Source organism: Muscardinus avellanarius, assembly GCF_963383645.1.
Source record: "Muscardinus avellanarius genome assembly, chromosome: 8".
Taxonomy (NCBI): domain Eukaryota; kingdom Metazoa; phylum Chordata; class Mammalia; order Rodentia; family Gliridae; genus Muscardinus; species Muscardinus avellanarius.
This window is the reverse complement of record NC_137794.1, coordinates 90,119,891-90,191,979: the sequence shown is the minus strand read 5'-3', so window position 1 is coordinate 90,191,979 and position 72,089 is coordinate 90,119,891. Positions and strand designations below refer to the sequence as shown.

Genomic DNA, 72,089 nt, shown 5'->3' with positions numbered 1-72,089 from the left:
CAGCGAAGCATTGAACCATGCATGGGCTCTTCTGAGTGTGATGCCCTAAGCAATAGCACGAGTGACCTGTCCATTAAACTGGCACTGAAAAACTATTCTCCAAAGTAACTTTACCAGTGCGACACTTCAACAGCAATGGAAGAGAGGTCCAGACACTCCAACATCTCACCAACACTTGATACTGTTTAACCATCAAAATGTGAGTGTACCCATATTGTTGTGGGTTCAACTTGCATTTCCTTGATGACTAATTATGTTGAGAGGGCTGTTTTTTAGTTTGATGTCTTTTTAAGAACTTGTTTCAACTTTTTCACATTTTTATAGTGTGTTCTCTACCTTTTCTTTGATGATCTATGGGAATTATATTTCCTGCATTCTTTTAAGGTGAATATTGCAAATAATTTCTTCTGGCCAGTACTTAATTTTCTCTTTCTTATTGGTGTCTTTTAATAAACAACAAGTAGTGTCTCTAATGAATCTGATTTCCCAGTCTGCAGCTTCATAGTAAGCATTAATGCCTTGATGTAAGCTGTCTCCAAGTTTGCTCTTCTTTAAGATTTTTTAGCTATTATAGGCCTTTTTGAAATAAAAGGGGTCAAATGACCTATGTTTCAGCCTCACTTTTTCTTCAGATCATAATTCTTTAAATTGTTAAGATGAGGGCATTATGCTCCATCTGAGGTGAAGCTAGATTACCTCTGCATTTGGACCAAAACAAGTTATTAGCGTTGTGCTTTGCTTTTCAAAATCAGAAGTCTTTTCTTTCTGTCTGCACTCTAGCTAATTAGCATGCCAGGCAGACATGGCCACTGGCTGAATTATTACCAACAGTTGTTACATTGAGAGGTGTGTTTTTTTTGTGTGTGTGATCACAAATGCCAAGGTCATTTAGCACTTGCTAGAGTTTTCATCTTCTTTATTACCACCATTCTTTATGGTATCGACAGAAGTAAGTTCTATCAAACTCTTCCAGAAGCTATTGTTTCTGATGTTGGGAATCGTGTTTCCATTCCATATATTTCCCAACTTCAAAATGAAAAAGAAATGACCAGAACAGCATAACAAATCCCCAAGTTAGTTTTTTTTTTTTTTACAATTAGGTAAAAGTTGCCTAATATCCAGAATACATAGGCATGTATCCAGTATATATGTATATGTAATATATTCTGCATAATATATGTTATATCTGATGCATATAGATTCTGTCAAAACATAAGAAATAAAAAAGAAAGCTCTGCGAACTATTTTTTGAAGAATAACCAGTGCCTTGGACTACAAGGCATTCATGATCTCTGGAGACAATAGCACAGTTAAAGGCCACAGCAGGGTCTTGGCCCCAAAATTGTTATGTGAACATCTAATATTAGGACATGTGATTCATTTATTATGAAAAGACAGAGAAACCAATTGATGTTGCTGTTTATATGACATCCTGCCTATTGATATAAAATTCAATGTCTAGCTTTGCAATAAAACCAAATCTCAAGCTGCGCACTGTGGCACACGCCTACACTCCCAGCAATCAGGAAGCTGAGGCGGGAGGATCCCTTGAGTCCAGGACTTTGAGACCCGGGCAATATAGTAAGACTTCATGTCAAAACAAACAAAAAAGCCTGGGTTTGATCCTAGTGTAACCAAATGCAATGGGTTTACATCTTGGTGTGTGCAAAGCCAAGATGTGTTACCAGGTGATAAGGGTGGAGGAAGTTTCATCATCTGCTGGAGAGAGAAGAACACCGAGGTTATTTCTGAAGCGATGCTCTCACTCTGCAACAGAACCTGGAAGATTTTATTTTGGAGCCTATATATTCCTCTAGGAGAGCACTTTAAGGTGGACACATTTCTGAGGATGCTCAGCTTCAATTCCTAGTTCAGAAAGAAAAGAAGCACCTCTGGGATGCTCTGTGCAAGGTCGCAGAGCAAAGCTCAAGATGACAACGCAGAGCACAAGTTCAGAAAGGGAGATGACACTTCTGGGCATGCTCAGCTCGATATTACAGAGAGCCAAGTTTACTCTACGTCACCTGAACGACTGAGCCGTAGCGGCTGGGTGTCCTGGCTGGGCTTCTGCACGCTCTTCCAAAGAGTCTTAGCTGAAACGAAGGAAAGGACAACTGTGAAGGTACGTTAAGGCAGGAGTGTGCCTAGGAAGGTGCCTGCCTCGCTTAGTGGTTATAACACTGACAATACACACACACAAATACACACACACACACACACACACACACACACACCTCCTTTGTTTCCCTCAAATTAAAAACATGCAATCATTCCTCTTTGTTCTCATAGGAAACACGAAGTACCTGTATATTCTGCCACTCCCAAGCACTAGAATATGGAATACATTCTCCAATGAAACAAACCAAGACATGGGTGATTTTAGAGTTCGCAGAGAAAACACAAGAGGAGGTTGGATTATCCTATAGTACCAGGAAGTGCTCACGCAAAAAAGGCTGGGGGCATAGCAGAGCAACAGAAAAGCCAGCTCAAAAGAGCCTCCAGTGACCAAAAGCAGGAAAAATTCAAACGAGAAAATAAGTAGTGTTGGACTATAACCCAATGTATAAAATAAATATATCTAAGTGCATGTTAATGTAGACAACTGGATGAATAAATTAATAAGTGAGAATCAGAATCTTCCATGAAGAAAATTTACAGACTTCCGGGAAGATGGCAACCGAGAAAAGCGGGGCTTAAGAGCCCCGCTAACAACAAATCTCCATTACCACAAAATCAGCGCCTTTCATAGCCAGAAAACACCATCACCAGTGAAACAAAAAATCACCAGGCTCCAGAGAGAAAGCAGACTGAGAACAGAGCCACAGAGGAGATACACCGGCCTCGCGCCCGAGGACGCGGCAGACGCGGCAGCAGCGCCATACTGCCGGTGGCACCGGCGAATTCACGGGACGGCTACAGCAAGCCGAGGTGAGCCACTGCGGAACAGCCAGGCGGGATTTCTCCACGCAGAGAGCGTCTAAAGCTCCCAGTGGCTGAGCTCAGCACATGCTGCAGGGATTCAGAGTCTAAATCAAAACCAAGAAGAAAACGCCAGCCCCATAGCCGAGGGTGTAGCAGCGGTGCCATATTGCCACCGGCGGCAGCAGCAGTGAATTCAGCGAGGCCAGTACAGCTACATCTGCGCACTCAAGAACAGTGAGTCAAATTGCGGGCCACAGAGGAGAAATCCCAGTACTGTACTCCCTGGGACTTGACCCAGTGGGGGAGGGGCGGTGGCAGAGATATCACACCATAGGAGAACGTGCAACCTGGCACCCACCACAGTCTAAAGCAGCCTCTATCGACTCTCTGTGTCAGAGACTCTGTGATAAAACCCAGTAAAGGAGTAGTGGGGTCTGAGATACTACTGACTCGAGATCCAGAACACCTTAAGTGAAGTCATAGTGACCCAAGGGAAGAACCCAGAGAAGGCACAAACTTCCGAAATCATGGGAAAGAGGAATAATACTGGAGCAATGAATGCCCACAACCCCACAACATCAGAACCCGATAAAACAGAAAATCAGAGATTTCTAGAAGATCAAATCAGGAAAATAACTGTAGAAATAATAGAGGTGCTTCGAAAAGAACTCAGAGAGAGCCAAAAAGAGATAAAGGATGCAATTAATGAAGTAAAGGCCTCAATTCAAAGCACAAACAACCGATTAGAACACATGGAGAACAGAATCTCACTCTTAGAAGATGAGCAATCCAAAAATGAACGCATAGTTTCTAATCTAGAAAAAAATATCCGACAGGAGGAATCTGATATTGAAGAAATATGGGCCCATTTTAAGAGAGCTAACCTAAGAATAATTGGAATAGAGGAGGGAAAAGAAAGTGAAACCAAAGGGATCAACAATCTCTTCAAGGAAGTAATAGCAGAAAATTTTCCAGACATAGAGCAAGAGGTCGATACGCAGGTCCAGGAAACTTATAGAACTCCCTTTAGACAGGATCGGAGAAGAGGATCCCCACGCCACAAAATTGTCAAAATGACCAATGTGGAAGCCAAGCAGAGAATCTTAAAGGCAACAAAAGCAAAGGGCCAAGTGATATTCAGAGGCAAACCAATTAGAATCACTCCAGACTTCCCAAACCAAGTTATGAGAGCCAGAAGGGCTTGGAGTAACATATTCCAAACTCTGAAAGAAAACAACTTCCAGCCAAAAATTTCCTACCCAGCAAAACTTTCTATCAAATTAGATGGAGAAATAAGAAGCTTCCATGACAAACAGAAACTGAAGGAATTTATGTCTTCAAAACCAGCGCTAGAGAAAATACTCAAAGAGATTAACTACAAAGAAGAAATAGGTAACACACACCAGAACTAGAGAAACAAGATTTTCCATCCAACAGACAACTAAGATTTGTTATCTGTGGAGATTCATTATTTATGTTAGTCTTTTACCTATCTCTAAATGGTATTGTTTGCCTTTATTGTTGTTAATTTTTAGGATTTCTAGTTGGAATATTAATATACCTTCAGATATAGCAATTGGAAATATTTTATCCCATTCTATTAGTAACTGTTAACTCTGTTTACATTGTCTTTGGATATACAATATTTTTTATTTTTTAGGGAGTTTGTATACGCTTCTGTTGCCTGTGCTATTGAAATCACTGCCAATTTCAATATTGTGAGGTTTAATGACCCAGATTTTCTCCTAAAAGTTTATAGTTTTAAGATTTATATTTAGGTCTTTTATCTATTTTGAGTTAATATTTGTATATGGGATTAGGTAAGGGTCCAATTTTATTCTTTTCCATGTAATTATTATGTTTCAACAATATTTAGTTAAAAGATTAATATTTCCACCACCAAATATTCATGGAAACCTTGTCAAAAATAACTTGACAATATAGGGAAGAATTTAGCTCTAGGCTTTTATTTAACTCCAATGGTTTATATATCTGCCTTTAGAATAGTACTACACTGTTTCAATTATTGTAGCTTTATATGGTTTGAAATCAGAAAATATATATCTTCTAGCTTTGTTCTTTTTCAAGATCGTTTTGGGTACCTAGAGTCCATATTCCATATTAGGATAGATTTTTTTCTGAAAAATAAATATACAAATATATGATAGTTTCACCTAAAAAATAGAAAAAAATATTCTCTGGTAAGAAAGAGAGCAAAAAGAAATATTGAAATGTCATCTTTAAGTCATCAAAAGCTTGGTATCAGACAAATGAAACTGTTATGTGAGATTACCATTTTTAATTTTAGATAAATTGCCATAATACTAGATGTCAACTACTAAGCCAAGCATGGGAGGGAGGGATAGGGAGAGAATGGGGTGGGGATTGGGTGGGGGCTGACTGGGAAAAGTGTGCAAGTATGTCTACAAAAGTATGTATCCTACTATGATGTATGAATACAGTGCACCAATTAAAAAAAAAAAAGAAAATTTATAAATAATATACAAAGATACTCTCCCATCAGAAGGTGGAGCTTAATATCTGTCACTACCACCACCCCTCCCCAAGGGTAGGCAACTTTTAGTGATTACAGTCCAAAATATAAAGCAGGAAAAGGGACAATCGTACCTTTACAGTAGAGACGTCTGGCCACGCTTCCTTTACCCTGTGGGCTTCCCACAGTAGTGAGGTCATGTGGATGTTCATACCCCAGATACAATGTGACAAAAAGAATGCTTCACATATGAAACATTAAAAAAAAAACATAGCTGCAATAAAATCATTAAAAAAAGAAATCAAATAGACCCAGGATACCTGGCCAACACTGCTTAAGACTGTAAAGGTCATTTTAAAAATGGAAAAAGAAACCAAACAGAAACTATCAGACCAGGAAACACTGAGGAGACGGGACAACTGAATGCAGTGAGGTGCCCGGGATTCCCTGGACTGAATCCTGGAACTAGAGAAATCCAAATGAAGTCTAATGTTGACGTAGCACTAATGCGCCCTTGAAAGTTCCTATGTTTTGTAAACGAACACAGTAATGTAACCGGGTGTGGAATATACAGAGATCGTACTATCTTTGCCACTTTCCTGTAGACCAAGTGCAGAAGCAAAATCTAAAAATTTCCTTTTTCCAACATCTTTGATTTTTGTCGGTGCATTGTAGTTATACATTGTAATTAGATACAAAACACGTGCCTGTCTGCATCAGCATCTCCTGCGTGTTTCCCTCCACGCCCCGCCCTGTGCGCACAGGTGCCATGTGCAGTGATAGGTTCATGTACAAACAGCGCACTGTTTGGTCGGCTTCCTTCCTCGAGCCTCCTTTGCCCCCCTCTCCGCGTCCCCCAATCCTCTTCTGTTTCATGAGGTCCCCTTCTTTCCTATTTTCTCTCTAGCTTCCACAAGTGAGAGAAAACATGTGGCCCTTGTTTTTCTGACTCTGGCTGATCTCACAGAGCACCACCCTCTCTAGGCACGCTTCCAAAAGAATTAAAGTCAGGAGACTACAGTGCCCCATGCAGCCCATGTGTTTACAGCAGTGCAATTCACAGCAGCCAAGTTATGGAGCCAGCCTAGGTGTCCACCAACAGAAGAAGGGATTACAAAACTATGGGATGTAGACAGTGGAATTCTATTCAACCACACAGAAGAACAAAATTTTATCATTTCCAGAGAAGTGAATGGAGCTTTAAAAAAAAATCTCTTTTTAAAAATGTGACATTTGGGCCGGACGTGGTGGCGCACGCTTGTAATCCCGGCGCTTGGGAGGCGGAGACAGGAGGATCGCGCAGGTTCGAAGCCAGCCGCGCACGCTGGCTTAGGAGACCCTGTTTCCAAATAAAAATGTAAAAATAGGTCTGGGAGTGTAACCCGAAGGTAGAAGGGCTTCCAGGAACCCCAGTACCACCAAAAAAAGAAAAAAATATGTGGCATTTGTAGAAAAACAACTATACAAATAAGAATAGAAATTTGGAAATTACTCCATTCTTTTATCATCAATAGATTTCAAGAACATGAGTAAAGGAAGTTAATGTGCAGTGAAAATCTTCTTAATAATGGTCCAGAAATAAGAAGAAATATGTATTGAAAAAATTAATCTCTACTCTCCTAAACACGCACACACACACTGGTACTGGGGACTGAACCCAGGAGCATTGTACCTCTGAGCAACATCCTCAACTCAATTTTATTTTTTATGTTGAATTAGGGTCTCACGAAGTTGCTGAGGTTGGCCTTGAATCTGCAATCCTCCTGCCTCAGCCTCCCGAGTACTGGGATTATAGTCATGAGCCACCACACCTGACTACATGCACATAATTCAATGCACTATGTGTTAGAGATCTAATGGTAAAAACTAGAACTATAATATTTCTAGGAAAAAACATTTTTTAACATTAGGATTCACAAATATTTCTTCAATGAGTCACAACACAATCATGAAGGACAATTGAAAAATTGAACTTAATCAAAATTTAAATTTTTTCTCTTGCAGACAGCATTATAAAAAATGAAAAGGGGAAAATATTTACCACACATATATGAAAAAGAACTTGTAAGAATACATAAAGGACTCTTATAACTCAGTAATAAGAAATAGCCCCAATGCCTATCAACAGGAAACAGATATGTTAAATCCAAAATGTTCAAATAATGAGATGCCAGGGAAAACTGTGATCTGTATTTTCATGTTTGGAGATAGTTTGTCTTTCTTTTTTTCTTTTTCTCCTTTCTTCCTTCCTTTCTTTTTTATTTTTAATTTTTTTCAGTACTGGGGCTGGAACCCAGGGACATTCTACCTCCAAGCTACACCCCCAGCCCTATTTTTTTATTCTTTATTTTGAAATAAAGGGTCTCGTTGAGTTGCAAAAGGCCTCACTAAGTAGCTGAGGCTGGCCTCAAACCACAATCCTCCTGTCTCAGTCTCCCAAATACTGAGATTACCAGTGTGCACCACCACGCCTGGCAATGGTTTGTCTTTCTAGCAAAGGAAATTAGCTTGCCATAGAATATCTTTTACAATAGATTCATTTCCTCCTCACATTGGAAAGGAGTTAGACTTGGAGCCACGTGTCTCCATTCAAAGTGCAATAAAAATTATCTCTGCAGCCCAGTGTTTGCATTCTGGGTGAGCACTTTCCCTTTTACCTCCCTGAGAAAATTGAGTTTCCAAAGAGTCTGTTTGCATTAAAGATCTGGGTTCCTCTTCCCCTCTCAGAGGGAGAAGGTGCAGCTAGCACTATGCAGCCACATAAACCCCAGACTCATCATGGGCTTCTGTCCTCTCTGGTGCTGCGCGCACGGGGGCCAGCTGGCTCCTGGGTCACCTCAGGAGAGGGAGAAGAGTGGACTGTGGTCAGTATTTGCAGTCGTTGCTGTTAGAAATAACTGATGTCTGCTCCAGAAACTCGTCTTTGCCTTCAGAATAGAAAAGGTACAAATATAGGCCTTTACACTTTATGGAACATTCTAGCAATAAAGAGATAAAGATATGTTACACGTAACAGCATGAATGATTCTAAAAAAACATATCATTGAATGAAAAAATCCAGACACAAATGAATACATGCTGTATTATTCCACAAACAGGAAGATGAGAAACTCATCAAGTGGTAACGAAAGTCAAAGTAGTGAGCTCCTATCTGACAGGAGCAGGAGAAGGAGCTTGGGTAAACCTCCTGGGGTGCTAAAAAATACTCTACACTTCCATCTGAGGATGGTAACACGGTTGTGTATATAGGGAAACCTTGAGGTTAGTGTTGCTTTATTTTATTTTACGTATGTTAGACCTTAATTTAAAAGTTAAAAAATAATCTCAGCTGGTGGTTTTGTATAAATTGACAATGATTCTAAAATTTAGATGAAAATGCAAAGAATGAAAAATAACTACCGAAACCAGAACAAGGTGAAAAGCCTAACTCTAGCAGCAAAAAGATAAATTAAATAATGTGACATCAGCGAACTAATAAATAGACTGATAGAGCAGAATATAACCCGTCACTAAAGACACAATTTATGGCAAAAGACAAAACTAAAGAGCCACCGGGAAGCTGGGCGTGCTTGCGTACACTTGTAATCCCAGTATTGTGAGCCTGAGACCAGAGTGGCACAGGTTTGAGGCCAAGCTCAAAATCTTAGCGAGGCCCTCCACAACTTTGTGAGATCCTGTTTCAGAATAAAAAGAAACAAAACATAGCTGGGAGTGTAGCTCAGAAGAGAATGTCTCTGGGTTCAATCCCCAGCGCCAAAATTAAAAAATGATCTATAGAAAGAGAGTGATTTAATAGTGCTGGGTCAACTGAAACTCATTAGATAAATGTCTACTTCTACTTTATAGCGTGTATGTATAAAAATCCAGTTTAGATAGATCATAATTTGAAATGTGAAATAAAACAATGATGTTTCCAGAAGATAATTTAGAAGAATGTGTTCATGATGGAGTAAGTTGTTCTTTTTTAAAGAGACCAAAGAACAACTATAAAGTAAATAATGGAGAGTTAGGCTATATTACAGAATTAGGGAGAGCACTGGGGACTAAACCTAGGGGCCCTCTACCTCAGAGTTATGTTCTCAGCTCTTTTTTATTTTTATTTTGAAACAGGGTCTCACTAAGTTGCCAAGTTGCCCAGGGCCTTGACAAGTTGCTGAAGTTGACCTTAAACCTGTGATCCTCCTATCTCAGCCTCCCAAGTACTGAGATTATAGGCATGCATCATCATGCCCAGCAGGAATATGTTTTATTAAAAGTTACTTATGTATACTATTTATGTTCAATAAAAAAATTGTTATATTAAAAAAAAATAAATAAAGTAATGGGTAGAGAAATATAAAAAAAAAAAAGTTACTTATGGAAGCTGGGCATGGTGGTACACGTCTGTAATCCTAGTACTTGGGAGACTGGGACAGGAGGATCACAAATTTCCAGTCATCCTCAGCAACTTAGTGAGGCCCTCTGCAACTTAGTGAGACATTGTTTCAAGATAAAGAATAAACTAGGGCTGAGGCTGTAGCTCAGAGGTAGAATGCCCCAGGGTTCAATCCCCAGTAAAAAAATAAAAATAAAAAAGTTACTTATGAGAGTAGAAAGATAAGTTACAAGGGAAAGATGCAACATATATAACTACTAAAAGCCTAATATTTAGGCATATAACAAATTATTTTGAACAAATTAAAAATAAAACAATTTAGCCAGGCATGGTGGTGCATGCTTGTAATCCCAGCACTTGGGAGGCAGAAACAGGAGATCACGCTGGTTCGAAGCCAGCCTCACTGGCTTAAGAGACCCTGTTTGTAATAAAAATATAAAATAGGTCTGGGAGTGTAGCCCGGGGTTAGAAGGGTTTCCAGGAACCCCAATACCACCACCAATAATAATAATAATAATAATAATAATAATAATAATAATAATAATACAATTTAATACCCAAGAAATTTGAGCAGATTCATCACCAAAAGTATATCCAAATGGCTAATGCTTTTAGTTAAAAAGTCTCAGTGTGGCCTGGGGTTTATAGCTCAGTGGTAGAGTGCTTGCCTAGCAGACACAAAGCCCCAGGTTCCATCCCCAGCACCACATATCTATTAAAAGAAAAGTCTCAATGTCATTAACCATCAGAAAAAAATGCACATGAAAACCACAATAGGTACCATTACATACCCTCTAAAATTGTTTAAAAAAAATGAAGCTTGAAAATGCCAAGTGTTGATAAGGATGTGAAAACATTGTCATCCATGGCTGATGGGATAAGCAACTTCCTTTGAAACCTGGTTTAACATCAATTACTTAAATTGAAACTGTGTCTAGCCTATTATCTCTACAATTACATTCCCAGGTACCTATCTGGCAGAGACATAGGTACCTATGTGAGTGACCTGTAAAGGAATATACAAAGCAGTGCAATTGTTGATAGTCCAAAACTGCACTGAGTAAAGAAACTGTGACATGGCCCTATAGCAGACAACTCAGCAGCAAAGTAGACTGTGTGGAGATTCCTCTCCAGGACTTGGTAGGGAGAGACCTGAAATGAAGACATGGACAATTGTCTCTTGGATAACTGACAACTTTATTCTCTAGAACTAAGTTTTTATACTTTTTTCTCCTACACCAAAACCACAACTTAAAAAGAAAGAAAAACATCAAAGTACAATCTTAAACACAATACAGAGTGAGTGATATAGAACATACGTCATATGCTTGCAGAATACAATCATCGAGGGAAAATTAAAAAACAAGAAGAAACAAAAAGGGCTGGTTAAAGATTACTAAGAACATGATTGCAGCCAGTTCCCTCTCTTACCAGTGGGTTGGGGGTGAAAAATTCCGGAAAGACCAGAAGTTACCCAGAGTCTCGGAAAGCTTGACCTCCTTTCATCAAACTGTCTTAACTCTTTCGGAACCTTTCGTTCCTCGGGCTTCTTCCATGTCCTCCATCACACTGCTCTTGGCCGCAGCATAGATAACTTTCATTGTGTCCGGCTAAGCAATGGAATAAACGCTGAATTATTTTGGAGAGAAGAAAGAGGGCAGTTGGATGCCTCTGCAGGGCTTAGCACTGTTCTGCTTCTTAGCTTCTATCATATTTTATCACGCCCCCTTTGTGATAACACATTGAGCTGTAGCATCTATCTTTGTGCATTTTTCTGTATATGTATATTATACTTCACAATTAGGAGTTTTTAAAAGCAGGAACTATTTCTCAAAAAAAGTTAAAAGATTTGGAAGAAAATTTGGTGAGACAGGATTCCAAAGGATTTTAAATATTAGATAATATTTGGATTTAAGTAAATGGTATAATGTAAAACTTGCTAGTACCTCCCTCTCGCCCCATGAACAGATTGGAGGAGTTGAAAGGATGCTTGTTCTCCACTCAGGTCTTGCTCCTTTTCTGCACTTGCAGGACTTTACCTCACCATTTCTTTCCCACCGCCACCAATTTTTGAAGTGCATTGCAGGCGCAGTCCAGTTGACACAATCTAAACTTCTGCCTCTACTTGAGTGTCTAGGAATGAGCATTTTCTTCCATTCACAGTGTAGTTTAAAATACAGAAATCACAACAATGCTGCATATGCCATCAACGATTAAGTGTACCTCGTAAAATCCATGTTATTCTATAGCTCATGCCTCAGGTGTATTATCTTTATTTCTCAAGTGTCAGAGGCATAAAGAAATCAATAAAAGCACAGACTTTGAAATTAGATTAACCGGGACTGAGATTCCAGTTCTCTTGTTCGTTAAGTGAGCAGCCTGTCCAAGCTTGTCTCCTTGGTATAGAACTCATCACAATGTGACTAACAGAATCTTTGTAGGGATTGAAGGAGATAGGAAATGTAAAATTCTTAGTGTAATAATCTGGCTCAAAGTAAGAATTCAGTAACTTTGTGTTACCATTGTTATCCATCATCCCTAAAACTCATCTAGGAATTAAACTAGAAGAGAAAAAATGTGTATTTTCTATTTATAATATTTGTGCTTCAAGATGGGAAGTTGGGGGACTGTTTTGTGGCCTTTTTGATCAGAAAGCTCAGAATCCCTTGCTGCATAAGATTCCATAAAATCAAGATCTCAGAGCCAGGTGTGGTGGTACATGCTTGTAATCCCAATACTTGGAAGTCTGAGGCAGGAGGGTTGCAGGTTTGCAAACAGCCTCAGCAACTAGTTGACACCCTGTTTCAAAAGAAATTAAAATAAAATAATAGGGCTATGAGTGTAGCTCAGAGGAAAAATTCCCCTAGGTTCAATACCCAGTACCACAAAAAAATTAAAAAAAATCAAGATATCAGTGTGCTAAATCATGGCAAGAAGGGTCATAATAGAAGGAAACATCAGTTTGAATGTGTTGAGCCATTTCAAAACTCTCCGGATACACTAGAGTTTATTTTGCCATGGGAAAGACTAGGACAGCTTCCACCTAAAGTTAAGAGGTAGTAGCAGTCCTAATCCTAGGAAGTTAGAACTTAAAGGTACTAAGGAGCCTCCCTAAGGTGAGTGCTGGGTTACAGGTAGAGTTATGATCAAACACTTCACCTCAATGCCAGGGAAACATTAATGGATTAGCTAGTAAAATCTCAGGTTACACTCCTCCTTCCTGAAGAGTGAGTGGGGAGTTTGTTACTGTGGAAGGGAAATTCGGACTGCTTCCTGACAAGTACCCAGGAGGAGGAGGACAGAAGAGAGGGGAGGGAAGGCAGGCAGAAAACTATTGGTTGCCAAACAAGGGATAGCCCTTGGGAGGGCTCCATGTCCCTGTTCCCCCACGCATCCCCACTTCCAAGTTAGAAGGACTTTGTGAAACAATGGAATGTCACTGTTGACATGAAGAGATAAGGGAAGACTCCGCCTATGTCTGCTTTTGCCCCTTTATGACCACAAATGACTCATGCTTGAGGAGAAATGCATACAAGTCCCAACATCAAAATATGGCCCACCCTATCTTCTTTTTTTTATTTTTATTTTTATTTTTTTTATTGGTGCACTGTATTCATACATCATAGTAGGATACATACTTTTGTAGACATACTTGCACACTTTTCCCAGTCAGCCCCCACCCAATCCCCACCCCATTCTCTCCCTATCCCTCCCTCCCATGCTTGGCTTAGTAGTTGACATCTAGTATTATGGCAATTTATCTAAAATTAAAAATTATAATCTCACATAACAGTTTCATTTGTCTGATACCAAGCTTTTGATGACTTAAAAATAACATTTCAATATTTCTTTTTGCTTTCTCTCTTACCAGAGAATATTTTTTCTATTTTTTAGGTGAAACTATCATATATTTATATATTTATTTTTCAGAAAAAAATCTATCCTAATATGGAATATGGACTCTAGGTACCCAAAACGATCTTGAAAAAGAACAAAGCTAGAAGATATATATTTTCTGATTTCAAACCATATAAAGCTACAATAATTGAAACAGTGTAGTACTATTCTAAAGGCAGATATATAAACCACTGGAGTTAAATAAAAGCCTAGAGCTAAATTCTTCCCTATATTGTCAAGTTATTTTTGACAAGGTTTCCATGAACATTTGGTGGTGGAAATATTAATCTTTTAACTAAATATTGCTAAAAAATAATAATTACATGGAAAAGAATAAAATTGGACCCTTACCTAATCCCATATACAAATATTAACTCAAAATAGATAATAGACCTAAATATAAATCTTAAGACTATAAACTTTTAGGAGAAAATCTGGGTCATTAAACCTCACAACATTGAAATTGGCAGTGATTTCTTGGTTATGATTTCAATGGCACAGGCAACAGAGGAGTATACAAACTCCCTAAAAAAAAAAAAAATTGTATATCCAAAGACAATGTAAACAGAGTTAACAGTTACTAATAGAATGGGATAAAATATTTCCAATTGCTATATCTGAAGGTATATTAATATTCCAACTAGAAATCCTAAAAATTAACAACAATAAAGGCAAACAATACCCTTTAGAGATAGGTAAAAGACTAACATAAATAATGAATCTCCACAGATAACCAATCTTAGTTGTCTGTTGGATGGAAAATCTTGTTTCTCTAGTTCTGATGTGTGTTACCTATTTCTTCTTTGTAGTTAATCTCTTTGAGTATTTTCTCTAGTGCTGGTTTTGAAGACATAAATTCCTTCAGTTTCTGTTTGTCATGGAAGCTTCTTATTTCTCCATCTAATTTGATAGAAAGTTTTGCTGGGTAGGAAATTTTTGTCTGGAAGTTGTTTTCTTTCAGAATTGGGAATATGTTACTCCAAGCCCTTCTGGCTCTCATAACTTGGTTTGGGAAGTCTGGAGTGATTCTAATTGGTTTGCCTCTGAATGTCACTTGGCCCTTTGCTTTTGTTGCCTTTAAGATTCTCTGCTTGGCTTCCACATTGGTCATTTTGACAATTATGTGGCGTGGGGATCCTCTTCTCCGATCCTGTCTAAAGGGAGTTCTATACGTTTCCTGGACCTGTGTATCAACCTCTTGCTCTATGTTTGGAAAATTTTCTGCTATTACTTCCTTGATGAGATTGTTGATCCCTTTGGTTTCACTTTCTTTTCCCTCCTCTATTCCAATTATTCTTAGGTTAGCTCTCTTAAAATGGGCCCATATTTCTTCAATGTCAGATTCCTGCTGTCAGATATTTTTTTCTAGATTAGGAACTATGAGTTCATTTTTGGATTGCTCATCTTCTAAGAGCGAGATTCTGTTCTCCATGTGTTCTAATTGGTTGCTTGTGCTTTGAATTGAGGCCTTTACTTCATTAATTGCATCCTTTATCTCTTTTTGGCTCTCTCTGAGTTCTTTTCGAAGCACCTCTATTATTTCTACAGTTATTTTCCTGATTTGATCTTCTAGAAATCTCTGATTTTCTGTTTTATCGGGTTCTGATGTTGTGGGGTTGTGGGCATTCATTGCTCCAATATTATTCCTCTTTCCCATGATTTCAGATGTTTGTGCCTTCTCTGGGTTCTTCCCTTGGGTCACTATGACTTCACTTAAGGTGTTCTGGATCTCGAGTCAGTAGTATCTCAGACCCCACTACTCCTTTACTGGGTTGTATCACAGAGTCTCCGACCCAGAGAGTCGATAGAGGCTGCTTTAGACTGTGGGGGGTGCCAGGTTGCATGTTCTCCTATGGTGTGATATCTCTGCCACCGCCCCTCCCCCACTGGGTCAAGTCCCAGGGAGTACAGTACTGGGATTTCTCCTCTGTGGCCCGCAGTTTGACTCACTGTTCTTGAGTACACAGATGTAGCTGTACTGGCCTCGCTGAATTCGCTGCTGCTGCCGCCAGTAGCAATATGGCGCCGCTGCTATGCCCTCGGCTGTGGGGCTGGCGTTTTTCTTGTTGATTTTGATTTCTACTCTGAATCCCTGCAGCGTGTGCTGAGCTCGGCCACTGGGAGCTTTAGATGCTCTCTGCGCGGAGAAATCCCGCCTAGCTGTTCCGCAGTGGCTCACCTCGGCTTGCTATAGCTGTCCTGTGAATTCGCCAGTGCCGCTGGCAGTATGGCGCTGCTGCCGCATCTGCCGCGTCCTCGGGCGCGAGGCCGGTGTATCTCCTCTGTGGCTCTGTTCTCAGTCCGCTTTCTCTCTGGAGCCTGGTGATTTTTTGTTTCACTGGTGATGGTGTTTTCTGGCTATGAAAGGCGCTGATTTTGTGGTAATGGAGATTTGTTGTTAGCGGGGCTCTTAAGCCCCGCTTTTCTCGGTTGCCATCTTCCCGGAAGTCCTCCCACCCTATCTTCTTGTGCAGCAAATCTGTACCCTATTTTACCCACATATTTTACGGTGATACTAAGGAAGATAAATTCACATAATTTATAGTTCAAAAGTAATAACAAGCCAGGCATGGTGGTGCATGCCTGTGATCCTAGTACTTGGGAGGCTGAGACAAGAGGGTTGCCGGTTCAAAGCCACTCTCAACAAGTAATGAGACTCTCCAACCAGTGAAGATTCTAATTCAAAATAAAAATAAAAATAGAGCTGAGGCTGTAGCTCAGGAGAAGAATGCCCCTGGGTACTGGGTACTGGGAGAGAGAGAGAGAGAGAGAGATAGAGCGAGAGAGAGAGAGAGAGGAAAGAAGAAGAAGAAGAAGAAGAAGAAGAAGAAGAAGAAGAAGAAGAAGAAGCGGAGGAGGAGGAGGAGGAGGAGGAGGAGGAGGAGGAGAGGAGGGGGAGGGGGAGGGGGAGGGGGAGAGGGGAGGGGAGGGGAGGGAATGGGAGGGGAGGAGAAAACAACAGCAACTGAAGGTAAGATTGATGATGTACCAGTAATGGAGTTCTAAGATGTCCAAGAATTACAACAGAATCAGTTAAGAGACCAGTGAGGAAAGCAGAAACCGTACTAGTTATTTTAACAGAAAGAATTTGCAATATGGTATAGATTAAACAGGTGTCGAAAAAACTAAGAAAGTAAAAATGGGATACTGAGATGAAAACAGAGAAACTATTGAAAGCTCCCTCTCCACCAAAAAGATTGTTGTTTCTGTTACTGAAGACTTTTTTTTTCCCCTAAAATAAGGGTAATCGATCCAATCTTAGGGTCATTTCTCTTTGTGCATTTGAAAACACATTTATGGATTGATGAGACAGAACACATCTGATATGGTTTGTTTCTCTATTTTCAGACTGTGCCTGACCTTTACAGCAACTTAGACAAAACCAGCGGTGAGATTTTCCTTACACTAATTCATCAATTTGCCCCTGATTTCACTCTTTCCCTCTCGCATTAACTTGAGCCTGGGACCTCGGGCCAGCCGTGTAGACAGCCCTCCAGCTAGGGGGACCTCAGCAGCATCGCTGGACTTTGAGTTTCAACCGGACACACAGCTACAGGTGCTGAGAGTTGAAGAAAACCCAAGGTATGGCCGAGTGCCTACCTAGGTGGGGAAATACTGTCGGTTTCATTCTTCCGGCACTAATTCCGACTTCTGAGTGAGGGCAGCTGAGCCTGAGCAGCACGCGGGCCTAGCGAGGGACCCTGGGCTCCTCTCCAGGGAAGCGCGCTCGGCCGCGCAGGGACACGGGCGCAGACGCTGCGGGCCCGGGGCGCCGGGGTGCAGGGTGGGTCCCTGTCGGGCGCCTTGGGGCGCGGCCGCCGCTCCGCCTTCCTGAGTTCGGGTGCAGCGCAGAGCTGGGGCGCCCGGGGACGCACGCCGCCTGCGGAGACCCGGCCGGACCCCGCCGTCCATGCGGGACCCCGGGTCCCCCGAGCCCGGCCGGGCGCTGCGGCGGCTGCTGCTGCTGCTGCTGACGACGGTCGGGGCGCTGCGGCCGGGACGCGCAGGTAGGTGGGGGGTGGGGGGGGCGGGCGAGGGTACCCGGCTCCCTGAGCCCAGGCCGCAGCTCCCCGCATTTCGCACCTTCCAGGGCGAGCTTTGGCTGCGGTCCCCCTGAAACCCATACATTTCCCCTTTCAGTTATGACCCTGTACAGACAGGTGCTCTTTGATTTTTCAGGAAAAGCACACCGGTTAACTGATTGATGACCTTGGGTCATGGAGAGATTTTTTTTTTTCTGTTATTTTTAAAGTTTAAGTTCTTTACTAATTGAAATCCAGTAAACACGAGTGATTCGTTAACTGTGATTTTTCCCCTTCTATATTTCTGGTACATGGAAAAAAAAAATTTTTTTTTTCAAAGGCAGGATAGCAGCCAAGGCACTGGTGGCACATGCCTGTAATCCCAGTAAATGGGAGGCTGAGACAGGAGGATCGCAGGTTCAAGGCCAGCCTCAGCAACTTACAGAGCCCCTGTTTCAAAATTTAAAGAATTGAAAAAAGGCTGGGGATGTAGCTTGGAGGTAGAGCGCCACCCCTGAGTTTAATACCCAGTACAATTTTTTTTAAAAAATTAAGCAAGATTCGGACTCTTCATTTTTAATCAAAGACAACCACCACCAAATCCCTAAAGACTTAGTTCAATGCCCAGCATGGTGGAGGCCACACTTGTAATCCCAGCATTTGGGAGGCTGAGACAGGAGGATCGCAGTTTGCAGCCAGCCTCAGCTACTTAGCAACTCAGTGAGACCCTGTTTCCAAATAAAGAATAAAAAATAGGGCTGGGGGTATAGCTTGGAGGTAGAATGCCCCTGGGTTCCATCCCCAGTACTGCAAAAAAAAAAAAAAAAGACTTAGTTGAGGATTCTGCCTTTTACTCCAGAAAGGAATCGCAGCAGTGAATGAATGCAAAAAGAACGCTGTCAGTGACACTGCTGACTCCCTAGTAGTCAAAGAAAATAAAAATCTAAGTTCAATTTAGTTCCAAAGGTTAAAAAAAATGTGCGCACAAGTCTTCGAGAAAATTTTTTAAAAAATTATTGGTTCATTGATTGTACATGATAGTGAAATTTAGAAAAATATATTCACTTATGCACATGACATTATTTGGTCCCTAGAGTGTGTGTGTGTGTGTGTGTGTGTGTGTGTGTGTGTGTGTGTGTAACTGGAGATTGAACCCAGGCGTATTCTACCTCCAAACTACACCCCTAGCCATATTTTATTTTTCTAAAATTTTGAAGCAGGGTCTTGCTAAGTTACCAAGGCTGGCCTATAACCCACAAACATCCAGTCTCAGCCTCCGTAGTACTGGGATTGCAGGGGTTTGCCACCACACCCAGCTTAAAAGGACATTGAACAACAGATATTACATGAAAGTTTTTCTTTTCCAAACCTTAAATTTATTAGGAATTTTAGTTGTATTTTAGTAATTCCAGGTAGGCTGAATGAAAAAGAGACTACTTCTGGTTTATGCAAACATTGAAATGTCAACTAGCAGATAATAAATTTACTTCTGACATTAGAAGATAGTCATGTTCCTGATTTCAAAGCAAAATTTGCAGCAAACAAATAGAAAGAAAAAAAAAAACCCCAAGAACTCCTTTTCTGACCCAGGAGGCCTGAGTCCCTTGTTAGCTCTCAGCAATACCTTTCCTGACGACAGGTAGGAAAACAAGTTGAGAAGAGGAACATCGTTGCCAGGCACTGTACCCTGGCTTAACTGACAGATCATCTGTAGCATTTGTAGAAATGTGGACTTCCCAAGAGTTGAGTGGTATTGCCGTTCTGGGGGAGATGAATACTTTCATACTTCATTTTTTGTTACTTTTTGCACAAAAATTCAGAGTCACACACAAGTCAGTGTTGAACCAGGCTGTATACTGTCAAATCATCCAAGAAAAGAAACACTCAGAATTGCATGAAAACCTTGATGTTCCATTTCAAATAAATTTTTAAAGAAATTCTGCATGTCTCCGCTGCTCCCGGTGGGCAGGTGCAGTGCATACTCTGTTATTCACTCTCTAAGCTCTCCAGGGACAGACGCTTCACCAAGAAATTTATCCCTACGGCTTATCAAACTATGTCCTGTGGGCCATTCCTATGTCCTGGTCCTCAAAGAAGATAAAGAACAGTGGACCAGCTAGGCATGGTGGCACACATCTGAAATCTCAGTACTTGTGAGGCTGAGACAGGTGGATCAGATACGAGGCCAGCCTCAGCAACTTGGTAAGGCCATCAGCAATTTAGTAAAATCCTTTCTCAAACTAAAACAGGGCTAGAAGTGTAGCTCCAAGATTGGGTGCCATTGAGTTCAGTTTCCCAATACGAGAGAGAGAGAGAGAGAGAGAGAGAGAGAGAGAGAGAGAGAAGAAGAAGAAGAAGAAGAAGAAGAAGAAGAAGAAGGAGGAGGAAGAAGAAGAGGAAGGAGGAGGAGGAGGAGGAGGAGGAGGAGGAGGAGGAGGAGGAGGAGGAGGAAGAGGAGGAGGTGAGGACCACCAGTGGTCCACACTATATAAAGAGACATTTAAAGCCAATAAGAGAGTGGGAAATGATGACTTTCCAAAATGTATATTTTTGTTCAAAACCTTTTGAGGACTTCCATTGCTCTTGGAATCGTTCTTACCAGAATTCCTGTTATTCTGGCAAATTTCTAGTTGCTGGAGCAAGCCAAACTATTTCCCATTTCAGGAAGTACTACTGAGAGATCCCTCTGCTAAGATGCTCCTCTTCCTGTCTATCGTGGCTAACTCCTGCTCAGACCTGCCAACTCTGTGCCAGTGTGCCTCCCTTTAGAGATCTTCCCCTAAATCCCCAGAAAGAAAAAAAACATGCAAAGTTCATTGTGTCCGTGAACAAATGAACCTAACTTTAGTTTGGGAGCTTTAGAACGCAATCTAAATATTACTACAACAGCTATGCTTGTAAACACTAACGCTACACTTAACGCTCTGAGGGTATTGTTTGCTAAAATGTCTCTTCTTTCATATAAAAAGGAGCACTGAGTATTTTGTTTCCCTGAGAAGTGATTCTAGTACACATGTCACATGCATCCACACACACAAATGACTTCAGTGAACTAAACTATTTAATTATTTTCTCTTTTAACTATCTTGAACTAATTTCAGACTCACAGAAAAGTGGCAGAGATAGCACAATGCTCCCCTAGACCCCTCTGCTAGATTTCCCTAATTTCGACATCTTACATAATGTTCAGAATCAGGAAGTTAACACTGTGATAATTCTAGTCACTCAATTAGAGGCTCCGCTTGAGTTTTACCCATCTTTCCACGAGCACCCTTTTCCTGTCCTGAGACCTCATCCAGGGTCTCCTGATACATCTCCTTGTCATCTCCGCATGCGCCTCTGGTCAGAGACTCTTTGCTTTCCTGCCCTTGACACTCTGAAGAGTGCTGTTTGCCTCTTTACTAGAGGATCCTCAGTTTGGTTCCATTTGAGATTTGTTCATGATTACATGAGTTATTGTTTGGGGCAGAAACACAACATAAACTATGTTGTCTTTCTTGGTGCATCATTGCAGAGAACTTACTCTAATCAAAACATCTTCCTACTGGTGATGTTAACCCTGAGCACTTGGCAAAGGGAGCGTCTTTGAAGTTTTGGGTTCTCACTCTGTGACTGATAAATATCTTGTGGAGATATACTTTGAGATTATGCAAATGTTCGGTTTCTACCCAAACTTACACTCACAAATTTTAGAATCCATCCGGTGAATTTTGCCTCCAACAACGATTATGCCAAATAGTGAATTTTTATTTCACTCTTTCTTCCCACCGGTGTTCATTAGAATTCTGTGGCAAGGAAGAGCTGTCCTTTTTCTGTCAGTTATTTATTTCTTCAATATTTTAAATATAGCAACGTGGATCGATATTTGTCTTGTTTGAGCTCTAAAACAATACTATTTTTATTAGTTCTGTTGCTCAAATTGTTCCAGCTTTGGCCCGTTCAAGCTTCCTTAGTGGCTCTTCAGAGCGTGGCCCATGTCCTTAATGAACACCATGTGCATGTACACCTCTGCCACCCTGAGCCTCAACAAGATGCATGATTACAACGCACCAATAAAAAGTAAATAAGTAAGCTCCATCCTTTCTGAGCACTTCGGAACTTTCTAATACCAGACTCATCTTGTAGCTCCCTGCTCTGGGCCTGGAATTAACCACTTCCTCAAGAAGTTCAGATTCCTTGTGCTGGAGAATGGCATTGAGAAACCAGGATCTGAGCCAGGTGTGGGGCACTTCTGTAATTCCAGTACTTGGGAGGCTGAGACAGGAGGATCAAAGGTTCAGGGCCAGCCTCAGCAAGTTAGCAAGGTTCTCAGCGACTTAGACCCTGTTTCAAAATCAAAATAAGGCTGAGTATGTATCTCAGAGGTAGAATGCTCCTGAGTTCCATCCCCAGTGCCTTACACACAAAAAAGAAAAAGAAGAAAGAAAAAGAAACCATTATTTGTGTGCTGAGCACACTCACTGTCATTTCTAAGCTCTCTCAGTGAACAAAACTGGGAGATATAGACATGTATACTAACCCAGTTATACATACACATCTCTGTTTCTGTATCTGTAAGAAACCCTTATATCATTATCTACAATACATTTATTTATTTGTTTAATTCTGGTAGAAAGTAGTTTCAGAATGGTCAACCAGTACTCCTGTGAGAAACACTTTCACTTATTAGATAACGCATGTATATATAGTTCTTTAGTCTTTAGATTACATTATCCAATCAAGATACTGTCAATCAAAGTTACCTAGGTGAGTCTCTTTTTTTCTTCATCCCTTTTGGGTCCTATGATTCCTACACAGTGCCCTTCTTTCTCATTTTTGTTGTCTCCTCTTACACCAACTCTGACCCCTCTTTCAGACTCAGAATCTCTTATTAATACAATTTCACAAGGTCTCTTTCTTCATTTAGTCTCCAGAGAAAGAGACAGACTATGATTGCATTAAAATACAAATACCAGAATTAGGGCATGTTTTCTTAGAAGCACATAAAAATATATCTGATTTAATCATGGGGTAGGGCTTTAAAAAGGTTCTTAAAACTGACCTTATGGGAGTTATCATTTAATTAGTATATATATATATATATATATATATATATATATATAAAATCTCACACATAAATTATATTACATTGTCTCTATTTGAGAAGAGGAATCAGAAGAGAAACTTGATGTCCAAATAAATGTCTTACTGTGAATAAATTATTTAAATACTTTTTAAAAAATGTATAAATTAAGAAATATTAATAAGCAGCATTCCATTCATGTTATATGAAATATTTACAATTCAATATAAATTCTGGTCTTTTTAGTTTAAACATGAGCAAGAAAATAAAGCTAAATCCTGCTGTGAGTAAGTGTGTGAACCACTAAAATTCTTTTTCTTTTTTTTGGTACTGGGGATTATACCCAGAAGCATTCTACCTCTGAGTTGTCCCCTTCCCAGCATTTTTCTTTTTTAATTTTTATTTTGAAACAGGGTCTTAATAAGTTTCTGAGCATCTTAAGGCTGGCCTCAAACTTCCAATCTTCCTGTCTCCCAGGTACTGGGATTACAGCTGTGCACGATCACACCCAGCTAATCATCTTTTTCAGATACATTTGTTTCTTATAAAGATAAAAATGAACAAACAAAAAGCCAACAATAACTAGGATCCCTGAAAAGGATGACCTGAGAGGGCGGTGGTTATCAAGTGAGTAGGAGTCGGAAGCTCTGTGGCTTCAGACTGACCTCAAGGTCATCAGCAGCCACAACAAGCTGTGGTCTGCAGCTCTTTGCAATACTGAATCAAGCCACAGTTATTAACACAGGTGCCATTTCCCACTCCCTGAGTCAACACCATTATTTAAAGGCCCCTTTGTTAACATTAATGAACAAGAGCAAAGAGAATGACTTGGTTCATCCAGTCTCCATCTCTGGAAGTGTTTCCAATGTTGCCAAGGGAACCATGGGTTGAATCGTATCTCCAGGACCTCAGAATGCGGCCTTATCTGAAAATAGGTTCTTTGCATATGTAATTAGTTAAGGGTCTCACAATCAAACCACCCTAGAATTAGGTTGTAAGAGGAGAGAACTTAGCAAGGCCATGTGAAGACACAGGTAGGCAGAGACTGCAGTATGTCTGCCACCCCAGCCAAGGAACACCTGGGGACCCAGAAGCTGGAAGAGGCAGGGAAAGAGTCTCCCCTAAAATCTTCTAAGGGAGCAGACCTCTGAGGACACCTTGACTTCAGATGCCTAACCTTGGAGCTGTGAGAATACATTTTTCCTATTCTAAGTCACCGTGTTTGTGGCACATTGTTATGGTGGCCCTAGGAAATTAACACAGTGTCTTTGACAGTGTCTTTGACTCTCTGAGGCTCTCTTCACTATTGATCTGCTTTTATTCTTACTGATCCCTTTTTCTGTCTTTGGCAAAATAATATCAGTACCTCCATGAACCAGTCTTCTACGTCACTGCTACATGTGGGACCCCTGTTTGTTTTCTTGCATTTAGCTACTCAAGCATATCAAGGTAGAGTTCAACCCTGAAGAGGCCTGACCTTCATCAAAAACACCAAAGCATCTATTGTCATTATGTAGTAGAGTTAACCTATAGAAAAACCATTTACCTTTCTGGAAGGGTTTGTGTCTCTGTAGTTCTGTCTTCATGGTTTTCAACTGGAAAGTCTGAGATTATTCAGTCATTCTCATTTGCCTGAAAATTCCAACCAACAATGAACAGAAATACATTTTTCTGTTTTATGACATTTTTAAGAATTAAAGGACAATTCATCATTGAATTACTGCTCTAAAGTGCTTCTGCTAGACCTGGTGTCTCACACCTGTAATCCCACTAGTAAGGAGGCTGTGACAGGTGGATGGCAAGTGGGAGGCCTGCCTCAGCAACTCAGCAAGATCCAGTTTCAGAATAAAAAATAAAATGGTTGGGGGTGTAGCTCGGAGCTTCAATAGCCCCAGGTTCAGTTTCCACTACTCCCCAAAACCAAAATGCTTCTCAAACAAAAACTCCTTCAGCCAAGACTCCAGCGCAGAGAGGAAAAATGGTTGCCAGGAAATCATAAGGTCGAAGTTCCAGCCTCTCTGTGGGCAAGCTGCATTTCTTGGAAGGGCTGCAGTCTCCTCACCTGTGCAAATCCCCATGAAAGGGTAGGACTCAGTGATTCCTGCGGTCCAGAGATGATCGTCATCCAACTGTGGAGGGGTCTGGGTCTAGACACCCCCAACACACATAGGTCACTCCCTGCCTGGGCAGCCCCTCCACCTGCCAGAGACAGTCTGCTCCTGTCACAACCCACAACGGGAGCTGGCCAGCCTCACAGACCTGTGCCTCCTACCCAGGTTCTCATGTCATTAACATGGCCCCTGGGTATCATTCCACATATTTGCTTCGTACATTTCACCCATGGTATCCCCAAAATGCAACTTAAGTAGCACCAATTTTGTACGTGCATGTGTATATTGCTGGAGATTGAACCCAGGGGCTTTCTACCTCTGAGCTACACTCCTAGCCCTGTCTTAACTTTTATTTGGGAACAGGATTTCTGTAAGTTTTGGAGAGCCTTGTTAAGTTGCTGAGGCTGAACATGAACCTGCAATCTTTCTGGCTTAGCCTCTCAAGTACTGAGATTATGAGTGTGCACCACCACACCAGGTCAATATTTTAAACAACAACAACAACAACAATTTATTTTCTCTCCACAGAAGTCAATCTAATTCATACCCAGTGGGTAAACTTCTAGCCACTCTTCTCCACTTCCTTGATCACAACCTAATACAGAGTATATGAAGAATATACTTTTCTTTTGTCCTCTCTCTCTCTCTCTCTCTCTCTCTCTCTCTCTCTCTCTCTCTCGGCTGAATTCAGAGGGATTCTACCTCCATGTTACACTCCCAGCCCTGTTTTATTTTGTTTGAAACAGGGGCTCCCTTAGTTTCTGAGGGCCTCTCTAAGTTGTTGAGGTTGGCCTCGAACCTACAATCCAGCTGTCTCAGCCTTCCAATTATTTGAATTACAGACATGCTCTACCATGCCAGGCTATGCTTTTCATATGCATTTCTGTTGTATGTTCCAGTTAGCCAGCAGCCCACCACCAATTATACCCAGTTACAGACTGTATCATCCAGTGCCACAGTGACTGTACTATTAGTTAACTTATTATAGCTGTTGAGAGTTGAAAGGTAAGTTAGTTGCACAGGAAGTAATATGGATGGAAAAGGTAACACTAAAAACACACTTTAGAGATGTCATTAGAGAGTTCAGGAGCATTTGAATCATCCCTGTGCTCATCTAGTGAGCAAACTAAAAAGTTACTGTTTTATAATATGAGGAAATTATTTTTCTTCTTTCCAAAAAAAAATAGTCATACCTTGGTGTTCATCAGTGAGCATCAATTAGTTGTGCTGCCTTCCTCAAATTATCAGTCAAGATCAAATCGTGTCCTGCTATTTCTTTTCTTTGCTTTCTTTTGCCCTTCATATGAAAAACGATGTCTCGTGTGAAAGTATATTTTTTTCATCTTTTAATACTTTTATTGGTGCGTTTTTGTCTCACATCATAATGCAGTTCGCAATGGTAATGACATCATGCACACAGCATGTGGTCAGCTATTCTCAGGAGGACTCCCCCTTCCCAGCCTTTTCCCCACATAGGGTGGTAAGATTGTCATTGGTATGCTTATAGTTGTATATAATGTAAATGAGTGGCTCCTTCATTGATCCTCCCTCTCCCCCCTTTCCCTAGACTATCTCCCTGGCTCCACTGGAGTTTCTCCTCCATTTTTTGAAGTCTCCTTTGTATCTTGATTACTTTCTAGCTTCCATATATGAGAGAAAACATATGATCTTTTACTTTCTGTGATTAGCTAATCTCACGTATCATAATGTTCTCCATATCCATCCATTTTCCTACGAAATACGTTATTTTGTTCATCTTATTTGTTGAAGAGAATTCCATTGTGTTGATATCCCACAATTTTGTAACACATTTATCTGCTGATGGACACCTAGGTTGTTTCCATAATTTGGCTATTGTGAATTGTGCTGAATATATGTCTATTACTATTCTGATTTTTAGTCCTTTGAAAAGATATTCAGGAGTGGTAGAGCTGGATCATATGGAGGATTTATTCCCAAGTTTTCTGAGAGATTTCCACATAGATCTCCATAGTGGCTGCACTACTTTGCAATCCCACCAACACATCCTCACCAGCATTTATTGTTGTTTGAATTCTTGATGATTGCCATTCTGAATGGGGTTAGAAGGAATCTCAGTATAGTTTTGATTTATGTCTCCCTGATAGTTAATGATGTTGAACTTTTTTCATGTATTTATTGGACATTTGTACCTCTTCTAATGTGAAGCATCTATTTAGTTTAATTCCCCATTTATTGACTGGGTTATTTGATATTTTAGTGTTAAGTATTCTAAGTTCTTTATAGATTCTAGGTATTAGTTCTCTATTAGAGGAATAACTGGCAAAAATATTCTGGGTCTGCAAAAGATTTAATGTTAATTAAAATTTCATGTGGGATAAGAAAGATGTGCATAATTATATAAACTTTACAGGCTTTTTGTTTGGCTTTCGAAGAATAGATGAGAAAGAGGATAGAATTTTTATAGGTCCTGTTTACATTCTAACACATTAGACTCAGTAAAATTTAAATAAATTTGGATGACTTTGGATAGCTGTACACAGTTTTATAACTACCTTTATAACTTAGAAATATGATAATTTCATTAAATAGATAAATATAAAAACTGAGAAAAGTTTATCTTAGGGACATAGAATCTATATGCATTAATCAGACACTATGGATGTATGTTTAATAAGGGAAAAGAACTTACATTTATTTTTCATCTCATAAGTCCTATTTAGCCTTTGCTAAATAGCTTTACCTTTGCCTCTCAACTTACTGAAGCATTTATGGGTTGAATATTCCTTATTTGAAATGCTTTGGCTCAGTTCTATTTCAGATTTAAAGGTTTTTAAAAATATATACATATATGTAATTTAAAATATATAAATTTCAAAATACTATATATTATAAATATATAAAATGAAATTTATTGGGAATGAGTCCCAGGACTAAACATGAAGTTCATTTATGTTTCTATACCCCTTACGTGCATTTCCCAGAGGTAATTTTTTATAATTTTTAGTGCCCCTGCATTTCAGCTGTGACCCAGCACGTGAGATTGGTTGGGAAACACTCATAGTCTCATGTACATGTTCAAAAGTCTTGATTTTAAAACATTTCAGATTTTAAGTGTTCAGATTAGGGATATTCAACCTATAAATGCACTGAAATTTCACAAACTATTGACATTCTTCTCTACAAATCTTTGATAACAAAGAAAAAAATCCCCATTTTTCTCTCTCTCTCCTTCCACTGCCCTTTGTCCAGTATTTACCATTTTATATTTTCTGCCTGATATATTTTACTTCCAGATCTCCAAAATACAATTATTAAGACTCCCAAGCTTTTGCTAGTTATTTTTCTCACCTTTTAATTTTGTTGACTTTCTGAAAATCTCAAACAGAAATATTAGTGGAAGAAATATATTGCCTCTGGGAGGATAAAGACAAGCACAAGTTAGGAAAATGATTTGAAAAGTCATGTGGAAGGGGTATGTCGATATTTAATAACTATCTATCGATTGAACTCAGACTTTAATCACAATTCTTTCCAGTACCTCGGGGGGCCTGAGTAGTTTTTTGACCCTGTTATTTGTCTTATGATTTTCTTTCTGAGATGTATTATCAAGTAGAGACACCAGTCCTCATTCAAGTCTACTCTTCCATAAGTACTCTGATAATCACTATTCCCTTAGAGATCATAAAATGTGGCAAATGCCAGCCCTTTTACGGGGGTGGGAGACTGGGGATTTAATCCAGAGATGTTCTACCTCCAAAATATAATCCCAACTCTTTGTTGTTGTTATTTTGAAGCAAGGTCTTGTGAGATTACTGAGTATCTCACTAAGTTGCCGAGACTATTATTGAATCTGCAATTCTCCTGTTTCAGCCTCTCAAGTACTGGGATTACAGACATGCCCCGGCCACGCTTGGCTTAGATGCCTGCTTCTAAAAATCTTGTTTTCTAAAAGAGAGTGGCGTTCCTTTAAGAGATGACATAGATGGTGTGACTGATTCTCTAGCAATGGAGCCAGCATGCACAAATAAATAATGGAATCTGCCAAGTAGGCATTTGGGGACATTGTGCCCCAAAATTTCACTACATACATTTCTTCAACTCTTACTTTCAGAGTTGCAGGTAGAAGCCGGCACACGTGAGTCAGGATATCTCATTCAGTGGCAAATCATCTCTGGGGATGAATTGTGTTTTCAACAACATTCAGAGCCACTTTCAGCAACCTCGGGTCATCAAGCCAGGGGATGCAATGTTGAGTAAAAAGTGTGATTTTTGTAAGATTTTTTATTTATTTGTTGAGGTGCTAGAGAATGAACTGAGGAGTGTTCTACCTCTGAGCTACACCCCCAGCTCTAGTTTGTTTGTTTGTCTGTTTGTTTGTTTTGAAACAGGGCCTAAGTTCTAAAGGCTTCGCTAAGTGGTGCAGGCTGGCTTAGAACCTGTGAACCTCCTGTGTCAGCCTCTCAAGGGCTGGGATTACAGGCATGCACCACCACACCCAGATAAAGTACGATTATCTTTAAAAATCAGGTTTTTTTGCATATTTACAAACTACTTCTGAAGACAGTTTTAGCCATATGTGAAACATCTCCCAAAAGTGATAAGCTGAGCTGCACTATGAGAACTGGCACAGACCTCTCAAGTAAATGCTTTGAAGGTGCTGCACTCTCCTTGATGGGCAAGTGCCAATATGTTTATTTTCTAAATCCATGCCTATTTGAAAGTGTTACTTGCTATCAAGCACGAACAGCAAAATACTCAGAAACATGTTTAAGCATGTGCATGTATAGCCACATGTTGAGGTGTGGCTCTGAAGAAATAACACTGATTTTTCTGCTTGATTCATGTATCACTCATCCATATAAATTTGCACATACCTGGCAGCGAAAGTATGCACTGATGGGTTGTGTCCCAGATGCAGAAAATATCTGCTCCATGAGAACGGGGCCTTGGGGATGCTTCGGCTCCCACCTGTACCCGGTGCTTGTCTCGACTTCTATATCTAGTGCATCGTAGGTGCCCAACACTCTTCACTGTATGAACAATATGGCTATGTACAGACCTACCAGGTCAAGCAAGAAGAAATAGAGCACCTTGTTGAATTCCTTCTTTCTCTCCTAAGAAGCTATCTTCTATGACATGCCAATTTTGTGATAATAGAATCTTTTCTTTCCACAACATAGTTCTTTGAAGCTTTTTTTTTTCCAGTACTGGGGAAGAAACTCAGAGGCATTCTATCTCCAAGCTACACCCCCCAGCCCTATTTTTTATTCTTTATTTGGAAATAGGGTCTCACTGAGTTGCAAAGGGCCTCACGAAGTAGCTGAGACTGTCCATGAACCGCGATCCTCCTGCCTCAGCCTCCCGAATGCTGGGATTACAAGTGTGTGCCAAGCGTGTGCTACCCCACCCAGCTTGAATCATTTTTGTAAAGGCAATAGATGAGTGTCCTGGAAGACAGAGCTCTGTTGTAGACAGAACACTTGAACATCCAGCAGTACCTGAGTGGGCATGGACACGTCGTTCAGCCTCCTTAGGCTTCTGTCTACTGAGCTGTAAAAAGAATAGCAACTATGAAGAACAATATGAGGGGATAGTTATTGAGTTCTTTTGTTTGTGCCAGGCACTGTTCTAGAATCTTCTTTAATTATCCCAATAACCCTGAGAGGCTGCTCATATTGCTCCACTGTATAAATATGGAAATCGAGGCACAGAAGTTAAGTAACTTACTTAACAGCACACAGCCAACGAGGTTGACTAGAGGTAGGTTCCAGTGTGTTTCTAGAATGCTTGTTTTAGAACATCCCTGACCTGTTCATGTAAACAGTTACTAGAAACCAATGGCAGAGGTTAGGTAGCAGTGGCCGGTGTAAAGGATGGTTCAGAGAAACCGGAAAAGCATTCAAGTACAGTAAGAAGCAGTCAGAGAAACAGCACTGGGGTTTGTGGCTCATGGAAGAGATTCAAGCTCAGAGAAACTCCACAGCTCACAGGTTGGAGGCCAGCCTCAGCCTTGCCACTTAACAAGACTGTTTCAAAATAAAAAATTTAAAGAACTGGGGGTATAGCTCAGAGAGAGAGAGAGACAGAGAGACAGAGAGACAGAGAGACAGAGAGAGAGACAGAGAGAGAGACAGAGAGAGAGAGCATCCCTGGGTTCATCCCCAACACACACACACATACACACACACACACACACACACACAATTAATGTTAGCATTAAACCATGCCCTCTCCTTTTCAGAAGACAGTGCATGCATCTCTCTTTACAAGTGAATTAATTATTAATTACCTGGATGCTATTTACAGTGCATTTAGAAACTAAAATTCTAAGGACATTGAATATATCATTAGGAGGGAGAGGAAGAGAGGACTTACTATTTTTCAAGAGAAGAGGCTTACAACTTGAGACGGAAGAAAATATGTCTTTCAGCATGATGAAGTTAGTCCAGCACTTAAACTAATTGGTTTAAAGGTTTAAAGGCAGTCACACCTGTTTTGCTCTTCTTTGGAGATTAGGATGTAGTTGTTTGTGACTTGTACTTCCTGAAACTGGCTCATCACCCTGTGGCACTTTTTGTACACCATCTCTTTTTAACCTCATTTTCCACAGTCGCACTCACTCTGAGACAGGATCTTTCTTTTTATGAGCCAATCAAGTTTTTTCCCATTGGAAAATATGCTGACGGGGTGCAGGAACCTCTGGCCATGAGCCACTCTTCCTTCATTAAGAATTAGCTGTTGAGTGCACGCTGACCATGCTACGCCCCATGTGGATGGAAACGTAACCCAGGTGCCTTCAAGCTAAAGATCTGGTGGTGTGAGCTGTTCTAACACAAATGTGATGCTCATGGGAATCTGGGCCCTTTCCTGTCACCACGATTGCTGTCCACTCCACAAGTCTCCAGCCAGTCCCATTAAAAAGCATCTTTTTGTCAGGCCCCCGCAGACACACAGACCTCATAAGACAAGTGCTGCAGCATCAACAGCTCAGAGCCTCATGGAGTCTTCAGTGCTCCCATTTAGGACAGAATGTGCCAAGGTGCAGGAGGCATTCTTTTTGCAAGGCTAGGCAGGGCCCCTATTCTCTGCACTGTTTATCTAATTAGCCATGAGGGCAAGCAGCCTGAATGGCCCCAAAGAGGTAGACCCAGAAGTGGCGCATTTGGCTGGCTGCTCTCAAAGTCTGGTTGTTTTCTTAACTGGCTGACATCCTTAATGGGAAAATCAGAATGCCTTAGCTTCAAAAGAGAAAGGTGTGGCTAGGCATGGTGGCACACACTTGTAATCCCAGTACTTGAGAAGCTGAGACAGGAGGATCAAGGTTCCAAGGCCAGCCACAACAATTTAGAGAGTCTCAGCAACTTAGACTGTTTCAAAAAGAAGAAAAGACGGGGTGGAGCTGGGGTATAGAGTGTCCCCGGGTCCAACCCCCAGTATGAGAGAGAGTGTGTGAGAGCGAGTGAGTGAGAAAGAGAGAAAGAGAGAGAGACCACTGAGGCTGATCACCCTGCTCTTGTGGGTTCACACTGAGAGCCTCACCACTTGTTACTGGTGTTTGCAGGCACTAACGTGTGCACTGGCTTTCTCTGCAGCATAACAAAGTGGTAACACCTTTCATTCTGAGGCATAACATCAAAACCACAGCATACTTAGACAAGGACCTTGCTATATCTATGAGGCTATTAGGAAAAGCTCATGTACCCTTTTGCCCACAGACCTGTATTTGAGGTACCACTGTAGAACCAATGCAGCAGCAACATTTTGTAAACAACTCCACTAATGAAGTCGTCATAGATTCATTCATGTTAAGTCTCACTTATCCACTCTCCTCCCACTGGAAAGACACAAGAGTAGACATGGCATTTCTTCCTGTTGATGCTATGACAGAAAGGCCAATACCATAGTTCATTCCAGCCATTATAACACAATTACATTTACTGAGTAGTTTATAAGCAATAGAAATTAATTTCTCAGAGTTCCAGAGTCTGGGAAATCCACGATCAAGGCACCAAGTAGCTTTGGTATCTGGTTCATGGACAGCCATCCTCTCACTGGTTTCTCACATGGTAGAAGAAAGGAGGGATTTCTTGGTTGTCTTTTTATAAGAACAATAATCCCATTCATGAGGCTTTCATTGGTGACCTAATCCACCCCAAAGCTCCTTCTCCAAATACCATTACATTAGGCATTAAGATTTAACCTATGAATTGATGGCAGATGCGAACATTCAGTTTAGAGCATGGAAAAATAACAAAAAGAAAGTAAGTCCTGAGAAGAGACACAGATCTAAGTGATGTAGCTTATAAGATGTAGATAACCAACCATTGCTTTGAAACTCACCAGGCAGATGCCTCCTCTCTAACCCCTCACAGCTTTGTTGAGGCAGAGGCCACTTTTAATCCCTACAACTCAGAGAACCTACTCCAGACCTTGTCAGAAAAGCTCAAAGGGAGCCAGAGTTTCTGCCCTTTCTCTCAGTCTCCCGAGTTCCATTTTCTCTTGACAGACCAGTCTCCTCCCCATATGTCTGTGGTCAGGAATGATTATAAGAACAGAGACTATGTAGACCCCACGCAACTCACATTATAATTGCATTGCTAAAGATAGCACACACCAGTGTTCATTAAATAACGCATATTTAGAAGAACAAGGAATCTTTTAGTTTCAAAGGATACCACAGGTAGAAGGGGCCAAAATTGCAAAGGTATAAAATAGCAGATTGAGTTCTGGGGATGAAGATTTGGTGAACAGGGTGCATTTGGCAGAACCACCAAAGGGGACCAGACCAAACCAGGAATAATCCATGCACCAAACCAAAGTCGGGATGGTCCAGGATCCTCTGGATATATAATTGTGCACACCAATTGAATGGCTGTTTACTATGGGGCATAAAATCTGTGAACCCCCAGAGACAGTTGTGCTCCCAGGCCATAATCTATGGGACCAAAGACACTTTCATTACCTATAAGTCAGCACATGACTCCTGATAACAATGTGGGTGCAACTTATTTTCGCTTAGGTATTGATCAGATTATCTTATCAGTACCAACAGGTTGGGAAAGTGATTTATCTCACTTGGAATGTTTATTCAGGAGTGTCATTTATTTTCCCAGTGTGTAACAGTGCCCAAAAATTTTGCAAAATTTTTTAAACCAACTGAATATTTTTAAGTAACTGATTATTAGTTATCATATTGTTTTTTTCAAATGTGTTATTTCTCATTCTTTAAAAAAGTATGCTAATTCTATTTTTATTACTCTGTTGTATCATCAAAATAAATAAAAGAGGATTTCTTGATACCTTCTCATCTGTAAATGCCTTTTCTGTTGTTGTTTTGTTTTTTGATTTTATGTTTTAATGGTATCTCTCTTCCCACTGTTCTGGGAGCTCTAGGAGAGAGGGAACACATCCATATGTTCACCATTACGTTGGCAGAGTGGGCACCAGTATCCATTTCCTAGGGCTGCTGAAACAAAGTGCCACAAACTGGATGGCTTAAAGCAACAGAAGTATTCTCTCTCAGTTCTGAGAGCTAGGACTTATTGTCAAAGGTTGATAAGTCCGTGCTCCCTCTGAGGTCCCTAGAGGAGGCCCCTCCCTTGCTTCCTCCAGCTTCAGGTGGAGTCCTGGGCATTTCTTGGCTTATAGATGCCTCACTGTAGCCTGGTCTTCACCATCACACAGCATTGTGTGACGTTGTATGTCTTTATAAGAACACAAATTATATTGGATTAGGAGCCCACTCTGTCCCAGTAGGACATCATCTTGCTATCTGCAATAACCCTATTTTTAAATAAGATCCCATTCTGAGATACTAGGGGTTAGTACTTCAATGTGTCTCTTTTTGTGCATAAGGGCACAATTCAACCCACAACAATATTCATAAATATTAGTTGAATGAATAAATAAGATTCTTCTTGAACTGATCTTTCTCATCAATACAGATGGGATTGATTATAGCGTGTTCTGTGTGGAAGACAAAGAGCTACATGTAAGACTCCTTCCAACTCCTCTTTGCAGGAAGGTCGAACTTCACTGTAGTAAGAAACATCTATTTCCATTCTCCAGAGATAAATCATTCAAGTACCACAACTAACAGAATTTATAACTGATACAGATAGACAACTCACTATCAATCCACAGCCATTGGTGAACATCTATTGCTGGAAATAAATTTCTATGAGCAGAGAGACAAGATGTACTGTCCCTGAATCCAGAAAGATGATTAACTTGGCTTAATTTTCTCTGATTAAAAAAAAGGTAAAAAGGTTCAAAAACAGCAGACCATGTCATCACATGGAATATATTTTGTGTCCTGAGGGTATTTACAGATAAGATGTGACCTACTTTGCTCATGACAAGGGCTGCCCCAGAATAATGCTCTGGTTGATTGATAAAAATATGATCTCAAACTGGTATCTTTTCTGCCTATACAATCAAGAAATATCAAACCAAATGAAGGATCTGAAGAACTATCAAGGCCATGGTATTCTTTCTGCAGACAAAAAGTGTGCAAAATAGTGATATCCACTTTAAAATGCATTTCAGTTAACAGTGTTTGCTACTCTGAGACCCTGTCATCTTGTTTACAATGGGCTTTCACTAAGCATTTATCTTTCTTTAAAAATCAAAAAGTTGTTCTGTGATCACCATAATCAAAAGAATGGTAAGTTTCTGCTCTTCTGACTATATTTTTAATTTTCTTTATAAAGATAAATTTGAACTATTAATAAGAAGATATTTCAAGGTTATTAAAGCAGGAGCCATTTATAACAATGTTGGAGATGGAGAGGCCATTTCTTCCTCCAGTTTTATTTGTTTTCTTAGTGATTAGTCTCTGTTAGGTTTTTCATTTTTAGTGTGTGTGTGTGTGTGTGTGTGTGTGTGTGTGTGTGTGTTATTAGGGTTTGAGTACAGGAGCATTCTACTTCCAAGCTACAACCTTAGCCCCTTTTACTTTTTATTTTGAAACAGGGTCTCACGAGGTTGCTGAGAGGCTCACTAAGTTGTTGAGGTTGTTCTCAAACCTATAATTTTCCAGTCTCAGCCTCTCAAGTACCCTGATTACAGGCATGTGCTACATGCCTGGCAATTTCTTTTATTTTTAGACCTTGTATTTGTTCTCTATTGCTGTGTAACAGATTACCTCCAATTGAGTAGCTTAACACAACACACATTATTTCACCTAGTTTTTGTGGGCCAAGAGGCCAACAATTGTGGCTAAGGGTTTCTCATTAACTAGAGTCAAGAGATAGGGTGGGGCAGTCGTCCTCCAGAGGCTGGACCGCGGCCAGAGAATGTGCCTGGGCTCAATCCCAGGCCCTTGGCAGAGGCTCCCTTCAGTTCTTCACCCGCTGGCAGAAGCCTCAGTCATTCCCCTCCCAGACTTCTCCCTAGGGCTGCTCAGGAGAAAATGATGCAAGAGAGGGAAGACAAGGTGGAGGCCACCCTGCCTTTTATAACCTAACCTCTAAAGAGTTACACCATCACTTCTGCATATTCTATTGGTCACACCGGCCACCCCAAGTATGATGTGGAAGAGACCTAACCAGGCTGTGAATGGCAGGAGGAAGTGATTATTGGAGGCCATCCCAGAGGCTGCTATGTGATAGATATGACTTGCCCATTATGTAGACTTGCAGAGGAGGCTAATACACAGTTCAGATTTTATCATCAAATACATTTTCTTTTGAAAAACTAAAATGGCATAAGAAAATTACTTAATGTTTTAATGTTATCATTGTCACATTATTAATTCTTTTTATTTAGCCTACTATTACCAAGTTTGGTAACATTCTGGTAACTGGCATAGCATTTGGAAAGGAATACTTAAATAACTACAAGTCATTAATCAAAATATCTATTGATTAATGAACATTAGTGATTGACAGCACATTACAAAATATAATTGGCTTCAGAAGGGCAAAATTACTTTGTATCCTCATGACACCAATCAAATTAAATTAAATTAAAATAGACAATTTATTCTGTGTGTGTGTGTGTGTGTGTGTGTGTGTGTGTGTGTGTGTGTATGCATGCCCACATGTGTGATAATGGAGGTTGAACTTAGGGGTTCACCAGCACTGAGCTATACTGCCAGCCCTTTTTAAATTTTTGAAATAGGATCTCGCTAAGTTACCATACATGCTCAAACCTGCAATCCTCTTGTCCCAGCCACCCAAGTACCAGGGTAACAGGCATTTGGCACCATACCTGACTAGCCTCTTCCTTGTAATTCAAGTTATTTCTTAAAGCTTTTGGGGGTGTATTTTAGACATCTTCAGAGTCTGTTAATAGTTTACACATGTTAAAAGACAGGTAGAAACCAGTGTTGTAAGAAGATACTTGTATAGATTAAACATTGAGAAAATATGCTTGGACTCTAATATCTAAGATTACTTGTGATTTATAACTTCAAACTCAGGTTGCCACAAACCAGAAGGTGTTGTTTCCTTATCAATGAGGTCTACAAAGCCATATCTGGGCAGTCTTCCATCAGTGATATTACAATGTCCTGTCTATTTTAATTGCATTTCTTATAAGAGCCTAACCACTTTGGACATGTTAGAGCCATCTAAACATGTGGAATCACAACATTTTAGATTCAGAAATATTATTGGAGAATTTTATATTTAAAACATTTGTTTTGTTTTGTTTTGTTTTGGTGATACTGGGGTTCCTGGAAGCCCTTCTGCCTCCAGGCTACACTCCCAGACCTATTTTTAATATATATTTTTATTTGGAAACAGGGTCTCTTAAGCCAGCGAGGCTGGCTTCGAACCTGCATGATCCCCCTGTCTCTGCCTCCCAAGTGCGGGGATTATAAGCGTGCGCCACCATGCCCAGCAAAACATTGTTTTTTAAGGGTTAGGAAATATCATATTCAACAGTACTGCCTCCCCACGTTCCGGTTCATCTCCTAAATTTTGATTAAATTTACAACCTAGTGTTACTGTGAAGTAGTATGAATTCAGTGAGATAAGTTCACTGTATATAATCTCAAGAAAATACCAATGCCAGTGCATATACAACGATTCTGAGAGTCAGAAGAATGGAAATCAAAGACAGATGTTAGGCAGGCTGTGTCTTTTGGGGCTCTCCCCGTGCCTTCCACACACAGCCACACTCACCCTGTGTGGCAGTGATCAGTAAGTGGTGCTTCTCTTTGAATGTTTAACTTTCTTCTTATAAATGAGACTGAAATTGTAAGTGATCAAGGTGAAATGGAGGTGTCATTACAAACATGGCACATGACACACACAAACACACCTCAACCACCTAGATGTTAAGGAGCTTATTTTGCTTAGAATCAGAGTCAAAGTGCAAAGTTTAATTCTAAAACAAATCATTTTTCTTTCCATTTGGCTTGTGGTAATATATCACACAGAGCATATTTTAGCCAAGGATTACCCCTTGCATTAAGCTGATTCCATTCTCTGACATTAGTCCCGCTAATTTACACAAGAATTATGGGACTTATCCAAGAAAGGACCAGATCAGCCTTCAATGACTGAGCTAAATTTTATTTCCTAGGTTGGATTTGCAATATCAAAATTTGATATTTTCCACATTCATTTTCTTGAATATACATATTTATGATAGAATAAGTTCTTCATAAAGTCGAACTGATTACTACTTAGTGTTTTGTTATCTTTCCCATGTTTTATTTTTTAGTTAATCCAGTGTGTGTGTGTGTGTGTGTGTGTGTGTGTGTGTGTGTGTGTGTATTTACTGGGGATTCAACCCAGAGGCGTTCTACCTCTGAACTACACTCCCTACACCTATTTTATTTTATTTTACTTTTTTATTTTGAAACAGGGTCTAAGTTGCTGAGGGCTTCACTAAGCTGCTGAGGCTAGCTGTGAACCTGTGATCCTCCTGTCTCAGTCTCCCAAGTACTGGGATAATAGGGATACACCACCAGACTCAGCTTCTTTTTAGTACTTTGAAATTAATATTCTGAATTCTACATGCTATCACTAAACTTTTTATTATTTTTATTCAGGGATCATCTTTGAGCTGGGGTGTGGCTCAGTGGTAGACTGTTTGCCTAGCATGTTCAAGGTCCTGGGTTCAATCCCCAGTACCACAGGTGGTGGGGGGGGCCTATACTTTTATTTTCTTATTTTTGGTAGTTTCTCAATTTTTTAATCATTTCTTTCAAAGAATTTCTACAACCTAGTCCTCTAGAATATACTTTTCTTAGAGCACAGTTATGTAAACATGTCAGTGTATAAGTAAGTAAATTATTTCCTCCTAGATTTTATGCCTATCTCTAAAAGCAGCACTGTTCAGTTATCTGCTGATGCATAACAAGCTACCCTCAAACTTAGTGATTTCAATCGGTCATTTTGTTACCTCTCTCAGTTCCAGGAGTTGACTGGAGCTTAGTTAGGCAGTCCTTTTGGAGTCTTTCATGCAGCTTTAGTCTATAGCAGACAAGGTTAAAATGACCCAGAACTTCATTTGGGCCCTTTCTTGGCTGGGCACAGCTGGGACAGTTGGACAACTTAGTCTTTCCCTCAAGTGGTCTCTCCACATAGTTTCTCCAGCAGGTTAGCTGTTATTTGACATGGCAACTCAGGGCTTTCAAAATAGCCAGGGTAGCCAGGCGTGGTGGCGCATACTTGTAATCCCAGCTCTTGGGAGGCTAAGACAAGAGGATCACACAGGTTCAAAGCCAGCCTCAGCTACTTAGTGAGACTCTCAGCAACTTAGTGAGACCCTGTTTTCAAATAAAGTATAAAGTAGGACTGGGAGAATAGCCCGGAGGTAGAAAAGCCCCTGGGTTCCACCCCCAGTACCACACACACACACACACACACAAAAAAAAAAAAAAATCAGGCTAGACACTTCCAAACTGGCAGAGCCATGTCTGCCTCGTGCTCTTGGTTGAAGTGAGTCACAGAATCAGTTCAGGTTCTGTTTGGGAGGAAACACAGGTATGAGAACCAGAAGTCACAGTTCCTCAAGGCCATCTTTAGACGGCAGCTACAACAAGAGTAAGTTTCCTTCCTTTAAGACCTCAGTTCCTCTCTTCTCCTTTTCAGTTCCCTGTGTCTCTGGTGGTTTGCCCAAACCTACAAACGTCACCTTCTTATCCATAAACATGAAGAACGTCCTACAGTGGGATCCACCCAAGGGTCTACAAAGAGCTGAAGTTGCATATACTGTGCAGTATTTCATGTAAGTTGGTTCTTTTCCCTTAGGCTAATTCATAAACACAGACTCAGTCTCCTGTTTATTGTGCAAAGATAAGCCACCCATGACATTATATAAGTTTTTGAAAAACAGAAAAGTTTGGGTATTTTATATTTTCATGATATGTTTTATTATATTAAATTTAAAAGTGGTTATTTCATGGAGAAAGAAGTATCAAAATCTCAGGGTCAGTTATTTAAATGGAAAAAAAGAGTTGGTCAAAACATTATTCTTGAACTGGGCATGGTGGTACATGCATGTAATCCCAATACTTGGGAGGCTAAGACAGAGGATCACAGGATTGTGACCAATCTCAGCAATTTAGCAAAGGTCCTTTGCAACTTAGTGAGACTCTGTTCAAAATAAAAGATAAAGTAAGGATGGGGTATAGCTCAGAAGTAGATCCCCCTGGGTTCAATCCCCAGGACAACCAAAAGAAATTATTGTCTGGATAAGCAAACAAGGCAATATCTCAACTCTGAAATGTATTTATTGGAATTATGGACATTCTTACACTTAATAAAACCAAGTACAAATCCTTTCCGATCAGCAATTTCTATTACACATAGTAGTGAATGGAAAACTTTGCTTTTCCATTTCCCTTCAAAACCCATTGTGTATAAGAAAATCTTCAGAAGAGAGAGGCAGTGTCCATCTTCAGAGTAACAAAGGAAATGGCTACAAACCCAGACCACAAACCGTGAAGCAGACAAATCAAATACCATGAGGTCAAAAAAACCTTCTTGAGCTCCAACAGCAGAAAATAATGTCACAACATTATTATCACAGTGCTAAGAGGCTTGCCTAACAATCCAAGAATGTGGAAATTTAGAAACTCCCCCAACAGAAACTATAGAAATGCCCCCACAGAGCTCCATAAGAATGTCAGAGATTGAAATAGGAATCAAGTGAAATGTCCATTGTGAAAGTTGGTCACATCCCAGGAAGAAGCCTGAGTTGAGGCAGGTGCAGGAAGGAGGGAGAGAAGGAGGCTCTGGCCTGGTGGGAGAAGCCTGAGCTGCACCAGGCTCCGGAGGCAGTCCTAACCCTGAGGGTAGGCAGTCTCCCCACACATGGGATAATGGATTTCGTGAGAGAGTCTCTGGAACAAACAGAAGTTTAATTGTGTGGCGGGGGGGGGGGTACTGGGGATTCAACCCAGGAACATTCTGCCTCCAATCTGCACTCCCCAGCCCTATTTTTTATTTTTTATTTTGAAACACAGTCTTGCTAAGGTGTGGAGGGCCTCACTAAAGTAGCTAAGGCTGTCCACAAACTTGCAATCCTCCTGTCTCAGCCTCCTAAGTAGTGGGATTACAAGTGTGCACAACCATGCCCAACTGAAGTTTAAATTTTTGAACAGAAAAAGCTCACTGTCTAACCCCTACTTCTGCACACATTTGCCTGATATTCAACCAACAAGTGGCCCCATTCAAGGAAATCGCCCTGGCCCCTCTCATAATTACTGGAAAGAATACAAGTAAAGAAGTTTATGAAAAGCTTTCTCATGGAATTTAGAGAAAGATTTAGACAATTTTCCTATAGTTTTTATTAGAGTATATAAACAACATGATCTCTAAAGGCAAAACCTAAAGAAGGGAAAACAATGAAAGAAGAGATTTTAAGACAATTAGGAGAAATTTTTTAAGCAACTGGGCACAGCTTAGGTAAAAGTTAAAAAATGAAAATATTTGATCAAGATGAAAACCTTTTATAGCGAACCAATAGTAATGGTTGATCAGGTAATAAATATCATCCAGAAATATGCATTATAAATTCATGCTATGCCTGGGAAACTTTAATAATAATAATAGCAAGACATATCCTCGTGAACTTTAAGAAAAATGAAATGATTTATGGCCACTGTAGCAAAGGGAGAAATCAAGTGTAGGAGGATCAAATTGTTGTGTGGTAACACTCAACAAAATATACCTGAGAGAAAAACAAGTGTGACCTGGGACTGTTATTAAATTCAATAGATAAGTTTTTCAAGCAGGTGGGAAATCAGGATATCCCCGAGTCCTGCAGGCATGGAGGGACCACTGACTAAAGATGCTATTAAGCTAAGAGAGAGATAAAGGCGAGCCCAAAAGAACTTAGTAATGACGTAGTCATCGCAGAGGACAGGTGGTATGCACACAGGGTTTTTAGATTAAATAGAGATGGGAAATATGATCATAGAAATTCCTTGTAAATATTTGAACATAACATAACAAATCAGAAGATAGAGAGGAGCTGGTGTGGTGGCACTCGCTTGTAATCCCAGCATTCAGAGGCTGAGACAGGGATCTCAGCTACTTAGTGAGGCCCTTTGCAACTCAGTGAGACCCTGTTTCAAAATAAAGAATAAAAAATAGGGCTAGGGGTGTAGCTTGGAGGTAGAATGCCCCTGGGTTCCATCTCCAGTATCACAAAAAAAGAAATGACATGGTATTGGCATATAACCTACACCCATCTTCTTATATAGTGTTAGTAATCCCCAGAGTTATTTCTAATACCTACTAAAATGTCATAGTTATTATATTATATTATATTGTTTAAGGTATGGTGACTAGAAACAGTCTATAATTGCTTATTACAGATGAAATATATTTTCTCAGTGCTTTCACTAAGCTGTTGGGTAGCACAAGTACAGAATCCATGGTCCAGAGGCTGACTGCAATTCATTATTTTAATAACTGGCCTCTCAATACTATCTAAAACCTTTCTTTTGGGGGGAGGGGAGAGTACTAGAAATTGAACCTAGGAGTGCTCTGCCACTGAACTACATTCCCAGCCCTTTTTCCTTTTTATTTATTTACTTATTTGCCTATTTACTTATTTTCGTGCCAGGGATTGAACCCAGGGACATTATACCTCTGAGATATATCACCAACCCATTTCATTCTGAAACAAGATCTTGCTAAGTTGCTGAGATTGCCCTCAATTCTGTGATCCTCCTGTCTCAACCTCCCAAATACTGGGATTTCAGGTGTGTGCCATCATGCATGGCTTTATTTTCATAATTTTTATTAAAAAGTTGACTTCAAACTTGCAATCTTCCTGCCTTGGCCTCCTGAGTAGCTAAGGTTACATTTATGAGCCTCTGTACCCAGCATCATAAATCATTTTCTTAATTTAAAAGTTCTTTTAGGTTGCCGGGCATGGTGGCGCACACTTGTAATCCCTGTGCTTGGGAGGCAGAGACAGAAGAATCGGTTCAAAGCCAGCCTCGCTGGCTTAAGAGACCCTGTTTCCAAATAAAATATAAAATAGGTCTGGAAGTGTAGCCCAGAGGTAGAAGGGTTCCATCCTCAGTACCACCAAAATAAAATAAAATACAATAAAATTTAAAAAATAAAAGCTCTTTTAGGAACCAGTACATTTCATGGTGACAAGACATTTGAACATAAGCAGTACCTTTTATTTGACCCCAATTTCTCTTTTCCTATAAGTTCAAATCAAATCAGTTTATTAGAATTATAATGTAATCTAATTTCAGTTTATCTATTCTACTATATAAGTATCCTTCTACTTACATATAAGCACAAGATGATGTCCAGAATAACATACATCAAATATTTTAGGGTAACAGTTTTTAGGGTGATCTAGTTTTCTCTTGGTTATTTCCCTGAATCATTCAATTGTTTCAATTTTAAAAACATGTATCACATTTACCAAAAAAAAGAATAGTCATTTTTGTCTTTGAAAATAAAATAACTCTAACCAGGAAAGCCAGAGAAAGACTATAGCAGCTATTCACAATGACCTCCTTTATCTAGAACCTCATTCTTGTTACCCAGGAGCTGGTATGCTGGAAAAGACTTCAACTCTGCAAAGAGAAATCACAGGCATGCCCTCGCTTCATTTTCCATTAGGTGGAGCAAAGAGCTCGCTCTGTCTTTTATATTTTTGTGTGTTTCAGAAAAATAGAAGCATTACTGTTCTTATGAGGACAGATAATTTGGATTATGCAATTTTTATAAAAGAATACTTAGAAAAGAAGCTTGCCAGGTTAGAACTCTGACCTGCCTGTGTACATGGAAGGTGGACAGGGACACAGGGCAGATCTTCACTGCCAGAGAGCTGCATGCACAGCTCTGGATTCAGCCCGTCCATCCCCGTTCATACCAGGCTTGAACCTAGCTGAGTAACTGTGGGCAAGTTACACACTTTCCTACTTTTGAATGAAGTTTGTTTCCAAGGTGAAATTTTAACAAAGCTTTAAATTATATTCACCAAAATAATATAGAAATGTAGTACTAAAATCGAAAGATTTGGCATCAGAGAAAAAATGGCCCAAATCTCAGATGTGCCTTTATTAGAAAGGTGAATTTGAATAGATCTCTTAATCTTGCCAGGTCTGATTTCCTGATTGTTTAGGAAGGTTTTATGGATCTAGAAATTTGTCAATTTCTTCTGGAGTTTCCATTTTGTTGGAGCGTAGTTTTTCCAAGTAGTTTCTGATAATCCATTGGATTTCCACACTGTCGGTGATAATATCTTCTTTTTCATCTCTTATTTTAGTAATTTGGATTGATTCTCCTGATCTGTAAAATGGAATAGAAATGGAACCTACCTCTTTGTACTGCTAAGTTCAGTGAGATAAAATGTTCAAATCCTGAACACCAGTCTCAGCACATAATTAGGCACTTGATATGTTTGCAGTTATTAGTGGAAACAGTCAGAAAATACTTGGAGCCCCATGTGACTTGCCAGGGATAAATATCATTATTGCAATATTTATTTATTTATTTATTTATTTATTTGGGATGCTAGGGATGGAACCCAGGGGCATTGTACCTCCGAGTTACACCCCCAGCCCTATTTTTTTAGTCTCTTTATTTTTGAAACAGGATCTCACTAAGTTGCAGAGGGCCTCATTAAGTAGCTGAGGCTGTCTGTGAACCATGATCCTCTGGTCTCAGCCTCCAGAATGCTGGGATTACAAGTGTGTGCCACCACGCCCAGCTCGGCTACAATATGTATTGAACAATTCTTTATATATCTTTCGCTCAGAATCCAGTAAAGAACCTCTCCTTCATCAACAATCTGTCATGAGAAGGAAGGTGCTCTGTCCTTTGGCAGAAAGAAGAGTTCAAGGGGGGAGGGTCAAATAGACAATGACAATATTCTTTAAGCCATAGTCAAGACCAGTGAGTGGGTCACAAAAGCAATTTTGAGCAACATAACTAGCATTATTTTTAATGAAAATGAATAGAATGCTGTGAAGTGTCATAGATGGCACGTAGTAAAACTTTGGTGTGATCCTATAAAAATCTGGTTGTTGTTGTTGTTCTGGAGATTGAAACCAGAAGTATTCTATATCTGAGCTATACCCCTGGCCTTTTTTTTCCTTTTTATTTTGAAAAGGGGTTTTGCTAAGTTGCAGAGGGCCTCACTAAGTTGCTAAGACTGACCTCAAACCTGCAATTCACTAGTCTTAGCCTCCCAAGGCCTGGGCTTACCACTGTGCCATTGGTGGCTCCTGCCAAAACTTTTTTGGTTTTGTATTTAGATATATGTATGCATTATGATCTGGGTCACAATGTTAAATGTATGTCTTTTAAAAGTGAATCATGAGCCGGGCATGGTGGCGCATGCTTGTAATCACAGCATTTGGGAGGCTGAGACAGGAGGATGGTGGTTCTGACAGCCTCAGCTACTTAGTGAGTGTCGCGTCCCTCGACCAGCGATTAAGACACGACACGAAGCTCTTCTTGCAAGCCGTTTATTCAGGATACTCATAATGGCGGAATGGCGAAGATCTGCCTCGTGCAGGGCATTATAAACATTAACTCACCCAATCACTTCTTGCCACATCTCACTCACTCACTGGCTCACGCTCGTCAGGTCACCACCACGTCATGTGTTACGCAACCCTAGCCTCCAAATATGGAGTTGCTTCCTGCACAGCCATGTGCCTAATCAAGCTCAGAGGCAGGAAGCCGGCGCCATCTTTCAATGGCGGCTCACCACAATTCCCCCTTTTTGTTTTTATAGGCAACAGGTAAGAGCAGAGGTTTGACCCCTATTAATCACTGGCACCTTTTTCTAGGGACGGGTACTTGGGTGCCTAACCCGTGTGCAGTCAAGCGTACTCTTCCTGAGGACCAAACTTGTGCCCTCAGCTGCAGTGCTTTGCCTTGCAACCTGAGCCACTATGCCTTAGCTGCCGCGAGCCAGGCTTGGGGTGATTGTCCTGCCTCGATAGCCACACAGGCCTGTATAAACATGGCTGTATTATGATTAAAACTTTGGCGAAGACGAGCAATGTACCAGACACAAAACAACACAGCCACAACCAATAATCCCATCAAGGCCCCCAATCCAGCCCATTCCTTTAGATGATTCATGGCACGAGTTATCCAAGATGACAGTCCTTTAGCCAAACTGATGTCCACACAAGTCGAGTTGACGGTGACCACGGCAGTGCGTAATCTCTCTAGTTGGGTTTCAAATTCTCCCGTCCAGTTGCCTAAAAGATAAATTGACAACTCCCGAGACAGGTTAGCGGCTTTTGTAAAATTTTACATGTTCACAAGAGACATTCGCTACTCCGAAACTGAGATAACCCTTCGGAGCAGTAACAGTATTATTTTGTCTCTGTTTTCCCCATTTTTGTTTGAGGGAAAACCAGCCTGATATTCCCTTTTGTAAGGGGATACAAGATTCGTTCTCCTGAGGAGATGAGGTGGTGAAACAGAGGCTGCCCAACTCCCTAAAGGTTTTATTAATCTTTAAAGGTGCCTGTTCTTCATCTAACGGGAGGTAGGGTAGATTAATTTTCTTACCAGAAATGTCGATAGAATTCCCCATCTCCATTCCATCTGAACCGAGATTCCTCAGATTTCTGTTCTTTGAGTAATTCAAGGGCGGTTTGCCCTTCCTTAATAGCATCATCATATTTTTGATCTTCTAAACAACCTCTGACCAATTTCCAAATAGGTAGAACACAGGGATTAAGGCTTCCCTGTTGCTTGGCATATTCAAGATCTCGACCAAGCTTTTCCCAACTAGGAACTGTCAGGTTACCTGAGACAGCAAACCATGGAGCAGCTCTGTCACAATCATTTAAAAATTTCTCTAAAGTAGACTCTCTAAATTCTAAACTTCTAGAATAAAGTAGCTCCTGGAGAGCCAAAAAAATTGGATGAGACTGCGAAGCCCCCATCCCAAAACTAAGCTCAAAATGAAATTCAAAAATGGTCCGCCTTAATCGCGGCTCTACCTTCGCGTTCCCGCGTCTGCTTTAACCGCAATTCCACTTTCACTTTTTCGCGTCTGCTTGACCGCAACAAATGGTCCGCCTTAATCGCGGCTTTACCTTTGCGTTCCCGCGTCTGCTTTAACCGCAATTCCACTTTCACTTTTTCGCGTCTGCTTGACCGCAACTCCACTTTCACTTTCCCGCGTCTGCTTTAACCGCAATTCCACTTTTCACTTTCCTGCGTCTGCTTGACCGCGGCTCTACTTTTCACTTTCCCGCGTCTGCTTGACCGCGGCTCTACTTCCACTTTCCCGCGTCTGCTTTGATCGCAGCTCTACTGGATTTGCTCTCCCCTTATCCACAGGTGAGAGCGGTTACCCGCATTTTTCGCGGACCCCCCAACTTACCAGGGGACTTACCGGTGCACCTTCCCTGACGACAGCAAGTTCTGAGCTTCACGCACGGGAGCTGTTTTTTCCCCGTACGGGCCACCAGTTGTCGCGTCCCTCGACCAGCGATTAAGACACGACACGAAGCTCTTCTTGCAAGCCGTTTATTCAGGATACTCATAATGGCGGAATGGCGAAGATCTGCCTCGTGCAGGGCATTATAAACATTAACTCACCCAATCACTTCTTGCCACATCTCACTCACTCACTGGCTCACGCTCGTCAGGTCACCACCACGTCATGTGTTACGCAACCCTAGCCTCCAAATATGGAGTTGCTTCCTGCACAGCCATGTGCCTAATCAAGCTCAGAGGCAGGAAGCCGGCGCCATCTTTCAATGGCGGCTCACCACAAGTGAGGCCCTTTGCAACCCAGTGAGACCCTGTTTCAAAGTAATTAATTGAAAATAGGGCTGAGAGCCGGGCGTGGTAGTGCACGCTTGTAATCCCAGCATTCGGGAGGCTAAGACCAAAGGATCGCGGTTTGAGGACAACCTCAGCTACTTAGTGAGGCCTTCTGCAACTCAGTGAGACCCAGTTTCAAAATAAAGAATAAAACAAAATAGGGCAGGGGCTATAGCTCAGAGGTCAAATGCTCCTGGGTTCCATCCCCAGACCCGCAAAAAAATATAGGGCTGAGAGTGTTGCTCAAAGGTAGAATGCTCCTGGGTTCCATCCCGAATCATGATCTAAAAAATCTGAAAGCCCCTAAGCAGTGTTGATCACATAGCAGGAGATGTTGGTTAACAACATCTGACTCTATTTCTAATGTCTTTTGGCAGGTGTGGTTGCATTTATAAAACAGAAGAGATTTGCTTTTCGAAATCTGTTGCCACATTCTGAAAACAAAAGACATCTTTGAACTCTGGCAATACTTGATAAAGTTGCCAGATCCTCTTTATCAAGACACACTCTTTTCTTGACTTCTGTGACCCTTGTATTTTTTCCCCTCTTTCTTTAGATGCTATTTCCAAGTCTACTTTGGACCCACTGTTCAAATATTAATGTTCCTAAAGTCTTACCCAAGACTTTGCTTGGCATCTCTGGTCAGTTCATCCATGCCCGTTCCTTCAATGAGCAGCTTTATGCTACTGACTCCAAAATCTCTATGGACTACTCTCTCCTCTCTCCTGAACCACACTGCCCCCTGGGCATCTGCATTTGGATAGCTTTTACCGCAATCTCAACATGTTCACCTTGTTCTTGTCATCTTGCTCTTCTTCTAGCCTTCCCTCTCTCATTTCCCAAACCTGCTTTTCTTCAGTGGTCCTAATCTTGATAAATGATACCACTATTCCATCCATCTGCTTCAGACAGAAAGAAACATTATCCTTAACCCCATCATTGCCTATATTCACCTTTTCTCCTCCATGCATCCAATCACCAAGTACTATCTCCTAATTTGCCTTTGTTATGTCTTCATCCATTTCTTTGCCACCATCCTTGTCAAAGCCACCTACACCTTCTACCTGGACCACTGCAATATCCGCTCGATTGCTCCCAGGCTGCCCCTCCTGGTCCATCACATTCTCCACACTTCCACCGGAGTTAGTTTTCTATACCATGCCTTTCATCTTGTCTGCAAGACTCATCTTTAACCTCTTCAGTAGCCTCCTATGCAACCTCATCTCTTCTACGGGTTCATTAGATACTACTCAAACTCTCCCAACCTGAAAAATGCTAAAATCTCTCTTTCTCTATTTTCTATGGATGGTAAATTTTTGATAAAGAAAAAGAAACGTCGTCGTCATCATCATCATCATCATCATCATCATCATCATCATCACTATAATTAAAACCCAGATTTCAGTATGAGCATCAGCCTAGTGAGTTTGCCCCAAAACTCTTCATGACTAGGAGGCTTTTAAATTGTGTAATAATGTCAAAGTAATTTTCTTTCAAGAAAAACAATGACTAACTTCTCTTAAAACAGCCCATCAAAGTGGCTTTATAGAGTGGACTAAAAACTTAGATAATTGCTAGAAAAATTGATCACATAATATGTAAGTTTTACTGTAGCTGAAGAATAAAAATAAAATACATGCTTTCAAAATGTACTATCCACATTATAATTCACAGAAAAGGTGATTACAGAAACTCTGACTCATGTTCCTGACAGCTAATGAAAAAAATTGCCAGCAGCAAAAGTGGATTCTTTTTTATCTCATTGACAGGCACTTTTGTTTTTCTGAAGAGAAGGCCTTCCATTCAATTTTATATAATGACTGTTTTTTTTAATTGTAAAGCACAGAGGGCACCTCATTATTAATTCATGATTTCCTTCTTAGCAGATATGGGCAAAAGAAATGGCTGAATAAGTCTGAATGCAGAAATATCAATAGGACCTACTGTGATCTTTCTGCTGAAACTTCTGACTACGAACAACAATATTACGCCAAAGTTAAGGCCATCTGGAAAACAAATTGTTCCAAATGGGCTGAAACTGGGCGATTCTATCCTTTTATAGAAAGTAAGTAATGCAACTCTTGATTACACATGCATTAATATCAAGATACTGAGCCCTTTTGGTTAACAGTCTCGGTCTCATAGATAGCCTCGCCAGTCTGGCTCTGTTCTACACAAGCAGGTTGAACAATCAGGCCAACGTGGCTACCTTGCTGGGCTCAGAATCTCATCTGTAGAGTTAAAGGTTTGTATCTATAAGATCTTTCCCAAATCAAAAGTCAAGTCCAGGTACCAACATTCTGGTTTTGTTTTACCACTTAGTGAGGGTTATATAATTTGAGGCACAACCAAAAGAGCGTGTTAATGTGGTGTGCTCGTGAACCATTGATATGTGTCTAAAAGGACTGACCATGGAGCCTGATTGCCCAACTGAGTCTCTTCTTAATAGAAACTTGGTAGTGTGGGGATGTAATTTCTAGGTGTAACTCAGAATAAAGGTTACATCTTCTTGGTATTGCTTTTCATATTTTGCCTTCCCTCATGTGTGGCTGGCACAGCATCCACCATAATGCTGGGCTCCAGGGCTAGAGCTGGGTCCTTCCCAGTGCTCTGCCAGATCAGAGGTCAGCACACCCCAGCTCACAGGCCATTTCCAGGTCCATCTTTTTCTGTTTTTCTACAGGTCAAGGCCTAACAAAGATGTTTATATTTTAAATAGTTTTTTTAAGTCAAAAGAACATTTTGTGAAAATTTACATTCGTTCACATTTTGGTGTCTACTCAGAAGTAAAGTTTTTTTTTTTTTGGGAACATAATACATACTTCTTTGCCTACCTAAGTTATCTATGATTGCTTTTATGCTACAACTAGAGTGGAATTCTTGCAACAGAGATTCCCCCGCACAGCCTAAAATATCTACTCTCTGGACCTTGTGATGAAAGTTTCCTGAACTCTGCTCATGATCACTGTGATCATTCTGACTGTACCTCTCATTTTTCCACTTACAAATCATGTTAGTGTTATTTAATCACCAACTTTTCAAATCAGAAAAATGTCACAGTTTTATTGTATTTACCACCATCAAGTACTGCTTATCTTTGTGACAAGAAACTAAGTAAGTACAGTGCTTGAATTTGCCGTTTTAACTTTGTGTCAGGTTATGTGAAGTAATTGTTTGAAGAGTTAGCACCACTTGACACATTTTGAGGCATATCCTAGAAGGAGGAGGTTCTAGTCTTTAATCCCAATAAGATTATATCATAGTTTTATCTAAGGTGATTTTTTTACATCTCCCCTCCCCTTTAAGCACAAATTGGCCCACCAGAGGTTGCACTGTCCACTGATGAAAAGTCCATTTCTATTTTCCTGACGGCTCCAGAGAAGTGGAAGAGAAACCCAGAAGACAGTTCGGTTTCCATGCAAAAAATATACTCCAATCTGAAGTACAATGTGTCCGTATATAACACTAAATCAAAAAGAATGGTAAGCCTGAAATGAAATGGGGCACATAATCTATGTACCACTTTCTGAAGCTAACGGAACAAGCAGCCTGATTCTTTCATTCTCTATGTGAGACTCTGGGAAGATGTGCTATTCAAAAGAGATGCACTCTACAAGATATGGTTGAGGCTGATGTCTTGAAAATTTGCGGAGCTGACTTCAGATTTTGCCTACAGAAATGCTCTGTTAACAGAGCATGATGTTGCTACCGGGGAGTACCAAGATTAGGCACCACACTTTGATGGAGAGCATTTACTTGAAGGCCATCTGTCAATCAAAAAAATCTTTAAAAAGATTTTTTAAAGTTAGCAAGATGGCGCATACCTGTAATCCAAGTACTTGAGAGGCTGAGACAGGAGGATCACAGGTTTAAGGCCAGTCCCAGCATTTTAGCAACACCCTCAGCAACTTAACAAGACATTGTTTCAAATTTTTTAAAATGTTGTGATAAACTAGGGTTGGGGGGTTCAAGCTCCTGTGCCACACACAAAATAAGTTAACAAGAACACAGGACATGGTTGAGTAAGAAATACATCCCTGTGTTGAAATTTTTCCTAGGATTGGTCCAGTTTCTAACCATGCTCTGCCAAGCTAAAGGAAAAGGGTGTTTTGAAACTGTTCCTGAAAAAAGAAAAGCTTATAGTGATTGTAAAGGACCAAATGGGATCTCAGTCTTTTATTTCCTTCTCGAGTTGTCTGGGGCGGTCCCAGAATCTTTGGCTCTAACTTCTGTTTGCAATTCCCTGCCGCTAGTGGTCCCACTGTGTTACCAACCGCACGCTGGTGCTCAGCTGGCTAGAGCCAGACACTGTGTACTGCATACACGTGGCGTCCTTTGTCCCAGGGCCTCCTCGCCTGGCTCAGCCTTCTCAGAAGCAGTGCATCAGAACTTTGGAAGGTAAGCTCCTAAAACCCTCAGTGGGTTCCATGAAGGAAATCTGATAAGGCTGGCAGGAAGTATGCCGTTTAGACAAATCCATATCTAAGAGAAACAGGCAAGGCAGAAGTATCTCTTACCCAAAACGCATGGTCCTGCCTGGGACTCTGCCACTGAGCCGGGCACTGTTGGGGCATGCTGTCACCTACTCTGGGAACTCTAACTGCAGGTCCTGGAGTCCACTGCTACCAGTCCTCCCAGAGTCATATAGCTTGGGAAAGGAAAAAAAAGAACTTTTACACACATCCTTTTCTTTGAAATCATAATCACTCTGCTCAATAGAAATTTAGTGGTCTTCAAGAACATCCAACAATTTTATTTTCAAGAAACAAAGCAATATCCTGAAAACACATTAAATAGAATCATAGCCATGTGTGGTTGTGCGCGCCTATAATCCCAGTTCTTGGGCGACTGAGGCAGGAAGAGGGCAGATTTGAGGCCAGCTTCAGCAACTTAGCAAGATCCTGTTTCAAATTTTAAAAAGAAAAGAATTAAAGAGTAGGCACATACCTCAGAGGAAGAATGCCCCTGGTCCAAACCCACCCCTACCCCCCGCAAAATCGGTTTTGCTTCTCCTTAGGAACATAATTTATAGGCTCTTTAGTTGCAGGTTCAGATCAAATACCATTTATCAGAAGGGCCCGAGGTCAGCAAGTCAGTAGTTACTTCCCTGCCCTTAGACTTGCCTCTCTCTCCCTCCTCTGTCTCCCGCTCACATTTTTTCAGCTGGGCTGCCAAGGAACTGTGGTTAAAGATATTCATTCCTGTTAGGAGACATGGAGTTGTGAGCAAGGCATTTATTTTTTTAACACCTTCCGAGCATCTTGAACCCTAACACTGATGCTTGAAAGAAAACACATCCTACTGCTTCCCTGCATCGAATGATGCTTCATCTGTTATCCTTCTCTTTCTCCCAAGAAGTGCTCGCAGCATTTTGCCCCAAGCCTTGGTTCTGACCCCAGCTACAAATACCAGTCCATCACCTCCAATTTCCTCCTTCCTTGTTCCTCTCACCTTTCAAGATGAAACTGTCCCCAGGAAAAGAAAAGGGAAATTATAAATATATGTGAAAATCAAAACAGCTTTGCTGTTGAATTCCTCCATTTACACCTGTTTCTTTAAGAGGAAGCCTTCTCTACTGTATCACAAATAAAACTAAAATGCCAAGCCAGGAAAAAAGCAAAACAAACCAGACTGAAGTTTTGTATTCGGACAAAGTGCTGTGTTTACTAACAGCTTGATCGGTGCCAATTGGTAGGAATGAATTTCCAGTGGAAAATGTTTACTCAATTGGCACAGCTAAAGCAACTGAAGTGAGTGCAGATTGAATTAAATACTTGCTGCTGAGCAGATGGAGCCCCTTTCTCACCAGTGCAGGGAAAGGAAGAAAATAATGAGACATCGTTTCTGATTCTGAACATCCCCATGATAGCCCAACTGTTAGACCAGTGGAGGTCCCTTTTCAAGACACTGCTTAATAATAATAATAATAATAATAATAATAATAATAATAATAATCAGCATTACCTCTTTGGGGGATATTCTTTGAAAAATATTTCTGCTTTCCACAATCCCCCAGTCCTTGCTATGCAGATGCCGTGTTTCAGGCATATTGTAATAAACAGGTTGTAAGTACTACACCATCATCATTCACTGTTGTCGTGACTCTTCTGAATTAGGACAAGCTCAGCCCAGCGGCCGGGGTTATACTGAGAGCACTGAGCTGAGCTGCAGTCTAAAGAAAGGACAGGTAGTGCTCAGACTCCTGTAACATCTGCACTGCAGCCTCCGCATGTTACCCCGTGGCCCTGGTGATGGACATGCTCTTTCAGGACTGTTGAGGGTAGAAGAGGCTGCAGCTGGATCCTATACTGGACTTGTTCTACCAGCTATTGTTGAACACCATCATCGTCCATGGCACACCTGCTTCCTGTTTTGAACTGGATAGTTAACCAGATAATTACTTTGCAGCATTCTCTTGAGCCCAAACATCAAGCATCTATCCAATGTTCATATGGATTAGGATACTCCCAAGACATTCCTGATGATTTTATTACTGTGTTTGGAATTGTATTTGTGCTAAATTTTTATCTTTTTTTTCTACCACTGTATTTTTCAGAATCCTTCAAAGAAATAGGCCCAATATGATAGATGGATGGATGAATGGATGGATGGATGGATAGATAGATAGATAGATAAGAAGAGAGAGAGAGAGAGAGAGAGAGAGAGAGAGAGAGAGAGAGAGAGAGAGAGAGAGAGAGACGAGGCATAAGGAAGTAGATGATGCAGTAGAATAGTCTGGCAAGTCCAAAATCTGCAGGGTAGGCAGAAGGCTGGAGACCCAGGGGAGTCACTGCATCTGCATCCAAAGGCATTCCACTGGAAGAATTTCCTATTCTTCTGGGACATCACTCTTTTTTTATTATTATTACGGGCTTCAAATTGATTGGCTGAGGCCCATCCACATTATAGAGGGTAATTTGCTCACAATCTACTGATTAAAATGTGAATCTAATCTTTAAAAAAAATGCCTCCAGAGAAACATCTAGAACAATGGCTTTTGTTTGTTTTCTGGGTTGTGCAATACTGAGAATTGAACCCAGGGGTACTTTACCATTGAGCTACATCCTCGGTCCTTTTTACTTTTTTTTTTTTAATTTTGAGACAGGTCTTGCTAAATTGCCCAGGATGGCCTGCAATCTGAAATGCTCCTGCCTCAGCATTCGTAGGAGCTGCGATTACAGGCATGCAACACTGTGTCCGTTCCTAGACTCTGCCAAATAGCTGAGTACCATGGCCTATCACATTGACACATAAAATCAGCCATCCCAACTTCAAAGAATATCAGAGAAGATTAACGAAAATCTGGCCTACCAAGTGCAAGAATGGTTCCATATGCAAGGCATGCAGTGCTGTGCATTCAGTTCCTCTGCTGAATGCAAGGAAAAGACAGACGAGTGGGCTGGAAGAGGGGCACAGGCTCATGGATCCTCACAGGAGAGTTCCACCCTGTGCTGTGAAGAGCTGTGAATTACCCCAACATCACTCAGACACACTCAACTTTAATATACAAGCCAAGCATCGAGCAAGGTGGTGCACACCTGTAATTCCAGTATTTGGGAGTCTAAGACAGGAGCATCACAGGTTCGAGGTCAGCCTCAGCATCTTATCAAGGCAGCAACTTAGCAAGACCCTGTTTCAGAAACAAAAATGACAAGGGCTGGGGCGCAGCTTGGAGGCAAAAGACCTCTAGATTCATTCCCTACCACACACAGTATCAATAGATATATTCACACACACACACACACACACACACACACACACACACACTCACAACTGGCATGAATTTCAGAGCCAGACACAAGGTATTGGAATGTCTGTTGATGTAAACTACCAATGTATCCTAACTGTAAAAATGTAAGGGGAGGCAAGATGACCATCTATTGTCAGAAAAGATGAAGATCTCACACTTTCCTGACAACATTGAGCTAGCTTGAGCTTCTCAGTGTGGAGGTGAGAAGATCCAGTCCCTAAATCTAAAAGACCCACTCAAAGCCTCTCAACACTGACTGATTTCCCACCTCCCAAATCACAAGTGTCCGATCGTTACCCACCTACCCCCTTCTTTTCTTCTTTTTGAACAGATCCTTCATCAGCACTGAAGGTTAAAATCATCTTCTGGTATGTTTTGCCCGTATCCATCGTTGCCTTTCTGTTTTCTGTGATTGGCTACTCCATCTACAGATACATCCACGTTGGCCAAGAGAAGCACCCAGCAAATCTAGTGAGTGTTGGACGTCGCAGGAGGCCCCATCTAACCCCAAGCTCCAGGAGGACAGAAAAGGAGGCATGAGAATAGATATAGTTCCATTTTAGGGTACAGTGAGTTTAAAGTTAACTAGTTGGTGAATTAAAAAAACATTTCCATATTGGGTTAGTGGATGCATATAACTAAGATAAAGATTCCTTTGCCTTGAAAAGATTCTATACTTAAAACTGGATTTGATAAGGTCCTGGGGTGCACAGATAAATCAGGTCGTGATCTCTCCCCTTCTTGAGGTTCAAACTTAGTCAGCAACTAGAATTGCAAAATGATGGATTAAAGCTAAGCTGAAAGTGGGCACCGGAGACTCTGGGGGTTTAGGGAGGTACAGAACTCCTGCGTGGGGAACCAGGTCTCATTCCAGAGCCTGGTTTTGAAAAGCAAGTAAGACTTAGAACAGGTACTACAAGCAGAAAAAACAGAGGAGCAAAGGGGGCTTTCTACCCCAGCCCTAGCTACATCCCCAGCCCTATTTTATTTTTATTTTAAAACAGTATCTCACTAAGTTGCTGAGGGTCTCAGTAAGTGGCTGAGGTTGGCTGGCCTCAAACCTGCAATCTACCTGTCTCAGCCTCCCAAGTACTGGGATTACAGGCATGAGCCACTGTGCCTGGCATAACGTTTATTTTCATGAGTTGGTCTTTAAAACTATCGGGTAACACTGTAAATTGTACTTAGCAGCTGTTTTTGATGCCTCTCTAAAGTGAAAAGGTGAAAACCGTTCTTTCTCTTCTCTCTTTATAGGTTTTGATTTATGGAAATGAATTTGACAAAAGATTCTTTGTGCCTGCTGAACAAATCATGATTAACTTCATCACCCTTAACCTCGTGGATGATTCTAAAGTTTCTCAGAAGGATGTGAGTTTACTGGAACAAAATAACGACAAGTCCAGCTTTAAAGACCCTGAGCCCCTGGGGACCCTGGAGCCCCACCCAGAGGAGGAGGAGGTAGCACACTTGGGGTATGCTTCACACGTGGTGGAAATTTTCTGTGAGTCTGAGGAAGACACCGTAGGAACTCCCCCAACCCCAGAGTCGCTCAGCAGAACCATAGCTACAGCTCAAGAGACCTTTGAATATGAGTATGATGTAAGAACTGATATTTGCAGAGGGCTTGAAGACCACGAGCTCCATGCGCAGGGGACGGAAGCCACACAAGGACAATTACTGGAGCCCCAGGCAGCCTTGGCAAATGCAGGCTCACACGCACTCGTGTATTCAGACACCCCTCAGCTCAGCGACCTGCTCCACCTGGCACAGGTGCACATGGGCTCAGTGGAGGAGTCTGAGGAAGCGCTATCAATGACACTGGTTGACTGGGACCCCCAGACTGGCAGGCTGCATCTGCCTTCTGTGTCCAGCTTGGAGCAGGACTCACAGGGCTGTGAGCCTTCTGAGTGTGCTGGGCTCGTTGAGGACGGCCTTCTGTCTAGACTCTGTGAGGAGCAGGTGCCAGACAAGGCACCAGAGGAAAACAAAAGCTATCTCATGCAATTTATGGAGGAGTGGGGATTGCATGTACAAATGGAAGACTAATCCAAAACTCCCCTACTGTGACGCAGCACATGGCTACAGACAAATGAGGGACCCTACAGTAAAGTAGCTGGGCTACAACAAGTATATTTCAGCTCATCAGTGTCAGCGAGTGAGACTTGCTTCTTTCTGCTCTGCTCACACTTGTTTGGCCCTGTTTCATGTGGTGGCCGGTTCATGCATCAGGGCCTCTGACAATGACAAGGTGTCCCTAGAGTCCAGGGGCTGACCTTGCTTTAGGCAGAGGAATCATTCAATAAATATTTGTCAGGTTGAGTGCAGAACTTTTTTGGGAGGGTGTACCGTGGCCACTATATTATTATTATTAATTTTGTACTGAGGGTTGAAACCAGGGGCATTTATCTTTGAGCTACACCCCCAGCCCTTTTAATTTGGAAACAGATTCTCTCTAAGTTGATGAGAGTTTCATTAAATTGCTGAAACTGGCCTCAAATCCACAATCATCCTGTCTCAGCCTCCCAAGTACCAGGATTACTGGCATGTGTCACCCACCCAGGTTTTTTTTTTATTATTCTATTTTTATTTTTTACTTTTTATTTTTTATTTTTATGTGTTTCACATTGAAAATGGCATGCATTCACACAGTGCTTGGTACCCTCCTGCCCCCGCTTCCCCTTACACCCTTCCCAACAATGAGTGTCCAGGTTGACCATTCATGCTTTTACACATATTCGAATGTAGCTTCTCCATTAACAACCTCAGCCTTCTTCCTCTCCCACCCTTCCATTCTAGCTTTGCTGAGGTTTCTCCTCCATTATCAGGAGTCCTTCTGGTATCCCCAATGCTCCCTCGTTTGGGCATATTAGAGAAAACATAAGTCCCTTCTCTTTCTTTGCTTGTCTGATCTCACTTAACATAATGCTTTCCAGGTCTTTCCATCTTGTTGCAAATGACAAGATTTTGTTTCTTATTTTCTAACGAGCATATCTATTGAATTATTTTCTGGGTATTTACCATGCATGTATACCCAGTGTAAAAAAAGCATTCACAGACAGGTGTGGTGGCACATGCTTAGTAATCCCAGTATTTGGGAGGCTGAGACAGGAGGATTGTGGGGTTTACGACAAGCCTCAGCTACTTAGTGAGGCCCTCTGCAGCCTAGTGAGACCCTGTTTCAAAATAAAGAATCAAAAATAGGGCTAAGGGTGTAGCTCAGAGGTAGAATGCCCCTGGGTTCAATCCTCAGTACTAAAAAAAAACTATAATCATCATCATCATCATCATCATCATCATCATCATCATCTTCATTTTGACATTCATTGGTTTTACAAGTACTATCGTTTTAGAACTTATTAATTAGGAAAATGATGAGAGGCTTAAAAATATACAGAGGCCACAGGGTTGTTGGTAAGTTGGTCACAGGTAGAGAGTGCAGCTCACTCTGAAATCATAGCAACCCAGGTGTAGAGTGATAAGCCAGGCACAAACCTCCATGATATCATATGCTTTTGTGTACTCTACGAGGTGAGGATGAACTCTTTATGAATAGTTCTGGAGTGTGTGAACATAATAAATGCTTATTCTTTTGTAGTCAGAAAAAATTCCCTCTCAATTATTATTGTTGTTGTTGTTGTTGTTGTTGTTGTTGTTACTGGGGATGGAACCCAGGGGCCTTCTACCTCCAGGCTACACTCCCAGACCTATTTTATACCTTATTTGGAAACAGGGTCTCAAACCAGCTGAGGCTAGCTTCAAACCTGCACAATCCGCCTGTCTCAGCCTCCCAAGCACGGAGATTACAAGTGTGCGCCACCATGCCCAGCTCCTCTCAATTATTTTAAAGGGGCTTTTGGTGGTTTCTTAAAACTAACCCAACCCAGGTGTGGTGGTGCACACCTGAAATCTTAGGAAGCCAAGACAGGAGGATCACTTGTTCGAGACCAGGCTCAGCAATTTAGCAAGACTCTCAGAAACCTAGGGAGAAGGCTGGGGGTGTACTCAGAGGTAGAGTGTCCCTGAGTTCAACTCCCAGTACCAAAATAAATAACCTGAAAGAAACTGCTACATTGGAAGGGAAGAGAATGGGGAATTATCCTTTGAGTTTCATTTTGGGAGGATGTAAAATTTCTGGAGATGGTGGTATGGTTATACAACAATGTGAGTGGACTGATTACCCCTGAAATGTGCAATTAAAATTGTACATTTTTAAAATGGTAAAAAAAAAAAAAAAAAAGCCTGGTGTGGTGGCTGGCGCATGCTTGTAATCCCAGCATATGGGAGGCAGAGACCAGAGGATCCTGGTTCTTGGACAGCCTCAGCTACTTACCAAGGCCCTTCACAACTCAATGAGATCCTGTTTCAAAAAAATAAAAAAGACTAAAAATAGGGCATGGAGTGTAGCTCAGAGGTAAAATGCCCCTGGGTTCCATCTACAGTACCACACACACAAAAAAAAAGGTAAAAAAGAAACCAGGCGTGGTGGTGCACACCTGTAATCCCAGAACTTGGGAGGCTGAGACAGGAGGATCACAGATTTGAAGCTAGCTTCAGCAACTTAGTGAGATATTCACCAACTTAGTATGACCTGTTTCCAATTAAAAAAAAAAAATTAAATGGTTGGTCTGGAAGTGTAGTTTGGAGGTAGAATGCTCCTGAGTTCAATCCCCAGCAAAAAAGAAGGAGGAGGAGGAGGAGGAGGAGGAGGAGGAGGAGGAGGAGGAGGAGGAGGAGGAAGAAGAAGAAGAGGAAGAAGAAGAAGAAGAAGAAGAAGAAGAAGAAGAAGAAGAAGAAGGAGAAGAAGAAGAAGGAGGAGAAGAAGGCGGCCACATTTTATAATACAATATTACATTTACTTCTGGAAACATGTTGTTAATAGATATTTACATAATTCATAAACTGGGAAATGATCAGCATTTGAAACACTGTTACTATTATAATATTAATTACTCTACTGGGATGGGCAAGGACTGCAATACTCTTTGTATTACATATAAATGAATATCCTCTGTTTATATAATATTAAACTCAGTAAGTAAACACAAGACATGCAAAAGAAATAAGTTAAATGAACATGGAGGTTGAGTTTATTAAAATGTGACATAATTCACTACGGGAATTAACAAATACCACAGAGCAATGCCTTCCTACTTAAATTCCATTAACTAAATATCATTTCCTTTACCACTTGTTTAGAAAACTAAATTCTACAATCACACTGAGTTAAAATCTGACAGAATATATAAAGTTGAACCTCATAAAAATGTTGATATTTATCTGTTATAGACTTACAAAACCAACACATTTCATATGGTTTACCTTGATATACATTTGTTTTCATCGTGGATTCAGAATTCATTGAAGCTCTTTCAGGAAAACAGATATCCATATTACCTTATCATATTTTTGTCACAGGCAGGCAACCCTGGTAGGAAAGATGGATGCTGGGGTCATGGTCTTTTGCAAATGTCCACAAATCCAAACAGCTTATGATCTAATGGTTTAATTTAGGACATAATTATATTAATCAGAGTGTTCTGTTCTTCCCTATCTCTGCTGGTTTTTAAGAACAAATTTATAACACAAACCATAAAAGAAGTTTAGAAGTGCAAGAGAATGAGTTGTTATTAGGAGAAAAAAAATAACTAGTGATAGTTTAGCATATTAATTTCATTCACAAAGTACTTTAGAGTACCTGCTCTATCCTTCAGTATCAGCATCTGTGAAATAAAAATAACACCTTCCTTAGGGTTGTTTTGATGATAAAAAAGAGAGAGACTAGAGAGGCACTAGAGCAGCACCGAGTGCTTGATGGCTCTTCCTCAGTGGCTGTTGCCATCATTATTTGCTGCCAGATAACGGGTCGAACCACAAAGAGAAGCCATGTAGGCAGATGTTTGTTTTGACTGAGTGGCAGACCTTGCCTCATTTTGTTTTTCATACCTTAAAGTACAATAGTAATCGAGTCTTGCTTTCCATCTTCAGTTTCAACCCTTCTAGGGTTGAACCACATGCTACTTCAGTATTTTGCAACATACTTTTTTTTTTAGAGGAGGAAAAATTTATTAGGCTCACAGTTTCAGAGGTTCAGTACATAATCAGCTGGCTCCAAGACAGAAACATCACGGCAGCAGGACATAGTGGAGGAAAGATGCTTAGCTCCTGGCAGCTGGAAGGAGAGAGAGAGAGGGGGAGAACCACATATATTTACACACACACACACACACACACCACACACACACACCCCAATCCCTGGCTTAAGGATGGCTCAACTTACCATTTTTCAACTTTACCAAGATGCTATATGTATTCAATAGAAACTTTAAATGTTGCCTTTTGATCTTTCTTTGGGCCAGTGATAGGGGACCAGATGCTCTCTCCAGGTACTGGACTTCAGCAACAAGCCACAGCTCCAGCCAGCCATGTGGTCACAAGGGACTTCAATGCACACTCCATGGTGGATTGTGTGGCCATGTCAAGGGGTTACTGTAGAGTATTATTGGAATGAGTATTCCCCAAGGCTTATATGTTAAAGGTGTGGTTCCCAGGAGTATGCTATTGGAAGGTACTATGGGCCTTTACAAGGTGAAAACTAGTAGAAGGCCCCTATGTCACTGGGGGTACACCCAGTAAAGAAATTGTAGGAGCTGAAGCTTCAGTCTCCTTGCTTCCCAGCTTGTGCTGTGAGCCCTGGCTCCCAGACGCTCCCTCTATGATGTACCACCCAACTTCTAAGGCCACCCAACCATGAGCTTAAATCTCCAGCACTGTGAGCCAAAATAAACCTCTTCTTACTTCATGAGAAGCCTGTGAATAGTATTTTGTTACAGTGCCACGAAGCTGGCTAATACAGTGTAATAAATGCGCTGTTTACTTATATTTTTAATTTATGATGGCTTGCTCAGGATATGACGCCACTGTTGGTCAAGGAACACCTGTACATTCACACATGAGCATATGCCAGACACATCTCGTGGGGAGAAGTAACATCTTAGATGTGGCGTGTCTGTGTGGGAGGCTGTCGTGCATGCCATCTTCTGCAGCCAAACCTCACCACCTTCTCTATGACTTCCACCTGACCCCATCCCTAGGCCTGAGGTCCGAGCGGATCTGTGACGGTGAAGTGGCAGCGTCCAGGCTGAGCACTGCTCATTCTACTGCTGGTCACCCGTCAGTCATGGGATTTTACATGCTGCTTTCACAGGAAAACGTTCTGAGCAACTCTATTTCCACACTTCATCAATTCTTTTTTTTTTTTTTTTTTTTTTTTTGGTGGTACTGGGGCTCCTGGAAGCCCTTCTACCTCCGGGCTACACTCCCAGACCTATTTTTACATTTTTATTTGGAAACAGGGTCTCCTAAGCCAGCGCGTGTGACTGGCTTCAAACCTGCGCCAATCCTCCTGCCTCTGCCTCCCGAGCGTGGGGATTACAAACGTGCGCCACCACGCCCGGCTCACACTTCGTCAATTCTAAACAAGCAGCAGATGAAAACACCACAGCTGTACAGTGAGGGAAGCTGAGTGCCACTTGAGAAAAAAAGGAAGGGGCGCGACCAGGTCCCCACAGCAACACAGGAGAGATCTGCCGCCCCAGGCTGAGCACAGCTCCAAGAAAATCAGCACAGCAAGGAAAAACGATTTGTACAGCCCAGAGCACAAGTCTGCCCAGTATGATAAATCTAATGAGAACATTAAACAGAGGCTTCATCCTCATGGATGGGTGCACCCGGGTCATAAATCAAATTCTCTCGGCCCACACATTGTCGTCCCCACGCCTTGCAGATGAATTGAAGCTAAATTGTCCTAGAATTTTTTTTCCTATTTTCTTTTTGTTCCCCACATTATATCAGCCATAAATCTCCTAGCTACAGTTTTTTAAAAAAAAAAAACTTTGCTCAAAAACATGTGCCATAATTTTTTACAAATAATTCTACAAATGTAGATATTTTAATAGTAGTTTTTTTCTTTTTATTATAAAAATATATATTACATATTCTAATGCTGGAATAATCAAAAAATAGGGGGAAGAGAAAAAATTACATGTAATATTCCCACCCATACTAGAGTAGAGAAACGATTCTCATCTGGAGGCAATTTTATCCCCCAGGGGACATTTGAAAATGTCTGAAGACTTCTTTTCTTCCCTATCCTCTTTTCTTTTCTTATCTTTTCTTTCTTTCTTTCTTTCTTTTATTTATTTATTTTTGACACAAGGTCTCACTATATTACCCACGCTGGTCTCAAGCTCATGGACTCTGGTGATCCTCCTGCCTCTGCCTCCCAAGTAGCAGAGGCTCCAGCCACCCCCATTACACCTGGCTTGGAAACATTTTTTAATTATCATGTCTCAAAGAGAGAGTTCCACTAGCTTCTAATAGGACGAAGATGGGAATGTTACTAAATGTCTTATGATACCCAGAGCAGCCCCTCATAACAAAAAGTTATCTTTCCCCAAATATCAATAGTTCCTAGGTTAGTAAGTCCTAGTGTAGAACTGTCCAGACAGGTTTTATTGCAGATAGGCATATATATATATTTCCCAAAAAATGGGATGCTATTGAATTCCTTTATAACTTGTTCCTTTCACTTAAATGTATAATGATCCTATTTAAATCTAGATTTAAATAAGTTTGTTTATGATATACCAATCTTATTCAAGCTAGAACTTTTGAAACAGCAGGTTAGAAATTATTTTCTCTAAACATAATGCTTTAAATTTTTTTCTTAGAAAAACAGTAACCAAAAATTAGAGTTATTGAGAGTCCTTTGTAGATACTGAGCGATTCAGCCTGACATGACTGTAGCCAGCTTGAGTTGTAACTGTCAAGATTGTTCTGTGTAAACCTGGTGGGTTTCCACACACACCTTCCCAGCATAATATAAATAAGCAAAAAATATGTGACGCATTATAACTAGACTCTGGTGCTGCCTGTGCCTCAATGTGCCTGGTGTCCTTGATACTACTAGCTGAAGATAAACCAGGTACATTCCGGCTTGGATGAAACCACTGTGTCTCCACCTGTCAAAAGTCCTCTACTTCCGACTCAAATCAAGAGAACTCACTGGCCTTACTTCCCAGAGCCATGCTTCTCTAAGTAAGTTGCCAATAAACTGAACTTTGTGCTAACTTCTCTCTCTCTCTCTCTCTCTCTCTCTCTCTCTCTCTCTCTCTCTCTCTCTCTCTCTCTCCCTCCCTTTCTTTCTTTCTTTCTTTCTTTCTTTCTTTCTTTCTTTCTTTCTTTCTTTCTGGTTCTGGGAACTGAACCCAGGGGCATTCTATCTCCCAGCTACTCCCCCAACCCTTTTTATTTCTTTTTTTTTAAACAGAGTCCCACTAACTTGCTGACGGTCTTGCTAACTTCCTGCAGTTCTTGGTAAATTGCTGGGGCTAGCCTCAAACTTTCGATCTTTCTCTCTCAGCCTCCCTACTCCTGAGATTACAGATGTGAGCACCACACCTGGCTTTTTCTGCCTCTTTCTCACGTCTCACTGTACCTTGAGGCTGAATCTCATATCTGGGACAGGGTTGCTCCAGAACAGAAATGAGGAGTAGTCCTTTCAAGATAACAGAAACTCTCAAAAGTGTTATTTCCTGAAAATCTCCTGCTCCAAAGCCACTGGAGGACAGCTAGATGGTCGTGTGGTGACCTTCCAGGTGCTGGGTCCCTGTGCTTCGCTGCTGCTACTTCTTCTCTGGGGCTTCATCGACCCTTTCTGACAGGTGCTTGCTGGTCACTGGACTATCTGGGCTGTTCCTGTCTCCATCTCAGCAAGAATCCTCTTCCTACAGCCTCCCTGCCTGTGACAGCTGCAAGACTTTGATACTACTTCACTATACTTCACTAATTTTAATATTATTTTTATTGGTACATTGTAGTCATGAATCTTAATGGAGTACAAGATGGTGGAGGTATACATGCACACATCACCCAATTAGCCCTTACCCAACTCCCACCCCATTCCCTCCCCTCTCCCTCCTTCTCATGTTTGGCTTAGTGATTGACTTTGAGTTGTTTGTGAATGCATAGCATGTACATTATGGAATTTCCCTCTTCCACCCTCCCATCCCCCTCAGTGGGCAATCTTTAACAAAGCTTCTCATTGGTTTTCATGCCAGCACAGATGCCAGGTTAGGGTTGTTCTTGCATCGCCAGACACAAGGCGTCCTTCAGGGAGGGAGGTGATGTATGTTTGTGGATGGGGCAGGGCTCATTTTATCCCCTAGAACTGGGTCTCTGGCCCTGTGGTCCATCTAGAAGCAGAGGAGACATTTTCTGCCATACCCAGTTCGACAGATTTCATTTCTCAATCTGTCATTGTCTGGATTCGGTGGTACCCAGAGGCCTCCCATCAACTCCGATGATGGACATATGGCTCATGTTTATGTCTTCATGCTCAAGCCATTGAGACAATGAACACTGATGGGGAAAATACCACGGGCCATTGGTATTCCTGGAGCTGATTTCTGTGGGCCATGAGAATTAGACATGGCTCTTAAAGGTCTCACCTAGTTAAGACAATTTACATGTTATTCTTTCTTCTCATATGAGTACATTCTTCCCTGTTCTGAAATTGATTTGAAATGCAGAAAGTTCAGGATGTTTACTGTGAGGGGGAAGCAGAATGAGGATTTTAATCCCAACCCCCAAAAAGAGGGAGTGTGGGATTGAATCACTTACATGTATTGACTTTTTTGCTTTTAAAAGAATTTGGCAGCATTTGACTGATATGCGGCCAGATGAACAAGGGGAATCGAGGGTTAGAGCTCTCCACATTGACTGTCTGGGTGATTGATTAGCAGGAGAATCCGTATGTTGTATTGATTGGGAGGATGGACTGAAGCCGAGATGCCTCAAGTCTAACTCTGTAGCCTCTTAGACTTGCCGTCTCAGCAAATTTTTGTCTTTGGACCAAATTCCCTTGTCAGGGGGTAATAATTTTACCTAGAAGAAACTTAAATGGGTCATTTAAAGTACTTAAAACAGTGCCTGGCACAAAATAAGTGCTTGATAAATGTCAGCAAGGCTTTAAAAAGCACCAGAAAGCATGTTCAAGAATGTTCATAGAATTACTGCTCATTTTTTTAATCTATAAAGAACACAAATGTGTCTCAGTAGTAGAAAGTTTTAAAATACATGGACAGCCGGGGCGTGATGGCGCACGCTTGTAATACCAGCATTCGGGAGGCAGAAACCGGAGGATTGTGGTTTGTGGACAGCCTCAGCTACTTAGCGAGGCCCTTCACAACTCAGTGAGACCCTGTTTCAAAAAATAAAAAATAAAAAATAAAAAATAGGGCTAGGGGTGTAGCTCGGAGGTACAATGCCCCTGGGTTCCATTCCCCCAGTACTAGAATTCAAGGAGGAGGAGGAGGAGGAGGAGGAGGAGGAGGAGGAGGAGGAGGAGGAGGAGGAGGAGGAGGAGGAGGAGGAGGAGGAGGAGATGAAAATACATGAACAGCTGCACAGGGCAACATGCAAGAATCTCACAAGTTTAATATTGAACAAAAAGAATGATTCCCATATAGAAGATAATTTCACTTACACAATGTCTCCCCAAATAATAAATTAAACACTCTATGGTGCTCAGGGATACACATGTATGTGGTAAAACTGTAAAGGCAGAGATGTGACTAATGCAAAGTTCCAAATGGTGGCTTCCTGCTGGGAACAAGAAGACAGAGTGAGACCGAGCTCAAAGGGGGCTTCATGGGATCCAGAGTGGTCTCCTTAAATGGTGGTAGGAACAGGTGTTTCTTTATTTTTCCTTAAATGGAGTAGGCTCTATACACCCTGATATATGTATATTTAAGTAAAACAACAATAGAACCAAAAGCTCCTGGATTTTAATGTCATTTTTCCAGTTTCTATAATCAGGATTGGCTTCACGACATCGGCCAAGGCATCTGAAATTACAAGGGCTATCATCCAATTTCCTCAGGAAGTCAGAAACAAACATATTTATGGTCATATTCTGTTTACAAAGCTTTTTTTTTTCTCTTTCTTTCTTTCTTTTTTTTTTTTTTTTTTTTTGGTGGTGGTGGTACTGGGGATGGAACCCAGGTACCTTCTACCTCCGGGCTACACTCTCAGACACACACACACACATATATATATATATATTTTTTTTTTTTGAAGCAGGGTCTCTTAAGCAAGCAGAGCCTGGCTTCGAACCTGCGCGATCCTCCTGTCTCAGCCTCCCAAGCGCGGGGATTACAAGCGTGTGCCACCATTCCTGGTTTACAAAGCTTTTGACTGCATCTAAAACTATTAACAAGACAGAGCTGTTGACAGTCTGTTTCAATGAGCTTCTATGCTGAAGGTCACGAGTTTAACACCTCAGCTTCTCAAAGAGCTTTCGTTATTCAGAAAATGGAACACCCAAGTCCTGGCTGGAAAAGAAAAGGACTCATGGTTCACAGAAGCTGCTGAAATGCAAGCACCTGTCTGCTCCTCACAGGCATCAAGGAGTTAATAAGTAAGGAGAGCCACAGGCAGGCAGGCAGGCAGGCAAGCAGGCAATCCCTAGCTGTAAACAAATTCCTTCCTCATGAAGCAGCAAACAGCTGATCTCTGCTAACTGACTTTAATATGCAGAGAAGAAGGAGCTTTGGTTTTAGAATGCTATGCCTTTGTACTTCAGCTAACTGCTCATTTCTGTAATAAGTCAGCCTTGGTTACCAATGTTTAGTGACCATTAGCAAATAGAACGTTTGCTTTTCCTGTGTCCCTTATCTCTGGCCACCTATTGCCACCAGCTTCCATAATGAAAGATGTACAGCCGGGCACAGTGGCACAAGACTATATAATCCTAGTACTAGGGAGGCTGAGATGGGAGGATCACAGGCTTGAGGGCAGCGTCAGCAACTGAGCGAGAGCCTGTTTCAAAATTTAAAAAATGGGATAGCAGGTGTTGCTTGGAGGTAGAATGCCCCTGAGTTCAATCCCCAATATCACACAAACACACACACACAAAAAAAAAAAAAAATAAGAAGAGGGAAGAATACATGAAATTATAGGTTTAAACAATACTTTCCAATGGAAACACTACTGATCCAAACAAAATAAAGAAATTTAGACATTTAACCTTTGCAAAAAAAAAAAAGAGGGGGAAAAAGAGGGAATAAAGGTATAAACAGAAGCGTGGTTAAAACATTTGTATAAACAGAAAGATAATTAAGTATAATTAAGGTATTTTTGATCGACTAAATCCTAGTCTCAAAAGCCAGGAGTGTTGTGCTCCTTCTGATCATCTTTTTTTTTTTTTTTTTTTTTGGTGCATTGTAGTCTCACGCCATCAAGTAGTTCAGAGTTGCAGGGACATGCACACAGCCCTTGCTGAGCTTCCCTCAGCCCCCTTCCTTCTCCCTTCCTCCGCTTCCCCATAAATGACATTGAGATTAGCACTAATAATTTCACATACGCACATGTGGAGGTGTTCCCTTCATTAATTCTCCCCCTAACCACCCTCCCTTAGACCCCGTCATTGCTCTACTGGGGTTTCTCTTCCTTTACCTAAAGTTCTTCTTGTATCTCAATTACTCCCTAGCATCCGCATACATGAGAAAACTACATGACCCTTCACTTTGTGTGACTGGCTAATCTTACTTAATATAATGTTCTCCAGGTTCATCCATCTTCCTGCAAATGACATAATTTTGTTCTTCTTTATAGCTGAGTAGCATTCCCTTGTGTGCATATCCCATAATTTTGTAATCTATTCATCTGTTGATAGACACCTACGTTGTTTCCGTGATTTGACTATTGTGAATTGTGCCTCTGTAAGCACTGAGTGTTGTATTTTAACAAGACCTTTAACCAACTGGAAAACAACTTAAAATAGTCCGGAAGCCAAGACATAGGGAGAAATAAAGAGAGAATGTAGGATTTAATGATGCCTTGATAGCTACCATATGCAAAGGGCTTTCCTGTGAATGAGAGCACTAGATATAAGATGTTGCTTCAGAGAATGGAATTGGGGCACGTATTTGAGAATTGCTGAGTTGCTTTAAGAGTTCAATTCAGTTCTTATATAAGTTGCCATAATAATTCAATTCCAAACATGGAAGGACTTTCTATAATTAAGTGACTTCTTTTCATTCTTAACCACATGAGATACTGAATTTCCCATCTTTGAAAAGAGTTCAAGCATAGGCTGGTTTCTGCTAAAGCTTTTGCAGAGAGGGTTTCTCCAAGTGACTGGAGGTTAGAATAGAAAGTCTCAAAGGTCTCTTCCACCTCTAAGTGTCTAATATGAAATATGAGAAAAACATTACTTGGAATGTTCTCTAGTTCTTTTTTCCTCCTTTTCCTTCCAAGCAACTCACTAGCTGGCAACTCATCCGTTGTTTTTCATAAATATCCACAGATTTGCCCTCTCATACAGCAAAGAAGACCCAAGTAGTGTCTTTCCTTGCATGTGACAAACAAGAGCTTAAAAGTTCCCACCTGAGGACTCAGCACTAGAGTGATAGCTCTGCCTTCCAAGAAATCACTTTGAATCTAGAAATTTCATCTTCTCCCCTTCCCTTTGTCATTATCATCATGCTTAATCAAGTCCCTTTTATTTATTTTTTCTTATTAAAATATTTGCATTGATGCCGGGCGTGGTGGCGCACGCTTGTAATCCCCGCGCTTGGGAGGCGGAGACAGGAGGATCACGCAGGTTCGAGGCCAGCCGTGCTGGCGTAAGAGACCCTGTTTCAAAAATATAAAATAGGTCTGGGAGTGTAGCCCGGAGGAAGGAGGGCTTCCAGCAACACCAGTACCACCAAAAAAAATAAATAAATAAATAAAATATTTGCATTGTCAGAAAAGGAAAGAGTACAAAGAAGGCTCAGAAGACATCCTGTTTCCACCACTCTCTCTCCTCTCCTCTCCTCTCCTCTCCTCTCCTCCTCTCCTCTCCTCTCCTCTTCTCTTCCTCTCTCTCTCTCTCTCTCTCTCTCTCTCTCTCTCTCTCTCTCTCTCTCTCTCTCTCCACCTCTGTCTCCTAGACCACCCTAGACCTAGACACTACAGAAACAAACGCACATCTGAGAAAAGGGAGACAATAGAACCCATGTCCACGAATGCCCCCTTTCTGTTCCCCAAAATTTGTTCTTTCAGGAAACAGTGAGAGAAAACCTGGGCAAGAAAGTGCAGATGCAGGTTAGCTTAAAGGCCATTGGCTTTCTCTTACGCCCACTGGGAATGAGGATAAGTGAGCGTTAACTGCAGAAAGCTACTTTCCTGCATGCCTGCCAGAACACTGACTCCTTTGCCGGTCAGATGAGCTAAGCAAGCTTATGCTGATAATGTCACCACTTCTGCAGCCTGACATATAAACTCCTCTCTGAGTGGGGACAGGTGCAGAACTGAAGACACAGTGGAGAGGGTCATTGCCACTGGTCCAGCCGGCCACCACCGGACAAGACACCTTGAGGGAGAAGAGGCACTGCCTAGTGGAGCACCGTGAGGGATGGAGGCGCTCTCTGCTCAGCTGCTTCTCACTGAGCTCTCCTTGGAGCAGACATTGGTCCATTGTAAGCTTCTCTAGGAAATCATGTGTCTCACATGCAGTCTCCAGGCACTTTCTCCAGCCTTCCCTCAATCTAGCTCACTGTTCTGGCACAACTGGGTTGTAGGTAACACATATGGGAATAGATGTCAAAGAACTAGGGGAAATGATAAAACTTAAGAATGAACCCTACTCAAAAATTAGAATCAGAGAATGAACTAGCCAAGGGAGAGCATAGACTGCAAAGAAGAGAAGCCAAGGACAGAATCATGGAAAATGCAGGCATGTAAAGAAAAGGAAGGGAGCTGGGCGCAGGGGTGCAGGCCTGTAGCTCTAGTGCTTGGGAGGCTGGGACAGGCGGGGCTGAAGCTGCTGGAGGCCAGCTTCAGCGACTTAGCGAGACTCTGTTTCAATATAAAAGAAGAGAAATAAAAAGGGCTGGGCTTAATCCTCAGCACCGAAAACTAAATAGACACAGAGAGAACAGGAGCAGGATGTTGAAAGATGGGAGAAAAAGGAGAAATTATAAAGGTAACTATAGCCAACAGCAGACGGCTTCTGGCAAAGAAGAGAAAACCTGAGATGATGCATTTCACGAGATACAGCAACTAAAACACTGAAGGCTGGAGGAGCTAATATGAAGAATCCAATAAAGGCAGAATCATCTTCTGCCTCAGGAAAATCAGCCCTCATTGCTGGATACAGGTTGAAGCGAGGCACAGAGCCATGGTC

The 72,089-nt window shown here is 41.2% G+C and overlaps 1 protein-coding gene across 1 annotated transcript; it reads left to right on the top strand.

Moving 5' to 3' along the window:
• Positions 1-39,920: 39,920 nt before the first annotated feature.
• IL20RA (interleukin 20 receptor subunit alpha) lies at positions 39,921-57,904 on the top strand (the record flags this gene model as incomplete). Its single annotated transcript, XM_080700798.1, has 6 exons — positions 39,921-40,051; positions 49,995-50,173; positions 51,415-51,590; positions 52,362-52,506; positions 56,190-56,329; positions 57,113-57,904. Exons 1-6 carry the CDS (start codon positions 39,975-39,977, stop codon positions 57,902-57,904), a joined length of 1,509 nt encoding a protein of 502 aa, XP_080556924.1. The 5' UTR covers positions 39,921-39,974.
• Between the last annotated feature and the right edge of the window lie 14,185 nt (positions 57,905-72,089).